Source organism: Mytilus galloprovincialis, chromosome 7 (assembly GCF_965363235.1).
Source record: "Mytilus galloprovincialis chromosome 7, xbMytGall1.hap1.1, whole genome shotgun sequence".
Lineage (NCBI taxonomy): Eukaryota > Metazoa > Mollusca > Bivalvia > Mytilida > Mytilidae > Mytilus > Mytilus galloprovincialis.
This window is the reverse complement of record NC_134844.1, coordinates 2,834,322-2,900,284: the sequence shown is the minus strand read 5'-3', so window position 1 is coordinate 2,900,284 and position 65,963 is coordinate 2,834,322. Positions and strand designations below refer to the sequence as shown.

Below are 65,963 nucleotides of genomic sequence, written 5' to 3'. Positions count from 1 at the left end.
ACGGATGTGGTCTTAAATCTTTTGAGTTATCCACAGTTTATTTTTCTGTTTCACACGATTTTTTCGTCAGGGCTACCTTGACTAGAATGTCTATAAAAATGTCTTTAAACGCCAGCCATGCCTCGGTGATGTCACATACATGGAAGCATTTACCCAAATCAGCTTGTGATAGTAAGGACAAATAAAGGCAACAGTAGTATACCGCTGTTCAAAACTCATAAATCCATGGACAAAAAACAAAATCGGGGTAACAAACCAAAACCGAGCGAAACGCATTAAATATAAGAGGAGAACAACGACACAACACCGAAACGCAACACACACAGAAACAGACCAATCATCAGACAAAACACCACGAGAATAACAAATGTAACATGAAAACCAAATACATGAATTTGGGATAGACAAGTACCGTGCCACGTCTTATCTCAATATCTCAAAAATAAGAGAAAACACAAACGACTGAACGTTAAAATGCAACACAAAGAGAAACGAACAACATTATAACAATGACCATCTTCCTGACTTGGTACAGGACACTTTTAAAAAGGGGAATAAAAGTGGTGGGTTGAACCTGGTTTTAAGGCATGCCAAACCTCGCACTTTAATGGCAAAGTTAAATATAACATTTAAATGACAACATAATATTACAGGACTACAATACAAATAAATAGGAGAACATATTAGACACAGAAAAACATGATTAATAGATAACAAAAAGCATCAGGTTTAAAATTCAATACGCCAAAAACGCGCCTTGTCCACACAAGCCTCACCAGTGACGCCCAGATATAAAAGATCGAAAGTGAAAAAAGTACAAAGTTGTACAGCACTGAAGATCAAAAGTTGAAAAGGTTTCGCAAAATACGGCATTGTTTTTATGCCCGGGATAAGAACATTCTTATTATATAGAACAATTCATGCTATTGCAAACAGTAAATTTTATGAAATGAATATGAAAGAGATATACAAAAACTCTTCTTAATCATATGTATTACGTAAGAATAACATGAATAAGGTAAACACGGAAAAGGTACTGTTACTTTTTTAAAAAGAGAACAATTAATGTGTTAGCACAATTATGTATACTCTAGTTCTGTGTTAGTACGATATTTATCCACTTTCAGTTAAACTGTTCAAAGTTAAAGCGTGACGCTCACCGAGCGTTTTTAATATTTAAAATTTAACTGTTTTAATTATTTTCAATATAACTGCCGAGAATGGATAAATATCAATTAGTAAACGATTTGATGGTAAATAAAGCCAACAGTAGTATACTGCTGTTCGAAAGTCATAAATCGATTGAAAGAAAACAAATCCGGGTTACAAGCTTAAAATCGGTTTCTCTTATTATTTTAAACAATCTGCAAACAAATTCAATCCTTCTTTATGAATGATCTGCAAAAAGATATTTCTCCCATTAACAGCACAGGATACCACATACAGTGAAGTATTTTGAGAATTATACATAATCTTGAAATTCATACAATTATATGGAACGAGATCCAAAACTTCACTATTATTTTTACAATAATAGTTCATATAATTATCACTATTTTGGGGATCTTGAGAAGCTATTCTAAATTAATGCTGTATCGATAATCATTTAGATAATACTTTACCTATAAAACTACTAATATATAAATATAGTTTGAACGTTGTCAATAGGTATTTTAAAATAAAACCGTGTTGTTGATCAACAGATGTTTTTTTCTTGGAAAGATAGTGCCATTAGTTGTGTTTTTAACTTCATTTATCAGTTCTTTCTTTGAGGCATTACAACATGTATTCATATTTCCATGGTTTTTCTGTAAAAATTGTGTTTTTTTTTGTTTTCGATTTTCAAGGTTTTTTTTTATTATCCCTAGGGATATATTCAATAGTGAAAGTTGTGTACACAATTTTCAAAGTATAATCGACTCGATGATACACAGGGATAACATAGGAAATAGAATTAACACGATATACGAACGACTGGTAAAAACATTAAATAATAAAATGAAATGTATATTTGGAATACAAAGATTTTAATGAAAGTACAACATAACATTGGAAACCCGTATTGAAATGCAGAACTACAGCAAATTCTGTTAGAAAAAAAAACATAACCGGAAAAGATTTTTTTAAGTTCAAAGGAGATAGGAGAATACAGAAATTTCGAAATCAACTATAAACGGAAAAGGAAACACTCTGATAAGCGTTTAAGATAAGAGGAACGAAAAGAATCGGCTGAACGACCGAATAGAATAAAAACAATGAATACATCAAACCATAAAGAATTCTGGCTGGAAACTAAAATTGATTGTGTTGTCTTAAACGAGGGTGATTACTCTATTGATCCAACTATTATCTTTTGAAGATTGATAGAGGAATATGCAAAAAATAATTCAGGTAATTCAAATGAAGCGAATAATGAATGTATAGACAAAATAAAAAAAAAAAGAATCAAGATGGGAACTGAGTAATATTGATATTGATATTGGTACTGAAAAGAATCAATTAATGACCATATCTCTTTAGATAAAACCAAACAAGCTCTTCGAAATGTTATACTTGGCAAAACGGTAGAAAATAATAGCCTTCCAAACAAAATTTTACGTAATCATAAATTAACTAATGTATTACACGAACTTTATGATAAATGCTTTTGTAGCGGGAGAGATACTTGAAGTTGCAAAGCGTTGTGCGAATATCAAGAAACATAACTGATTGTTTTTCAGTCGATACCGGTATCGGCCAAGGAGACAATTTAGCGCCCACACTTTTTGCGCTATTCAATAAATATATATAAACAGTCTGAATCCAGAAATCAATAATTTACACAAAGGAGTTGTCATAGGGCACGATATGGAAAGCTGCCTATGACAGTGCTGAAAGATTATAATCGCAAATGGCCTCTTTGTAGAAGTTGACTGATCAACATGTGATGGCAGTTAATTACGGCAAATCTTAAGTTATGCACATTCGGAAAAGCTACTGTTTACCAGTGCGGTCATATTAATATGTTTGGTGATGAAACATTGGAACTTATCCCGAAGTATCGCTACATTGGTCTAGTCATTTGTGAACATACAGATATTACAAATATAACCTATGGATTACTTACCGCAGGCAGCAGAGCTCTACGATCACTAACTTCAAAACACTATAATAGGGGAAACATAGACTATGATACTAGCACCAACATCGTTGATAGATACTTGAACACGCATCTGCTGTATGGGGATTTAAGAAGTAAAATACACTAGAAAGATTACAGAACCATACGGACATCTTTGGAAGTTGGCAAGCGCGTACTTATTCCTTCTATCAAATGAGATACAGGCTGGACTTGAACCCCAATGTAACATGATACAACTATGGTGTCTATTGTGTGAAATGCCTTATGACTATAGACTGTGTCGCATATGTAAAAGAATAATAACTAAATGTAATCTACTTTATGTGTATACCAAACTTAACTCAGAACGACGATCAACGTCGCATATATATCTTGTGTTAAGGACAAAGTCGTGAACTGCATTAACACCATCGGTTAAATGTGTTACAAGATATGCCTAAATTACGCACTTACAAAACACTAAACTGACTACAATGTAGAGTTATATTTGACAAAAATGTATATTAAGACAACAAAGATCTTTGGTAGCCTGGTTCAAAGTGGAACATTACCTTGAGAGATCGAAAAGAGTAGATTTCGAAATTTACAACTTGACTAAAGCATATGCAAAATGTGCAAGTCTTACTTCATTGAGGACGAATACCATCGTTTGTTGTATTGCAAACGCTTCGAAGAAATGAAAACAACACTATTGAGAAACATCCCTGACGAATACAACATAGATTTGATTACCAGCGAATATCAAATTAACACATGTATTTTGTAATTACTGCAAGCGTCTATCCAACCTTATTGTGAAATGTTTTACTATCAAACAATCTGTGGTAAATTGATATCGTGCCTTACTATATTGCCGTCTAAAATTTGACTTTTATCTAATAATAGAAACGCAATGTCCATTATACATGTTATATCATGACTGTGCATCATAAGCCTATTTAGCTGGCTGAAAATCACTTGTATATTTGAATAAATAAGTTTTCTCGTTTGAATTGTTTTTACATAAATCAGGTCGTTTGTTTTCTTATTTTAAATCATTGCTGTATGGCTATGGTTGTTTACTTCTACTTCATGTAGAAGCGAGTTGTGTCATTGGCAATCACACTACATCTTTTTATTCGTATATATTTTTTTTAAAAGATGAACGTAAACTAATAAGTGACTGAAACGTATAAATAAAGGCAACAGTAGTATACCGCTATTCGGCAGTCATATATCGATTAAAGGAAAACAAATCTGGGTTACAAACTAAAATCGAGGGAAACACATCGAAACAACAGATACACTGACGTGCAACCAAAAACTAAACGACAATGCAACCAAAAACCAAACGACAATGCAACACACACAGAAACCAACTATAAGATAACAATTGCCATTTTTCTTACTAGGTACATGACATTTTAAGAACAAAATGATTGGTTGAACCTGGTTTTCTGGCTAGCCAGAATTCCCGCTTTTATGGCAATGTTAAATATAACAATAAAATGACAATAGTACATGACAGGACAACAATACAAATAAATGGAAGAACATTCAGGACAGAGAAATACACAAATTACCAATACAATAGAAAATTACGACATGCTAATCAAAAGTACCAGGCTTATAATTTGATACGCCAGTAAATTTATAAAAATTACGATATAATTGATATGCATATCAACACCGAAGTGCTGACTGTTCACAGAATAAAAACGAACACGTCAAAAAACCTAGGTCAGCATATAAAAACAGCACAGCCGAAGCACGCATTGAATGTGACCCGACTAGATCGACGCACAAAAGTAACGTTACAGGTAAATTTCTAAAAAAAATCCAAAAATAGGATAAAGTTCAAGATTAGGTTTGTAATAATGATATTTGATTCATTTAATAACAATAAAAATTACAACACTTTTATAATAGAATTGTGTTAGTAATTAGATAATTTATTGTATTACCTAGCTATGTCGGTATTTCTTCTAAATCAAACTGTAAGCCAAATACATCGTGTAAGTTAAGTGGCTCCAAACTCAAATCTTATAAATGAACTGGGTGATTAATTATCTCTACCCTCACACACGAATAGAAAATAAAAAAATATAGAATTGCAACTACAAACTATAAGGCTTTTTAAAATATCCGATCATTATAACAAATACAACATCAAAACTAAATACATGAATGTTGGATAACAAATACCGTGACACGTCTTATAGCAATGCGAATTGGGCAGTTGAAATAGTCCCGTTTGTCATAGATTTTAGTATGAAGTCGTCCATCTGTGCCAATATTGAGGAAAATATCAAGGTATGAAGCAGTCCTTCTAGTTTCAGTAGTATCCTGAATTTAAAGTTCACTTGGATATATGAGATATAAGTATTGGCTGAAATATTGGTTATTCAGTGATAGGACATCATCAATATATCGAAAGGTAAAATTAAAGAATTTCGCAAGGTGCTTCTTCTTTTTGTCTTTTAGAAGGTTCTGAATGAATTATGCTTCATACGAGTACATAAACAAATCGGCAAGTAGGGGTGCACAATTAGTACCCATTGGAATACCGACTGTCTGTTGAAATATCAATCCTCCAAACTTAACAAATATATTGTGGATCAACAAGTCCAGCATTTTTATAATATCATCTTCTGTATATGTTCTGAAGATTTCAGTGTGGTTCTTCACAAAGTAAGAAGTATTATAACCCAAAACAAGAAATTTGTATCTATGATTCCAATTTTTATAGAAAAAGCTCTGTTTAATGAGTTGGTGAAGTCGATCCTTCAACTGAGCATTGGAAATAGTAGTGGAAAGCGTAGAAAAATCAAAAGGGTTTATGTTGCTGCAAAATTGCAGAGATTGAGATCTAAGATTAAGCAGTATATCTTTTGAATTTTTAACAACCACATTTGTAAGCTATCAATATTTCACGGTTCACTGAACATGGAATGGGGCGCGGTGCATGGTGTCTTGTGTTGTTTAGCTAGGTTTTGTTAATGCAGTTTATTTTTTAAGCATGGTGCAATTTTAGAACAAATTATCCAAGTGCTTTATGATCTATGAGGTAAATACATACCAGAGACATGCTGATTGGTCTTCGTTTTGCTGTATGATATACAAACACATACCGAGTTTATGTGATATACATCAGAAGAATCGAAAGTTCAACGTTAAAAATGCAGTTTTGAAGTAAAACAAAGAGACACATGTACATTTTGATGTAGTGAAACTGATAAGGTATAACACCACGTATTTGGGCCTAGTTAGAAAAAAAATTACAACAAAATAGTACATATTTTTAGCAAATTATGAAAGGAGTAATTTTGGTACCAATTGAAAGCCTAGGGACTTTGGGTCGCTGTAGAGCCCTTGTTGAAAGTTTCTTTTGAATGATAAAAAAAGATATATGAAATTATAAAAGAAGGGCTCATTTGATATGAGCGTCACTGACGAGTCTTATGTAGAAGAAACGCGCGTCTGGCGTACTAAATTAAAATCCTGGTACCTTTGACACTATTTACACCACTGGGTCGATGCCACTGCTGGTGGACGTTTCGTTCCCGAGGGTATCACCAGCCCAGTAGTCAACACTTCGGTGTTGACAAGAATATCAATAATGTGGTCATTTTTTATAAATTTTTTGTTTAAAAAACTTTGAATTTTTCGAAAAACTAAGGATTTTCTTTTCCCAGGCAAAGATTACCTTAGCCGTATTTGGTATAACTTTTTGGAATTGTCGATCCTCAATGCTCTTCAACTTTGTGATTGTTTGGCTTTTTAAAATTTTATATGAGCGTCACTGACGAGTCTTATGTAGACGAAACGCGCGTCTGGCGTACTAAATTATAATCCTGGAACCTTTGATAACTATTAACACCACTGGGTCGATGCCACTTCTGGCGGACGTTTCGTCACCGAGGGTATCACCAGCCCAGTAGTCAACACTTCGGTGTTGACATAAATATCAATAGTGTGGTCGTTTTTATAAATTTTCTGTTTAAAAAACTTAGAATTCTTCGAAAAACTAAGGATTTTTTTATCCCAGGCACAGATTACTTTAGCCGTAGTTGGTATAACTTTTTGGAATTTTCGATCCTCAATGCTCTTCAACTTTGTGATTGTTTGGCTTTTTAAATATTTTGATATGAGCGTCACTGACGAGTCTTATGTAGACGAAACGCGCGTCTGGCGTACTAAATTATAATCCTGGTACCTTTGATAACTATTAACACCACTAGGTCGATGCCACTGTTGGCGGACGTTTCGTCCCGAGGGTAACATCAGCCTTGTAGTCAACACCGAAATGAATATCAATAATGTGGTCATTTTTATAAATTTTCTGTTTAAAAAACTTTGAATTTTTCGAAAAACTAAGGTTTTTCTTATACCAGGCACAGATTACTTTAGCCGTATTTGGTATAACTTTTTGGAATTTTCGATCTTCAATGCTCTTCAACTTTGTGCTTGTTTGGCTTTTTAAATATTTTGATATGAGCGTCACTGACGAGTCTTATGTAGACGAAACGCGCGTCTGGCGTTCTAAATTATAATGCTGGTACCTTTGATAACTATTGACCTGTTGTTCAGATCAGAAGTACTTGTTTTTGTACGTTCAAAATTCCAGTGAACCAGTGCGCTCTAATATGCACAAGTGACATGAACGATTACTTTAAGATCTTCTCTTATCTATACTTATATTTATTCTTTGAAAATATTCTTAAAAAAACATTCAATAACTACATTTGTTTATTTTTTTAAATTGATGTTACCAACAGTGTCTAAATAATGATGTCTTAGAACACTTATTATCTTTACGTGTTGATCTATTTATACAAGTTTAGGAATTAAAAACATGTCATCTTAAAAAATGTATAAGATATTAGTCCGAAAACCGAGACAACCAAGTTGTTAACAAGACCTCTGGCACCATTTCCTGCAAAAAAACATCATATTTATAACTCATGCTAAAAAAGACACACAAACATGCACAAAACACAGTTATGGAAAACAATGGACCAAGCAACACGAAATACACCAAAAATGGGGGTGATCTCCAACGCTCCGGAAGGGTACGCAGATCCTTAAACGTTTGTTTACTCTTAAAATATACGACAAGTTTACAAACTCGTAAATCAAAAAAAGTTAAAAATTGAGTACTAGTTCAGTATAAATGGTCGTCACACTCAACTCTGAAACATATAACTAAACTAAAATCAAAATATGCATACAAAACTAATAAAGGTCAAAGGATTCTGAACTGGGACCGGCGCACACATGCTGCGTGGTTATACATGTTTTGTGAGATATGAACCCTCCCCCTGATTATTTTTCTTTCTTTCAAGAATTAATCCTACAATGATAATACAAATCCAAATTTGTTTTCTAAGGTGATAATACAGAACAATGACGATGACATGTATACTCAGCGGATCGAGTTAAAAGTAATATCACAAAATTCTGAACTCCGAGTAAAATTCAAGACGGAAAGTCCATTACCAAATGGCAAAATCACGTGACTAAATATGTCAAACGAATTGACAACAACTGTCATATTCCTGACTTGGTACAGGCATTTAAAAATATAGAAAATGGTGGATACTTGGGTTTATAGCGCTAAACTTCTCATTTGTATGGCAGTCGCATCAAATTATATTATATTTACAACGATGCGTTAATAAACCGACCGGATCGTAGTACATCCATGTCATTTAAACTGTTTTTTATACTACCCATCTCTTTATTTCTATAATACATACATTTGGTTATGGACGGATCATCGCAAACAAGACATAAAGACATGCTTACCCTCACCACATCCATTCTGGGAAAGGGCCTGTTTGGCAGCAGCGATTGTTTGGCTTATAGTATGAGTGGTAGGATCCAAGTTGCAATCAGTGACAACTGTATTCAAACAATCCAGATAGGTATGAACAACACTATACAATAAAAATCAATTAAGATAGGTATGGATAACACTATACAATACAATCAATCAAGATAGGTATGGATAACACTATACAATACAATCAATCAAGATAGGTATGTATGAACAACACTATACAATACAATCAATCAAGATAGGTATGAACAACATTATACAATACAATCAATCAAGATAGGTATGGATAACACTATACAATACAATCAATCAAGATAGGTATGTATGAACAACACTATACAATACAATCAATCAAGATAGGTATGAACAACATTATACAATACAATCAATCAAGATACAGCCCTTGGATGGTGTAAACTTCCCAAAAAAACGTGTATGGTGTAATGGTGTATGGTATATGGTGCAATGGTGTAAGGTGTATGGTGCTATGGTGTATGGTGTAAGGAGAATGGTGTAATGGTGTATGAGGAATGGTGTGATTGTGTAACGTGCGATCGTGAATGGTGTGAATGAACGGTGTACAACATTTCATTGGTTGAAAACGAAGTTCTCTTTATTTTAATTTTGCGGATGGTAAACATAAACAATAAAAATAATCTTAATATTTGAAATTTAATTGCATTACGGGTAATTTCGGATCGTGTAGATAGAATGGGGAATGGTGTATGGTGTAATGTGTAAGGTGTATGGTGCAATGATGTAACGTGTATGGTGTAATGGTACAAGGTGTATGGTGTAATAGTGTATGGTGTATGGTGTAATGGTGTATGGTGTTAGTGGGAAGTTTACACCATCCAAGGACTGTAGGTATGGATAACACTATACAATACAATCAATCAAGATAGGTATGTATGAACAACACTATACAATACAATCAATCAAGATAGGTATGAACAACACTTAACAATAAAAACAATCAAGATATTTATGAATAACACTATACAATAAAACAAACAAAACAAAAGCGCTTCATGTAATATCCATGTACACGTTATACGTTTGAAAATTTATAAATAACTTAAAATAGCATTATCAGACATTAAATTAATTCAATTAAAGGAATAACTGTTAAAATGTTGCGTTTAATAACTACGAGGAAAACGTCTATTAAAAAATAAGATAATAATTAACAGTGATAAAAAATTAATAAAAAATAAAACTTTTACATATAATAAAAATCTGACCTGCATATTTTGTTTATGTTTCCTGTTGACGAAGCTCCTGTTAATGCGGTGTTATAGGTTGTAGAACATGACGTTATTTTTGGAGAAGAACAGTCGTCGGCGTCATTAATAGCTGTATTAAAAAAAGTTACCAAAAAGAATTAACTTAAAATCAGTTTTAAAAAGGTAAACCAGCAAGATGTACATTTCATGCATCCGAAACGCTTTTCTGGATTTCCGTCATGAAGATCGCTCAAAGCCGAATATTTGAAATCCAAGTCCGTATATAACAAAACCAGTTCACGAGCTATATGAATAAAAAGGACATATTAAAAAATAACCAAATCTATCTTAGAGCAAATTTGTCTGAGGTAGTTGAAACCTTAGTTCTATTATAATTTCAAAATATGTAAACAGACAGTTGTAGAAATTTTGCGATACATTTAATCAGTACCGAAATACTGAGTACTGAGCTGATGGTATCCTGGGAGCTGATCCTTCACCAGCAGATGTTTTGACCCATTGATGTAAAAAACGAAAACAATAAAATTAATATTAAACAAATCTTAGTATAATTGATATATCAATATCACTATTATTCTTCTTGCAGGTCACTATCAGTTCATTTGGAAAGCCAAAAATTAAACAATCTGGCTATTGGTGATGACTTAAATTATGAATTACGTGAACCAACATTGGACAAATGGAAAATGAAAATATTTGGCAGTGCTAAATGTCTCCGTAAAGTTCAAATTGTATTTTAAATAATTAATAGGAAAAAAGAGTAAAATGACTTACCTTGAATTACAAAACTAGTAAATATAAGACAGACAATCACAGTTACGGCAGACAGGCAGTCCATGGTTGTGTCTAATGGTCTGTAAAACAAAACATGAAACAAAGATGAAAATGGAATTCTTCTAAAAGAAAAGACTTGTACAAATAAAAAAAAAATTACTATAAAAATTGTTTTTTTTTTGTTTTTTTTTTAAATATCTGAAATTAAAATTAAAATAATTCAATTTGAAAATGAAAGAAATATGAATGCTAAAAACGAAAACTAGCACGACGGGGATTAATCTAAAGGAGCATAGTTTTAACTCTCAAACATTTTACCTGCTAGAGAGGTCAAGAGGCTTTTGATGTCTGTATCCGTGAAGCTTTGATGGAGTTTCAGTACATCTCATTTATATACGTGGTAAGATAATTATTTCGCAACAATTGTATGTTCGTACAAGCATTCACTAGCATTTTGTAACACCGGTAACAGTTTGACAAATGTCAGTTTGGGGCTTTTCCTTTTTTTTACTTAAGGCTTTTTAATCTATTTTAATCAAAAATTTTAAATCCGGTTTCCTCAGATATGAATGAAATTAAAGTTTTAAAATCCACTTTGAAGTTTATCTTATTTTTGGAATTCTAAAAGTACATGTAAATACGTATGAATAACTTTATTTTGATAATGTATCAATCGTTATTATACTCAGATATATTGGTTATATTGAATACAACCTTCCAATGACCATAACTGTCAAACGGACATAGATAGTGTAAAGCAGAAAGCTATTAATCATTAAACAAACAAAACTAAAAAAAAAAGTAAATTATCAAATACTGATTTTAAATCAATTTATTTCACAAATAAATATTGACAATAAAAAATTTCTAAACGTGTCCAAAACGATTGTGTCTGTGTATGTGCTTGACTGTTTATTTATAGTTTTATAAGTACATTTGTTCATACAATGACATTAAAGTTTTCAATCTAAAACAACTTATAAAATGTAAGTCCTGAAACTATTGCGACAAAGTTGAAAACAAGACTTCCGGCACCATTAGCTGCAAAAGAGATTGATTTTGTTATAAATTCAAGGTTACAAATCGTAATACATCCAACATTTTATCAGAAGTAATATAAGGTATCATCATGAGTGACAGCTTTTATTGTATAATTTGGAAGAAGAACATCATGCATTGAAAACGCGTTGAAATGGAACAAAAACGATCATTAACATTTCATACTGATATAAGAAAAAAATCATTATCTCATAATTTAAATACAAATTTATCATATTGCAATAAAGGTGCACTAGTTATTGAAAGTATATCATTTCACGATTGGTGGTGAAGTACAACCCGCGCGCGCGCGTTGTACCAAGACGATGGTAGTAGTATTGCATGATATCATAAACAAATGTCAGACTATTTCTTTCAATCTTGTTTTAGTCATCGCATGATAAAAACCCTTGTATAAATGATAGATAAATCATAAGTTTCGATAATATGGTAGAGGAATCACACTTAGATTGATCTGACATATTTTGGACTATTTGGAGTAGTTGTATAATTGGCATTCAAACCATATCTCTAGTAACAGTATATTGTATAAAATTCATTGTAGTCTGCATGAGCTTTGGAAGCCAGTGATATAAAAGTAAAGTTTTGAAATACATACCACCACCTCCACATCCAGCCTGTGAAAGGGCCTGTTTGGCAGTAGCAAATGATTGTTTTATGAGGGAAGAACCAGAGTCCAACATGCAGTCAGTGACAACTTTGCGTAAACAATTCAGATAGGTATTTGCTGCACTGTGTTTTAAATAGATTATGCCTTTAAATACTTAAGCACTTTATGTATTATAAATATATACATATATTCGTTTTCACATGTTACACAATGATTTATAAGTAATCTTGATATTCAGGTTCTTATTATATAATTACCCATTATGTTCATGGTATCAATGATTCCTTGTTTATTTGAGGGAAAAAGGAATACATCTTTAATCATTGTTTTTGTCAGCATGCTATACATCGGAATATATTTATCTTTTTTTTTTAAAGCAGGTTATATATATTGGAAAATATTCCTTACTCTCATTTGGTTGGATGCACAAAAGGAAGGGAGCCAGACAATACTTAATAATGATACAATTAAAGGGTCATCAAAATATTTCACAGCAATATACAATAAGTTACAAAATCAATTTAACACAAACAATATTACATAAAAATAATCTGCCCTGCAAGTTTTATTCCTGTCTCTACCGGCCCCTGCTGCTGCGCTGGTGAAGTTTGTTACGCATGTTGTCATTTTTGGAGAGACACAATCCTGCGCATCAGCTCCTAAATGATGAATTATTTGTACCTTATTAGGTGTTTTGATATTGAGGCGATTTAGCCAATGCGAGGACTTCTTTAGACAACGTATATAATCAGACAATAACAACAATTTAATGAAAACTGAATGTCTCACCTTGAACTATCATACTAATAGACACAATACTCATAACAAGTGTAATGACAGGGTGAACATTGTCGTGGTTTTCAATCTGCATAAACAAATATTATAAAAAATGCTGTTAATATAAAAGTTAAGTTTTGTTTTAAACCAAATCAATCAAATCAAATTTTGAAATGTTAAACTTTCACGAAATTACTTATTAATAAAATGAAACAAACACAAGTTTATTGAACAAACAAATTATACCTGTAGTCAAACAGATATAAAGAGTTCAAATTTGAATTTTTTTTAATGTAAGTGAATGCATATACACAATATTCACGATTAAGTAACACCCATCTAAAACAAATGATGGCATGATTATTTTTTTGTTGATTCATTTTATCATGCACAATTTAAATAAATAAACTATCTTCTCTTGAAATGATTTTCAGAAGTATATTGAGACCCCAACATTCGAATATGTAGAAAATATTACCTGTCTGGTGTAAACATGTATGATAGTGTCAGGAACAGGAAAGCTTTGGGGGACTTTCAATCGCTTTTAATATTTATAAACTTGTTCGCTTTGTCAGTTTGCTAGTATCGCGTGGCCAATCGTATCATCGCATACAAGAGACAGATGTTTTAAAATAGGTCAGAATATTCAGGATGTAATGTACAAAACAATAGAGAGATGGTACCAAGTACGAAACAATAGAGAGAAAGTACCAAGCACTTAACAATAGAGAGGAAGTACCAAGTACTAAACAATAAAAATCAATAAGGTACCCTATAGAAAATAGAATGAACAATAACTGAACGACAATAGCGTTTGATTCAACCTTATCGTATTGCAGCACCGAGTTTAAGTTGCGTAGCTATCTCAATACAAAATATATTGTATATATATTGAAAAAAAGATGTGGTATAATTTCCAATGAGACAACTTTTCACAAGAGACCAAATGACACAGAAATTAACAACTATAGGTCACCATACGGCCTTCAGCAATTAGCAAAGCCAATACCACAAAGTCAGCTATAAAAGGCCCCTAAATGACAATGTTAAACAATTCAAACGAGAAAACTAACGGCCTTATTCATATAAAAAATGAACGAATAAAAAATATGTAACACATAAACAAACGACAACCACTGAATTACAGGCTCCTGCCTTGGGGACAGGCACATACATACGTACATACATATATGTAATTTGGCGGGGTTAAGAATGTTAGCGGGATCCCAATCCTACCCCTAGCTTGTGACAGTGGTATAAAAGTACAACGTAAGAACGAACTATAAAAATCTGTCAAAAAAGACGATAAAAAATGCAAGTGGATAATAGGGTGTTTTAAAGGCCTCTGACTTGAAATGCAATATCATTTTATATTGAGAACTTAACAATTCTGTAATTAAAAGTTTAACCTTTACTTTAGTTTTCTCAATACTTGCTGAATAAAGCATGCACCTAGTGACTAGTGCATCAAGCTCTCCATTAACAATCAAAACTTGGTTTCATCTATACTCACAACCTCGAAATCAAAAGAACAACGGAATCAACTTTCACCACATCATTTTAGATTTATAACTCGAAATAGACGGTTTCGCAATGCTAGAATTTATGACAAGCGAGAAAATTTCAATTTTCAAATTATACAATTCCCTATCTTAGCAGCTAAATATCAACGTCACCTTATGTATTTCCCAAAACATTCGGTATACAAGAGATGCAAGCTGATACTAAGACTTTATAAAGCATCACCAGTGTCAGAGCAGAAGGTACACGAACCAGGGAGGTGTTAAGGAACTTCTCGTACTTTTTCTACAAAGACCTATATTCGCGCATATGCTTACATTTTGCTGTTTTGGGTTTAATATTTACATTGTACTATCAACATAAAATACAAATTAGACATATGTCTGAGTTATCATTTTTAATGTTAAAACAGTAAGTGCATTAGATATAGCTAGATAGGTGACTGGGGTTTATTGTCAGTAAATATAAGCATGATTGTATGGCGTAAAAAGTATAAAACAATAAGTTATAAAATTAAAAATAAAAAAAATTGTAGCAGAAACTATTTGAGTGTATTCATATCATTAGTAACAGAAAATGACAAAATAATCAAACAATCATTACTATTTGATTCTTTTTCAATCATAAATTGTCCGAAAACAAGAAACTTATAATTTGGAGAAGTGCTTTGCAGACTTATATTTTTGTCAAATTTTTATAAACTTTCAAATGTAAGTTATTCATAAGCTTATTCTTTCTATGTCTTGTCGTCTTTTGAAGAATTTTCCAAAACTCATTTACATGTTGTTCTTGGTTAAATACTTAATCCACTTGCATTTTCTTTTTACTCGATATTTCTTCGAAATAATCCGTATTTTCTCAGCAACAGTTGTTTAAAGTTTGGTGTTTTTAGTTTTATCTGTCATAGATTGATAATCATTTTACAGTTGTAACGTGAGTAAGTACAAGGATATAAAGTAGGAGAAGAATATGTGTAAAAGATGATTCAATAAAACGTAAATAGTTGTCAAAGGAACATAGATTATAGTTTAATACGCCAGACGCGCGTTTTGTCACAGTTGAAGAGGATTGAGTACACAAAATTCCAAAAGGTTGTGCCAAATACGTCTAAAGTAATATATTCCTGGGATAAAAAAAATCCTTATTTTAAAAAAAAAAATCAAAGTTTTGTTAACAGGGAATTTATAAAAATGACCATTTAATTAATAGTCATGTCAACACCGAAGTGCTGACTACTTACTGGGCTGGTGATGCCAACGGGGGCGAAACGTCCACCAGCAGTGGCATCGACGTTAGGCATTTATCCCAAACATTTACATGATTTATGTAAGAAGTTGTCTTTTTATTAGTTAACGGTAAATTCCGTGAGCGAGTTGTCTGGGAGGTCGACTACAACTGTATCATTAACCTGTCAACACTCAGTTGATTAGGTCGAATCCAATACGTGTGAGTTTTACAATTATTATACCGTAAACTCTAAAACATGATCTCCCGTTCTTAAAAACCATCCCCCGTCTTTTTTTTCTTTTCGAATAGAACCTATCGAATAGATTTATCACCGGATGTGTACCAACATGAACGACACGATGTGTTACTATTCCGATGCACATGATATTGCTATAGGATTTGTCGATTCTTCTTGCCCACTCTTAATGGGTTTTTGTGTTGTTTTTTAAGGGTGACAACGAGTACTCGCTCAGTTTTAGTACTCGGATACCCGTTTGCCTGCTTTACATCTTGAGATATTTATCTTCAAACTTCCACTCACTTTAGTAACGTTGAAGTATCCACTTCTACTAAATAAAATCAATTAACAACATAAATATGTATATCCTAAAGATACTATTTGTTATAGTAGTACCAGCAACTCAACCAGCAACGTCCTTTCCTTCTGAGGGAATGTTTTCATATCCCCTACTTGTAACAAAAAAAAATGGAAAGTCAAACAGTCTATCTTCTCAAATTGGTGACTAGATCAGATTTCAAAACAAAAACAAAATAAAAGTGACCCGCGGTGAACCCCACACAACAATAAGAGACATTTTTAACGGTGTTTGCACATGGATCAACACTTTCATGCATTGATAATTAAGTCATCACAAGCCGTACAAACCAACTGTTTGTTAATCAGGACTTCTAAGTAAACGTAATTGGAATGAGTTGTACATTTGTATTAGTTTAATTATTCTGTACATGAAACTTGACTGTAATTGTTTAATTTACAATTTAAAGATAGATGAAAGTACAAGAGCGACATTCAAAACCAAAAGTTGTAAATAAACTGCCAACGTCATGGCAAAAAAAAATCAGACAAACGATAGTGCAAAAAAAACCCAACAGAAAGATAAAACTGAGCAACACGAAAAAGCACTATATTGGTGTTGATAAATTGATGGACAAGGCCTATTATAAAAAAAAATACCAACTCCTGAGGAACATATGATACATATATTGTCTACTCCATTATCCCTGTACTAGTAGAGATATTTGATTAGGGATCAACTGAAGGACGCCTCCGTGTGCGGGAGTTTTCTCTCTGCATTGAAGACCTATTGGTGACATTCTGCTGTTGTCTGTTTTTTGGTCGAGTTGTTTTCTCTTTGACACATTCCCAATTTCTTTTCTCAATATTATTTGTCGGACTTAGTATGCATATATTTATTATTTTATTGGAATTTGGAACATGAACACGTAAATTAACAATAATTGCTATTATGATAGGTTTTTTAAGAAACAGCGGTCGGTAATTCATTGTTTAATTGACATAAAAAGTAAACTTTTCAATATACGTTAAAGATTCATCCGAGTTCTCGCGAGTACTCGAATATCATGACCGAATATCAGATTTCAGATCTTTTGACATCCCTAGTTTTTTTTTCTTCTGATGTTTGTCTTATCGTCTTTGTTTTTAGAATATTTACGGCATTTCTACAGGTACAGTCAAATTTCTGAAAGTTCTTTGAATGTATAAAGGAATTTAGTAGTAGTTTGAATAATCAATGGAGACGAAATGACTGACTTAATAATTCGCACATTGACATATACAACGCGTTTACTGACACGAGATTAACGAACGACTTGTGAAATATACACACCTAAAGAAGGGGCCAAAGGAATATCACCAACTATAATAGAGCACGAACAATCGTTTTTATTTTTTGTTTCGCACTCTCTTAAATATAGTTTCCAATGTGAAGCTAAAATATCTAAACATAGAAAAGGACAAATTATGTTGTAAATAATTTAAAGTAAAACACACTCCTTTTGGTTTATTCCCACAGTAATATATAAAAAGTCTGGATTATCTACATCAAGTTTATCACATATATCAATTAAAAGCAGAATATACTGTGATTCATAACAATTCATAAATATTCTGGTATTAAGGAGCGTAATTGTTGCCCATAAGAAAGCATATAATAAGTAACCTTTCGACAAATTTTACTGACAAAACTAAAATTGACATCTATAAATCATTTAACAACAACAAAAGTAATAAGTCACAAAAACTTTACAATCCATTTATTGTAGATAAATAAAGGCAACAGTAGTATACCGCTGTTCAAAGATAATGTTGACAATGAATAATATTCGCAAGTGTCCAAAAAAGATTTTGTTCGTATATTTGTTGAATGTTGTTTATAAATATTTTTACATGTGGATTTGTTCGTCTAAAACAGCTTATAAAATGTAAGTCCAGAGATCGTAAGTCCTGACATCATTGTAACCAAGTTGAAAACAATACTTCCGGCACCATTTCCTGCAAAGAAAATGGTTTTGTGCTCAATAATAATTGATAAATCTTGAAACATTCGACATGGTATTAAAAAAATATTTGATGGCTTGTTAACTAGTATTATAAAAAAGTAGAAGAAGAATATTAGGCCTAAGAAGGTCTACAAATGGAATAAATAAGATCTTTTAATGTTCCGGATCATGTTGATCTCAGATATAAATTATGAACGGATAATTATAAATAGAATTCATCATATTGCAACACAGGATCACTAGATATTGGAAATATATTTATTATATGCATGAGAAAAAACCCACTCAGACTGTTAAAACATATCTTTAGAATAAGACTGCTAAAACATATCTTTAGAATAGCTATCTCATTAACATTCATGTCATACCATACCTCATAAAGATATTAATGTATGAAAACGATAGTAGACTTATAGAAGCCAGTAATCATGGTAATGTTAAAGAAAGTAAAGTTTTGGCATACATACCACTTCCACAGCCATACTGTGAAAGGGCCTTTTTGGCAGCAGCGATTGTTTGGCTGATTATAGAAGTGCCAGGGTCCAATTTGCAGTCAGTGACAACTTTGTTCAAACAATCCAGATAGGTATTTGCTGCACTGTGTTTTAAATAAAATCATACAATAAAAAACGTAAGCACTTCATATATTATTAATGTATACACGTATATACGTTTTAACAAAAAGTAATCTGGATATAGCATTGAGGTTATTATTATTTCCCTTTGAATTTTCTGTTATCAATTATACTAATGATAAAAGTGTCATAAATAATCTGGATATATCATTGAGGTTTTTATTATTTCCCGTTGAATGTGTTGTTATCAATTATTCTGATTTCATTAGAGTGAAAAGGGACCACATATATTATTACTCATTTTCATTTCGCCGTATGCTGAACATCGGAACATCTGCGAAAATCATATTTTTTTCAATTTAGAAATACATATAGTATCCAAAATTCTTATTTTGTTGGATGTTTTATAGAGGAGTCCATTTTTTTTGCGCCAGGCAATACTTAGTGTTGATACATGAACAGGGTCGTTAACCTATTTTACAGCAATATAAAATAAGTTTAAAATGAAGAAAACACAAAACAGAAATAATGCATAAAAATAGTCCGACCTGCATATTTTCTTCTTATCTCCTCCGGCACCTGCTACCGCGCCGCTGTAGGTTGTCGAACATGCAGTAATTTTTGAAGTGGCACAATCCTGGGCGTCAGCTCCTAAATAATGAAAACTTAGTGCATGTGTAGGTATATAGGCTGAGTATAAATTAATGTATTTGAAGGCTGCTCGGTTGCCTTTAATAGTTTTCATCCATTTTATTTGAACTATTGTAGATAGTTGTCTCGTTGACAATTTTATCACATCGCCTTATTTTTATGTTATGGTCCTTACAATATTGACGCGATTTATTGTGTCCCAGATGTAAAGATTTATAACTGGTAACCTAATGAAAGGTCTTCCTTTCGGAAATACCTTCATTTAGAAAAATAAACGAAGAGAAATAATCATCAAACGTTCAACACAATTCTTTGGTAGTAGTGAAGTGGTTTAATCACTTGAAATTATCATGCTTTTATTGTATATTTTATAACAATGAAAAAGAAATCGAATATAAATATTTATTTGATTTCATTGTCCAACAATTCAAATATTCAATTTACTAGATTAAATATTTCATTTAAAAAAAATATGTGTTTTGACAACTGTTTACAATGAGTAAGCAGCTGATTGAGGGAACGTGTTACTTGATCAGTCATTCTTTCAACAATAGATCCGCATCTGAATTCGATTTTGAATTTGAATATTATAATTTTCAAAGCTATCAATTATTCTCACCAAAATATGTTGAATAAAGGAAGATAAATCAAAACTAAAATAAAAAATATGGCAAATATTATTTGTTTTAAAAAGTAGCATTTTTGCAAAAAAAAATATTTGTAAGCCAATATTTATAAAATAAAAAGAATGTTATTAGGGAGACAAGTGTTAGTCATTAGCAAATTTAAAACAAAACATCAATACTTTTTTTTTAAATGTTCCTGGTCCTTCAAAAACATTGAATGCTAAAGTTCAAAAAGAAAACAATACTTTTCGAGTAGCTACCGAAAAAGATGTTTAAGGTAGATTCATGGTATACCGCCATCTTGGATTGTACTATCGCAGTACACAATCAGGCTAGTTATTTGCCCAAATCTGCAAATTTGTAGACCAATGTGCAATTTTATTGGTTAGAATTATATGAAGAAAACTCGTTGATTTATTGCATTATCCAAAACAAAATAACAAATACTAAATATTTGATTTTTTTTAAATATTTTGGTTCCCAACTAAGCCATTATAGGAGGCTGTCTATTGTAGTAAAAGAAATATACTGGACTGATTTTTTTTAAAGTTTATTTGTAGCAAGAAAACAAGTTCGGTTATACCATGTTTTCTTTTAATTATCTTAAAATATATTATAAAACCTATCTTCTCACAATTTATTTTAAAATTTTATCTCATAGATTTCTCTTTATTCCCAAAATATGGTTTTTCATGATCATTTTAAGCAAATTTAGGCAATTTTCAACGACTCATTACTTGATAAATAGCACGGTGACCTTTTTCATTCTTTTTATTTTAGAAAAAAGCATAGTAAAATCTACATTTTGACAAAGTGCATAATATCATTCTATCTCGGGAAACATATATCGATGATCGACATAAAAAGAGCAAAGAAGATAAAACATTAATATATTAGAAGGTTCACGTATGGCAAAAAATGGCCTAAAATATCAACCTTATCATCAAACAATAATAAAGTCTCAATTTGGTTTGTAAATGGGTCTATTACAAAAAACTTAATTCCAAATAAAATCGGTGAGGTTCATAAAAGTACAAAATATTCTCCAAAGTAAGTCCATATTTTACATAAAAGATTTAGAAACACCTTGGCCGCCTCCTACGATCCAAAATGTTTTGAAACGAAAACATTCCAATTTTGATATAGAATTCATCAATATAAAAACTGTTTGGATCGTTGATGGCGGCCAAGGTTAATTATGCCAAAAACTATCACAATTATCGAAATAAATTACCTAAATTGACCTTAAAATACAAATAATACTTACTAGGGTGTCATACTATAAAAATGATTAAGAAATGGTCCATAGACATATATTTGTGTCTTAATAGTATTATAACAAGTATTCTTATGTTAAATTTGTAATTTCTTGGCTCGATTTAAAAAAAGGATAAAAAAAATAAGGGCCCATTTTAATCCTTCTTGAACCTTCTCCAAATTTAACTGCAGGAAAAACATTCACTGACAGTTGTTTTCGCTTAGTTTGATTTTGCCATTTGAAAATGGATTTTTCGTTTTGAATTTTCCTTGAAATTCGGTATTTTTGTATTTTTGTATACCTTTGGATATCCAATCGGTGTTCAATAACGTGAACGAACGTTAAGAAATAGGAAAAGAGAAGTTGTAGCACAAAAACGTTTCCGTACAATTTGACTGTGTTTCCAAAACAAAATTAAAACAAATGATCCTACCTTGCATAACTATACTAATAGATACTAGACAGGCAACCACAGTTACAAAAGACAGTTTGTCCATTTCTATATTTTCACTCTGTAAAATGAAACGCACATTTAAAAATATGCACTATATAAAAGAATTGAAGATTAAAATAATAATCATTATTAAAAACTAGACTAAACAAAACAAGTATTGGAAAAAGTTTCAATAACATTGATTACTAGTTTATCAACAACAGTACAAGTTAATATAAAATGAAAATTTGGTTCAAGGAAATAAACCAAATCCTAATGAGAAATAAAAACATCACAGCAACAATTTGTATCGCTTCTTGTTGTGAATATCATATATTTCATGCACAAGAATAATTTAATTCAAAATCAGAAAAATTTTGCAACTTTTAACTTTTTCACAACGGATTTAAAAGAGAACTGGAATAAATACATGTTCGTTCATTAATCATATTAAATTATTGATACATTCTTAGGAAGAAAAAAAATGAAGATAGATAAAAAGGCTGGTTTATTTTCCAATATATCGTAAAACGAATTACCTGTGTAAGAGAAGACGTTAATAGGCTGATGGTGTATGTAACACAGAATTCGAAGCTTTGATGGCGTTGCAATCTGTCAAACTCCTTTTATACATGTCTTGTTCGTTATATCGCAAGTAACCTTTGAATTTTAAATGTTAGTACTAGTCGCATTTGATAGAATCACAGAGGTCGGTTAGCGTTCGATTTTATAGATTACACCTTGTTGACCTGGCCATTATCAAATATGCATAAAGGTGTACCATGAACGAGATTATATCTGGTTTTTCCTTCAATTTAGATGCAAAAAAGGGAGTAACAAAATCATTGACAGCAATTAACATAATAACAAAAAACACACGAAGACTTGCAATCAGGAAGAATTAAGCACTCCATAAGTGAAAGGAATGAGATTCTTTCAATGTTTCTGTTGTTTCTTTGTTTTCTTCTTATAGTTGATGTGCTTCCGTCGGTATGGTATTAGTTTGTAACCCGGATTTGTTTGCTCTCAATCGATTTATAACTTCCGAACAGCGGTATACTACTGCTGTTTTTACTTTACACTTTTACAATAGGTTGCTTTAAAAAATCAGAAATGTTTAAGCACTAAACAATGAATCGAAGCGCATGATTTTGTTACATGTTTGCAAGTTTTATATCTAAACAGTATATATATTTATGCAATTCAAAATGTCAATTGATTTGCAAGCATTTTTTTAATTTTTTTCGCCTTAATTTCTAAACGATGTTTTGCTGTTTTGTTGTTTTATTGAGTAATGATTATTCTTTCCAAATATGCTGTCATGTATATTTTTTTGTTTCTGAATAGGAATACTTTGAGAAAGGGAAGTGGTAAAAATACAGTCGTACTGCTTGGTTTAAAAACATTTCTTCATTTATTGAAGAAGGAAATAAAAGATGCAAGGTCCATTATTTAGATATGTATGATCCCCCCTATTAACATCTTTATCATCTGAAATTTTAATGACATAAGTTAAACAAATCTGATGGTGAAAGATACATAAATTTTCATGAATGTTTAAAAAGCGTTTTGCAAATTTGTTATTTTTATTTATAGCAATACAATTATAATACCTGTATCAAGTCAGGAATCTGTTTCAGTATCTAAAATAAATCTTTACCTCCGATAAAGGAGATCGATGAAATCCTCATTTAAATAATAATCTAAATAAAATCACTCAAATCTGTACATGTAAGTTGTAACTTTGTGGTATTTACAGTAACAAATAGACGATAAAATGTATCACGTTCACTACATCTGATTTGTTAATCAAGGATGAATGTAAATGTTCTTCACATAATACCTATGTCATATTTCAAGACCTTTTAACATAAAATTGACCATATTTTGAGTAAGAACTGATGAAGTTTTCTATAATTTTGATATTATTTATCCGAAAATAGTACAACATACTGTAAAAATATTATTCAGAAAACGCAGGAGGTTTTTTTAATACTCATGTATTGACTATAATGTATTGTTTAAAAGAAATGCATTACGAAATAACTGTTATCGGGCCACACGTCATCTTCATCTGACATTATGACCAGTGCTGACATGATTCCGTTCTTGTGATTTTTAATATTCTCTACATATATATAGAAAAAGAAGATGTGGTATGATTCTCAATGAAACAACTATCCACAAGAAACAAAAATGACAGAGAAAGTAACAACTATACAATGTAGGTCACCGTATGACCTTCAACCACGAGAAAAGCACAAATCACATAGTCAGCTATGAAATGCCTCGAAATAACAAATGTAAAACAATTTAAACGAGAAAACTAACGGCATCATTTGTGTACATCTGATATTGTTGTGGAGTGGGAGTGAAGTGGAGTGAGGATATAGTACTTTGTACATGAATATTGCTTACCGGGTCAAAAACAAGAACTTGTTTTTACCTTCAGGAATTCGAATATAAGACCGCGTTCACACTAGGACATTTTCATCGATTTAAACTAGACCGGTTCACTTTAGATCGGTTTAAGGGCTAATGTGAACGCATTGAATCGATCTTCAATCGGTTTAAACTAAAACACCAAAAGAGGTAGTTTAGTTTGAATCGGTCTAAAGTAAACCGATCTTACTTTAGATGTGAACGCAGAGATCGGTTTAAACTAGTACGATTGAATCGAAAATAACGTATGCGCATGTATAGTGCCGGGCAAAACTATCTCAGAGGTTCGTTGTTTAACCCATATTTCTCTTTTAAAAGACCTTTAAAACAAACTGAAAACATATTGTCTTCGCCATAGCATATATTTGCGAAATCTGTGACTTCTTTTCTTATGTTGATTTTTTTTCTTTGCAGGAACCGCAGTATTTCCGGCGTCGTGTTGTAACTTCGTTGCTACAGTTATTTTTTTTCAAAATTAAAGACAACTGCAATAACACCAGTATCAAAATTTTAAATTGTGATTCAAGAGAAACAATTACTTTATCCAATTGTTTTTTCCCAAGTGTGTGAATCAGTGTATCAGCACATGAATTTGATAAATCAGTTCTATTTATACACAGTGTTTACAGTTTTACGGGCAAAAAGGTTAGATCGGTTGCGTTTTTAATTGTAGCGTGAACGCAGTGGTTGATCTTAGACCGATAGAAATCGATATGATTAAGGTGATTTGAACCTGACAAAATATTAATTAAAGTATGATAAAAAGGGTGTGTACTCCAAGGGACAATATCCATTGTCAGAAAAATAAAATAAATTTGGCATGTACATGACACCGTTTCCATGGCAACGACCTCTGAATATACCATATTTGTGTATATTCTCAGAAGAAGGATATAAGGGTCAAATTCAACAAAAAAGAGTAAATGCATTTGTTGGAAATTGATTTATTGGTAGTATTCACATGTCAATGGCATCAGCATTCGGTAAATAACAAAAAAATATGAGATTACACAAACTTGTTTAAATAAGATATTCCAGAATTTCCAAATTTACTAAATTTTCACTGATTTCATAACAACCATGGCCTATATAAATGACATAAAATATAATTTGCAATAATTAATCTTCTTTTTTTTTGTTATCATCTTAAAGCCTTAACAGTAAGCTAAATTATTACAGAAAAAAAGTATGGGTACATGATTTGGAATAAAAGTTACATTAACAGGGAAAATATAACTTTACCATTTCAAACTATGGTGAGCTTGTCCACCTAATAATGATGCAGAAGACAGTACATCATAAAAGTATAAAATGATTTTACCTTTAAGCTCTCCATTAACAATCCAAAGTTGGTTTCATCTATACTCACAACCTTGAAATCAAAAGAACAACGGATTCAACTTCCACAACATCATTTTAGATTTATAACTCGAAAAAGACGGTTTCTCAATGCCAGAATTTATGACAAGCGAGAAAATTTCAATTTTCAAATTATACAATTCCCCATCTTCGCAGCTAAATACCAACTTTACCTTATGTATTTCCCACCACATTCGGTATTCTAGAGATGCAAGACTTTATAAAGCATTACCATTGTCAGAGCAGAAAGGAAATGAACCAGGGAAATGTTAAAGAACTTCTTGTCCTTTTTCTACCAAGACCTTACATGTATGTTTGCGTCCATTCTCAATTTTATTACATTTTGCTGTTTTTTTGTTCAATATTTACATTATACTATCAAAATTACATACAGATAAGACATACGTCTGAGTCATCATTTTGAATGTTAAAACAGTCGAAGAAGGTGGCTGGGGTTTATTGTCGGTCAACCTAAGCATGATTGTATGGCGTAAAAAAAATAAAAACAATAATTTAGAAAATAAATAAAAAATTGTAACGGAAGTTAATTGAGTGTATTCATATCATTAGTCGCAGAAAATGACAAAGTAATTAAACAATCATTACTCTTTTGATTCTTTTTCAATCATAAATTGTCCGAAAACAGGAAACAGATAATTTGCATACTTATGTTTTTGTCAATTTTTTATAAACTTTAAATGCAGGCTATTCATACGCTTATTGGTTCTATGTTTTTGTCGTCTTTGCAAGGATTTCTCAACTTTTTACATTGTATATAATCAAACCCATTTTCATGTTGTTCTTAGTTAAATACGTATTCCACTTGCATTTTCTTTTTACTCGACTTTTCTTCGAAATAATCCGTATTTTCGTAGCAACAGTTGTTTAAAGTTTGGTGTTTTTAGTTTTATCTGCCATAGATTGATAAATCTTTTACAGTTGTAACGTGAGTAATCACAAGGATATAAAGCAGAAGAGAACACTATGTGTAAAAGGTAACAAGATGTGAATGAAACAACTTTTGAATTGTTTTTAAAAAGATGATTCAATATAACGTAAATAGTTAGGCACTACGATTATAATTGAATACGCCAGACGCGCGTTTCGTCTTCATAACACTCATCAGTGACGCTCAGATCAAAATAGTTATAAAGCCAAACAAGTATCAAGTTGAAGAGCATTGAGGACCCAAAATTCCAAAAAGTTGTGCCAAATACGTCTGTGGTAATCTATTCTTGGGATAAGAAAATCCTTAGTCTTTTGAAAAATTCAAAGTAATGAAAACAGTGAATTTATAAAAATGACCATATAATTGATAATACTTACTGGACTGGTGATACCAATGAGGGTGAAACGTCCACCACCAGTGGCATCGACGTTAGGCATTTATCTCAAACATGTACATGACTTTGGTTTTTTTTATTAGTTAACGTTAAATTCCGTGACCGAGTTGTCAAGGAAGTCGAACAACAACTGTATCACTAACCTGTCAACACTCAGGTTGTTAGGTCGAATCCAGCATGTATGAGTTTTACAATTGTTATACCGTAAACTCGAGAATATGATCTCCCGTTCTTAAAAAACCATCCCCCGTCTTCTTTTTTCGAATAGAACCTATCGAATAGATTTATCACCGGATGTGTACTAACATAAACGACACGATGTGTTACCATTCTGATGCACATGAAATTGCTATAGGATTTGTCGATTATTCTTGCCCACTCTTAATGGGGTTTTGTGTTGTTTTTTAAAGGTGACAACGAGTACTCGCTCAGTTTTAGTACTCGGATACCCGTTTGCCTGCTTTACATCTTCAGATATTTATCTTCAAACTTCCATTCACTTTAGTAACGTTGAAGAATCCCCTTCTACTAAATAAAATCAATTAACAACACACATATGTATATCCTAAATATACTATTTGTTATAGTAGTACCAGCAACTCAACCAGCAACGTCCTTTCCTTCCGAGGGAATGTTTTCATATCCCCTACTTGTTACAAAACAATGGAAAGTCAAACAGTCTATCGTCTGAAATTGGTGACCAGATCAGATTTCAAAACCAAACACAAAATCAAAGTGACCCGCGGTGAACCCCACGCAACAATTAGAGACATTTTAACGGTGTTTGCACACGGATCAACACTTTCATGCATTGATAATTAACTCATCACAAGCCGTACAAACCAACTGTTTGTTAATCAGGACTTATAAGTAAACGTGATTGGAATGAGTTGTACATTTGAATTTTTGTAATTACTCTGTACATGAAACTTGACTATAATTGTTTAATTTATAAATTTAAAGATAGACGAACGTACGAGAGCGACATTCAAAACCAAAAGTTGTAAATAAACTGCCAATCTCATGGCAAAATAAATCAGACAAACGATAGTGCAAAAAAAAACCAACAGAAAGGTAAAACTAAGCAACACAAAAAAGCACAAGTAATTTGAAGTCCATTATTGGTGTTGATAAATTGATGGACAAGGCCTATTATAAAAAAATACCAACTCCTGAGGAACATATGATACATATATTGTCTACTCCATTATCCCTGTACTAGTAGAGATATTTGTTAAGGGGTCAACTAAAGGACGCCTCCGTGTGCGGGAGTTTTCTCTCTGCATTGAAGACCTATTGGTGACATTCTGCTGTAATCTGTTTTTTGAACGAGTTGTTTTCTCTTTGACACATTCCCATTTTCCTTTCTCAATATTATTTGTCGGGCTTAATATGCAAATATTTATTATTTTATTGGAATTTGGCTCATGAACACGTAAATTAACAATAATTGCTATTATGATAGGTTATTTTAAGAAACAGCGGTCGGTAATTCATTGTTTAATTGACATAAAAAATAAACTTTTCAATATACGTTAAAGATTCGTGCGAGTTCTCGCGAGTACTCGACTATCATGACCGAATATCAGATTTCAGATAATTGACATCCCTATTTTTTTTTCTTCTGATATTTGTCTTATCGTCTTTGTTTTCAGAATATTTACGGCATTTGGAGTCGTTCGCCAGTCATTACAGGTACAGCCAAATTTCTGAAAGTTCTTTGAATTTATAAAGGAATTGAGTAGTGGTTTGATTAATCAGTTGAGACGAAATAACTGACTTAATAATTCGCACATTGACATATACAACGCGTTTACTGACACTAGATTAACGAACGACTTGTGAAATATACACACCTAAAGAAGGGGCCAAAGGAATATCACCGACTATAATAGAGCACGAGCAATCGTTTTTATTTTTTGTTTCGTACTTTCTTAAATATAGTTTCCAATGTGAAGCTAAAATATCTAAACATAGTAAAGGACAAATTATGTTGTAAATAATTTAAAGTAAAACACACTCCCTTGGGTTTATTCCCAATGTAATATATAAAAAGTCTAGATTATCTACATCAAGTTTATCAAATATATCAATTAAAAGCAGAATATACTGTGATTCATAACAATTCATAAATATTCTGGTATTAAGGAGCTTAATTGCTGCCCATAAGAATGCAGATAATAAGTAACCTTTCGACAAATTTTACTGACAAAACTAAAATTGACATCTATAAATCATTTAACAACAACAAAAGTGATAAGTCACAAAAACTTTACAATCTATTTATTGAAGATAAATAAAGGCAACAGCAGTATACCGCTGTTCAAAGATAATGTTGACAATGAATAATATTCGCAAGTGTCCAAAAAAGATTTGTTCGTATATTTGTTTGAATGTTGTTTATAAATATTTTTACATGTGGATTTGTTCGTCTAAAACAACTTATAACATGTAAGTCCTGAGATCGTAAGTCCTGACATCATTGTAACCAAGTTGAAAACAAGACTTCCGGCACCATTTCCTGCAAAGAAAATGGTTTTGTGATCAATAATAATTGATAAATCTTGAAACATTCGACATGGTATTAAAAAAAATATTTGATGGCTTGTTAACTAGTATTATAAAAAAGCAGAAGAAGAATATAAGGCATAAGAAGGTCTACAAATGGAATAAATAAGATCCTTTAATGTTCCGGATCATGTTGATCTCAGATATAAAATATAAATTATGAACGGATAATTATAAATAGAATTCATCATATTGCAACACAGGATCACTTGATATTGGAATTATATTTATTATATGCATGAGAAAAAACCCACTCAGACTGCTATTACATATCTTTAGATTGTAGTGAATAGCTATCTCATTAACATTCATGTCATACCATACCTCATAAAGATATTAATGTATAAAAACGATAGTAGACTTATAGAAGCCAGTAATCATGGTAATGTTAAAGAAAGTAAAGTTTTGGCATACATACCACTTCCACAGCCATACTGTGAAAGGGCCTTTTTGGCAGCAGCGATTGTTTGGCTGATTATAGAAGTGCCAGGGTCCAATTTGCAGTCAGTGACAACTTTGTTCAAACAATCCAGATAGGTATTTGCTGCACTGTGTTTTAAATAAAAGCATACAATTAAAAACGTAAGCACTTCATATATTATTAATGTGTACACGTATATACGTTTTAACAAAAAGTAATCTGTATATAGCATTGAGGTTATTATTATTTCCCTTTGAATTTTCTGATATTAATTATACTAATGATAAAAGTGTCATAAATAATCTGGATATAGCATTGAGGTTTTTATTATTTCCCGTTGAATTTTCTGTTATCAATTATTCTGATTTCATTATAGTGAAAAAGGACCACATATATTATTACTCATTTTCATTTGCCGTATGCTGAACATCGGAACATCTGCGAAAATCATATTTTTTTTCAATTTAGAAACATCTTGTACACCGAAATACATATAGTATCCAAAATTCTTATTTTGTTGGATGTTTTATAGAGGAGTCCATTTATTTGCGCCATGCAATACTTAGTGTTGATACATGAACAGGGTCATTAACCTATTTTACACCAATATAAAACAAGTTTAAAATAAAAAAAAACACAAAATAGAAATAATGCATAAAAATAGTCCGACCTGCATATTTTCTTTTTATCTCCTCCGGCACCTGCTACCGCGCCGCTGTAGGTTGTTGTGCATGCAGTAATTTTTGAAGTGGCACAATCCTGTGCGTCAGCTCCTAAATAATGAAAAATTAGTGCATGAGAAGGTATATATGCTGAGTATAATTAATGTGTTTGAAGGCTGCTCGGTTGCCTTTAATAGTTTTCATCCATCTTATATTTGAACTATTGTAGATAGTTGTCTCGTTGACAATTTAATCACATCGCCCTATGTTTATGTTAAAGTCTTTACAATATTAACGCGATTTATCATGTCTCATATGTTAAGATTTATAACTGATCAACTAATAGAAGGTCTTTTTCGGCAATACCTTCATTTAGAAAAAACAAACCAACAGAAACAATCATCCAACGTTCAACACAATTCATTGGTTGCATTGAAATTATCATGCTTCAAGTGTATGTTTTATGAGAATGAAAAAGAAATCGAATATGAATATTTATTTGATTTAATTTTCCTACAATGTATATATTCAATTGTCTAGATTAAATATTTCCATTAAAAATTAGGTCTTGTGCCAACTGTTTACAATGAGTAAGCAGCTGATTGAGAGAACATGTTACTTGATCAGTCATTCAGTTTTATTTTGTTGTTTAGAAAATTCTTTCAACAATAGATCAGCATCTGAATCTGATTTTGAATTTGATTATTATAATTTTCAACGCGCTATCAATTATTCTCACCAAAATATGTTGAATAAAGGAAGATAAATCAAAATTAAAATAAAAAATTATCACAAACATTATTTTTTTTTAAAAAGTAGCATTTTTGCAAAAAAAAAATTATTTGTAAGCCAATATTTATATGAAAAATAAGAATGATTTTTTAAAAGTTTATTTGTAGCAAGAAAACAAGTTCGGTTTTACCATGTTTTCTTTAAATTATCTTAAAACATATCATAAAACCTATCTTCTTACAAAATTTATTTCAAAATTTTATCTCATAGATTTCTTTTTATTCACAAAATGTGTTTTTTTTCATGATCATTTTAAGCAAATTGTGGCAATTTTCAATGACTCATAACTTGATAAATAGCACGGTGACCTATCTTTTTATTATATTTTAGAAAAGAGCTTAGTAAAATCTTCATTTTTGGCAAAGATTTAGAAACACCTTGGCCGCCTCCTATGATCCAAAATATTTTGTAATGAAAACATTCCAATTTTGATATAAAATATAAAAACTTTTGGATCGTTGATGCCAAAAACTATCACAATTATCGAAATAAATTACCAAAATTGACCTTAAAATACAAATAATGCTTATTAGGGCGTCATATTTTCTGAAAGTTCTTTGAATGTATAAAGGAATTTAGTAGTAGTTTGAATAATCAATGGAGACGAAATGACTGACTTAATAATTCGCACATTGACATATACAACGCGTTTACTGACACGAGATTAACGAACGACTTGTGAAATATACACACCTAAAGAAGGGGCCAAAGGAATATCACCAACTATAATAGAGCACGAACAATCGTTTTTATTTTTTGTTTCGCACTCTCTTAAATATAGTTTCCAATGTGAAGCTAAAATATCTAAACATAGAAAAGGACAAATTATGTTGTAAATAATTTAAAGTAAAACACACTCCTTTTGGTTTATTCCCACAGTAATATATAAAAAAGTCTGGATTATCTACATCAAGTTTATCAAATATATCAATTAAAAGCAGAATATACTGTGATTCATAACAATTCATAAATATTCTGGTATTAAGGAGCGTAATTGTTGCCCATAAGAAAGCATATAATAAGTAACCTTTCGACAAATTTTACTGACAAAACTAAAATTGACATCTATAAATCATTTAACAACAACAAAAGTAATAAGTCACAAAAACTTTACAATCCATTTATTGTAGATAAATAAAGGCAACAGTAGTATACCGCTGTTCAAAGATAATGTTGACAATTAATAATATTCGCAAGTGTCCAAAAAAGATTTTGTTCGTATATTTGTTGAATGTTGTTTATAAATATTTTTACATGTGGATTTGTTCGTCTAAAACAGCTTATAAAATGTAAGTCCAGAGATCGTAAGTCCTGACATCATTGTAACCAAGTTGAAAACAATACTTCCGGCACCATTTCCTGCAAAGAAAATGGTTTTGTGATCAATAATAATTGATAAATCTTGAAACATTCGACATGGTATTAAAAAAATATTTGATGGCTTGTTAACTAGTATTATAAAAAAGCAGAAGAAGAATATTAGGCCTAAGAAGGTCTACAAATGGAATCAATAAGATCTTTTAATGTTCTGGATCATGTTGATCTCAGATATAAATTATGAACGGATAATTATAAATAGAATTCATCATATTGCAACACAGGATCACTAGATATTGGAAATATATTTATTATATGCATGAGAAAAAACCCACTCAGACTGCTAAAACATATCTTTAGAATAGCTATCTCATTAACATTCATGTCATACCATACCTCATAAAGATATTAATGTATGAAAACGATAGTAGACTTATAGAAGCCAGTAATCATGGTAATGTTAAAGAAAGTAAAGTTTTGGCATACATACCACTTCCACAGCCATACTGTGAAAGGGCCTTTTTGGCAGCAGCGATTGTTTGGCTGATTATAGAAGTGCCAGGGTCCAATTTGCAGTCAGTGACAACTTTGTTCAAACAATCCAGATAGGTATTTGCTGCACTGTGTTTTAAATAAAATCATACAATTAAAAACGTAAGCACTTCATATATTATTAATGTGTACACGTATATACGTTTTAACAAAAAGTAATCTGGATATAGCATTGAGGTTATTATTATTTCCCTTTGAATTTTCTGTTATTAATTATACTAATGATAAAAGTGTCATAAATAATCTGGATATAGCATTGAGGTTTTTATTATTTCCCGTTGAATTTTCTGTTATCAATTATTCTGATTTCATTATAGTGAAAAAGGACCACATATATTATTACTCATTTTCATTTCGCCGTATGCTGAACATCGGAACATCTGCGAAAATCATATTTTTTTTCAATTTAGAAACATCTTGTACACCGAAATACATATAGTATCCAAAATTCTTATTTTGTTGGATGTTTTATAGAGGAGTCCATTTATTTGCGCCATGCAATACTTAGTGTTGATACATGAACAGGGTCATTAACCTATTTTACACCAATATAAAATAAGTTTAAAATGAAAAAAACACAAAACAGAAATAATGCATAAAAATAGTCCGACCTGCATATTTTCTTCTTATCTCCTCCAGCACCTGCTACCGCGCCGCTGTAGGTTGTTGTGCATGCAGTAATTTTTGAAGTGGCACAATCCTGTGCGTCAGCTCCTAAATAATGAAAAATTAGTGCATGCGAAGGTATATATGCTGAGTATAAATTAATGTGTTTGAAGGCTGCTCGGTTGCCTTTAATACTTTTCATCCATCTTATAATTGAACTATTGTAGATAGTTGTCTCGTTGACAATTTATTCACATCGCCCTATGTTTATGTTAAAGTCTTTACAATATTAACGCGATTTATCATGTCTCATATGTTAAGATTTATAACTGATCAACTAATAGAAGGTCTTTTTCGGCAATACCTTCATTTAGAAAAAACAAACCAACAGAAACAATCATCCAACGTTCAACACAATTCATTGGTTGCATTGAAATTATCATGCTTCAAGTGTATGTTTTATGAGAATGAAAAAGAAATCGAATATGAATATTTATTTGATTTAATTTTCCTACAATGTATATATTCAATTGTCTAGATTAAATATTTCCATTAAAAATTAGGTCTTGTGCCAAGTGTTTACAATGAGTAAGCAGCTGATTGCGGGAACATGTTACTTGATCAGTCATTCAGTTTTATTTTGTTGTATAGAAAATTCTTTCAACAATAGATCTGCATCTGAATCTGATTTTGAATTTGATTATTATAATTTTCAACGCGCTATCAATTATTCTCACCAAAATATGTTGAACAAAGGAAGATAAATCAAAATTAAAATAAAAAATTATCACAAGCATTATTTGTTTTAAAAAGTAGCATTTTTTGAAAAAAAAAATATTTGTAAGCCAATATTTATATAAAAAATAAGAATGTTATTAGGGAGACAAGTGTTAGAGATTAGCAAATTCAAAACAAAACATCAATACTTTTGTTTAAATGTTCCTGGTCCTTAAACAACATTAAATGCTAAAGTTCGAAAAGAAAACAATACTTTTCGAGTAGCTACCGAAAAAGATGTTTAAGGTATATTCATGGTATACCGCCATCTTGAATTGTACTATCGCAGTACACAATCAGTCTAGTCATTTACCCAAATCTGAAAAGTTGTAGACCAATGTGCAATTTTATTGGTTGGAATTATATGAAGAAAACTTGTTGATTTATTGCATTATCCAAAAAAAGAACAAATACAAAATATTTGTTTTTTAGAATATTTTTTTTCCAACTAAGCCATTATAGGAGGCTGTCTCTTGTAGTAAAAGAAATATACTGAACTGAATTTTTTAAAAGTTTATTTGTAGCAAGAAAACAAGTTCGGTTATACAATGTTTTCCTTTAATTATCTTAAAATATATCATACAACCTATCTTCTCACAATTTATTTCAAAATTTTATTTCATAGATTTTTTTTTATTCACAAAATGTGTTTTTTTTTCATGATCATTTTAAGCAAATTGTGGCAATTTTCAATGACTCATAACTTGATAAATAGCACGGTGACCTATCTTTTTATTATATTTTAGAAAAGAGCTTAGTCAAATCTTCATTTTTGGCAAAGTATAACAACATTCTATCTCGGGAAACATATATCGATGATTTACCTTAAAATGAGCAAAGAAGATCAAACATTAATATATTAGAAGGTTCACTTATGGCACAAAATGACCTAAAATATCAACTTTATCATCAAACAATAGTAAAGTCTCAATTTGGTTCGTTAATGGGTCTATTACAAAAAACTTAATGCCAAATTTAATCCGTAAGGTTCATAAAAGTACAAAATATTCTCCAAAGTAAGCCCATATTTGACATACAAGATTTAGAAACACCTTGGCCGCCTCCTACGATCCAAAATATTTTGTAATGAAAACATTCCAATTTTGATATATAATTCATCAATATAAAAACTTTTGGATCGTTGATGGCGGCCAAGGTTAATTATGCCAAAAACTATCACAGTTATCGAAATAAATTACCAAAATTGACCTTAAAATACAAATAATGCTTATTAGGGCGTCATACTTAAGAAATAATTAAGAAATGGTCCATAGACATATATTTTTGTATCAATAAAAAAAGGCGGCGAGAAAACTATAATAGCAACTTGTTGTTATTATTTATCGCTTAGAAAATGGTAATAATAATAAAATTGTTTGAACTTAGAACAAGGTTAACAGAACAGACAAGTTTTAACGGATACGAATTTTTCAAAAAATATTACACTTCTATTGACTACAAGTCCCGATTTCCAAATTCAATGAAAAAGATGGCGTTTTAAATCGAAAAAAGAGGTCGATGACCCCATTGTTTTATTTGCTAATTTTGAAGCTTTTATCTAGTATAAAGTAAAAATAAAATATAAAAAAGATATTATTGGTAGATCTGAATGAAAGGATTTGTCTTTAAGGGGCGTAATCGTTGCCCATCGTAATGCATGTAGCCTGTCGATAAACTTGACTGACAAAACGTATATAGATATGGATAAGGAGAAAACTGAAATATATGAATCATAACAAAAACCCAGAAAAAACGAAAATTATCAAAAACTTAACATTTATTTCAGAAGTTGGTGTTGACAATAAATAATATATGCAAGTATCCAAATAGGATTTCGTTCGAATATTTGTTATAATGTAGTTTTATGAAAAGTGTATATGTAGATTTATTCATCTAAAACAGCTTATGAATGTAAGTCCTGATATCATTGCAACCAAGTTGAAAACAAGACTTCCGGCACCATTTTCTGTAAAGAAAAATGTTTTTGTTATCAATAATAAGTTATAAATCTTGAACCATTTGATATGTTATTTACAAAAATAGTCGATGGCTTGTTTATTGACAATTAGTACAAAAACAATGTAGTATCATAAAAGGGCAGAAGAAGAAAATAATGCTCTTTAAAAAAAGTGTTCAAATGGAACCATCCAGTCCTTTAATGTTCCATTTCATGTTGATCTAAGAAACAATTTATCAACCGATAATTAGATTTAAAATTTGGCACATCCCAATACATACTCACTTGATATTAGAAGTATAATATTTTGGGTACTGGCATTGCACGAATAGCGCGTGAGCACGCATGGTACAAACACGACAGTAGTCATATTACATGATATCATGAACATTTGAAATACCTACATGTATCTCAAAATGATTTAAATTTTTGGAATTATATGGAACTTTGTGAAATGATAGAAAAGTCAAAGGTTTCGAGGATTTGCAATAGGAAAACACCTAGATTGTTTTAACATATCTTGCCACTCCAGTAAATAGTTGTCTCATTGGCAACCGTACCTTACCATATCACTTTAATCATAAAGATGTATGAAATTGATTGTAGACTACATGTTCATTGAAAGCTAGTGAAATAAAAAGATATTAAAGTGTTGGCATACTCACCACTACCACATCCATACTGAGAAAGTGCCTGTTTAGCATCAGCAATAGTTTGGCTTATGATGGAAGTTCCCGGATCCAATTTGCAGTCAGTAGCAACTTTATTCAAACAATTCAGATAGGTATTTGCTGCACTGAATTTCATATGAAATGAAACAATATCACTGAAGGGCATATCTTGCATTTTTCGACTGATTTTTATCATTCAAACTGATTTAACTTTTAACCGAGTTCATGGACCCCTCCTTTTTTAAATGACATTCGGTTTGATTACGAATGAAGGTTATCTGTACCAAATTTCATGAAAAAAATTAATTATGCAATTTTTTTTTAATTTGATAAATATACAGCAAAATATGACGATTTCTTGTACATTCAAGAATGTTTGATAAATTCTAGATATTTCTAAACAAAATATCTCTCATTTAAAGGATAATTTTATGAAAGAGAACTTGTAAACAATTTTACAAAAACAGCTTGTGTTTATCTTTTAAAACAATAAACTTGCATTCCTGAAGGAAAGACGTCAACAAATCCGAATTTTTAGCAAATATCTACATTTTCGAAGTAATTTTACTCAAAAAGTATCACCCGAAAGTATATTTGTGTTACATATTTGATTTAAGCAGATAGAAATAGCCTATATATCTGAAAGGGAAAAAATTATCACCGTCAAAAATAAACTGTTGAATATGCCCAAAGCACTATATGTATTATCAAAGAGGGACGAAAGATACCAAAGGGACAGTCAAACTCATAAATCTAAAACAAACTGACAACGCCATGGCTAATATACACGTATATACGTTTTAACAATTTATAAGTAATCTGGATAGTGCATTAAAGTTATTATTTTTTTCAAATTAAACTGAAAGAGAAATGCAGTTATTAACATTTGAATTCATTTTGCAGCATGATACACATCAACTTGTTTTTCAAATTAAGTTGCATAATCTATGTCTAGAAATTTACAATGAGGATCGGTTAAAAACAAAACAAAAGAGAAGATTTTAGCTTTCCAATTGTGAACTTTCCATTTCTAAGTAGCAAAATTCCAGCAGCACCTGCATACGAAGTATATATCTCGATTTTCCCGTGCTTGTATTTCTTATCATGATTTTCTTGATAGAGGGTTGTTGCTCGCATGGAAGCTATTTAACCAAGAGTTCCAAATGGTGAAGTTGAAATCATCCCTTCGTAAGTTTTACGGACGCCATCACTAATTGATTGACGCTATGGAATAACCGTTTCACATTTGATATCTGATATGTTCCTTACATCGTAACTACAATCCCCTTCCCTTTCATGAAATGTGACCTACCGAATTATACTATTCACCAGATTTGTTATAACATGAGCAACACAACGGGTGCCACATGTGGAGGAGGATCTGCTTACCCTTCCGGAGCACCTGAGATCACCCTTAGTTTTTGGTTGGGTTCATGTTGCTTATTCTTTAGTTTTCTATGTTGCGTCATGTGTACTATTGTCTGTATGTTTGTCTTTTTCATTTTTAGCCATGATGTACTCACTTTATTTTCGATTTATGAGTTTGACTGTCCCTCTGGTATCTTTCGTCCCTCTTTTTTAAATCATAGTACATATATTATCCCTTATTCTCAAGTGGCTGGAGGCTATATATAGGACTCATTTATTGGCACAAGGCAATACGTAATAATGATACATAAAAGGAATCATCAAATTATTTCACTGCAGTATGAAATGATATAAAAAAGATTTGTATGGGTTCCGCGGAACCTGTGTCTCGCCTACTTGTGATGTAAATCGCAGGCTGAACAAAAATAAGGAAAAAAATCAATCAAAATAGTCTTGCTCTATCTTTTGATTGCAATAAGCTTCTGTCTAAGTTTGGTAAAAAAAGCAGATAGTTTATGAATCTTATATATGTTTTAACAAGCTTTAACTGCATACTGTATGTAATGTTAAGCTGAGGAAAAACTAAGTTCCATCTATAAGTAAAATACGGATAAATTGATAAAAAAAAATTAACAAAAATGCCTTCTAGATATTATCTTTTCATCATAAACAAGCTGCTATCCAAGTTTGTTACAAATCCAGGAGAATTTAGGAAAGTTATAAAATTTAAAAAAAATTAATTACAGAGTGAATGTATTGTTTTTTATTTAACAATTTTTTAAGTCCATTTATAATTAAAATACGGAAAAAAAACTAATTATCTTTTTTTAACAAATTTACTTCTGGATACTATCTTATAATCATAAACAAGCTTCTGTCCAAGTTTGGTACAAATCCTGGATAGTTTAAGAAAGTTATTGAAATTTAAAAAACTTTAATCCCAGAGTGAATGTATTGTTTCCTGGCAGAAAAACCAAATCCATTTACAAGTAAAATTTTATGTTCACAAAAATTTACTTCTGTATACTATCTTATAATCATAAACAAGCTTCTGTCAAAGTTTATAACAAATCCAGATTAGCTTTAGAAAGTTATTAAAGTTTGAAAAACTTTAACCACAGACAGAATATTTGTATACGCCGACAACCCCGACGACGACGACGGAATGTAGGATTGCTATGTCTCGCTTTGTTTTTACAAAAGTCGAAGGCTTGACAAAAAATGATTAAAACACAAAACAAAATATATTAAATTAAAATAGTCTGACCTGCATATTTTTTTCATGTCTCCTGCGTCCCCTGCTACCACGTTGTTGTAGGTTTTGGAGCATGCTTTAATTTTTTGAGAAGCACAATCGTGGGCATCAGTTCCTAAATAGTGAGATATTAGAACATGATAAAGTATAATGTATGTTGAGTATAAACGAATTGATGGTCACACAATATCGACGCAAATTTATCATGTCCCTATTGTTAATATAGATAACTTGCCGACCATTTAGAGGTCTTCATTTAGAAAACGCCTTCATTTAGGAAAACAACAAAGGGAATAATTATTCAACGTTAAAGTAATTTATTTGTCATAATGAAGTACAGATAAAAATGTTTTTGTTATAAATTATTAGTTATGAATCTTGGTGTTCAATTGGAACACATGCTATCCTTCAATGTTCCATTTTTTTTATCTAAGAAACAAATTATCAACCGATAATTAAATTTAAAATTTAGCACATCCCAATACATGCGCACTAAATAATGGAAGTGTACTATTTTGGGTACTGGTATCGTACGAATAGAGCGTGAGCACGCATGGTACCAAAACGACAGTAGTCGTATAACATGATATCATGAACATTTGCATTACCTATATCAAAATGATTTGAATTTTGAAATTATATGGAGCCTTGTGAAATGAAAGAAAAGTCAAAGGTTTCGACGATTTGCAATAGGCAAACACCTCGATTTCTCTAACATATCTTGCCATTCTAGTGAATAGTTGTCTCATTGGAAACCTACTTCACCATATTTCCGTAACATAATGATGTATGAAATTGATTGTAGACAGCATGTTCATAGAAAGCCAGTAATATAAAAGATATTAAAGTGTTGGCATACATACCACTACCACATCCAAACTGAGAAAGTGCCTGTTTGGCATCAGCAATAGTTTGGCTTATGATGGAAGTTCCAGGATCCAATTTGCAGTCAGTAGCAACTTTGTTCAAACAATCCAGATAGGTATTTGCTGCACTGTATTTCATATGAAATGAAACAATATCACTGAAGGGCAAATCTTACAGTTACAGGGGAGGTAATGACGTTGCTAACGTAAAATGTTATTTTCGCGACGTCAAACTGTGTTATTTTTTCACGTTAACCTCAAACTGCAGTTATTGGCATTTGTATTCAGTTGACAGCATGATATACATCTATTATTTATCAAATTTGATAGCATGTTATAAATCACGGTACATATGTGATCAATTCAATTCAATTCAATATTTTATTTATTTTATTTTATTTATGTCTCACCTTACGTATACAATTAAATAATACATTTATGAAAGATAAATTTTGTATACATAAGCCAATCTGTACAGAATTATGAGGGACGATAATCAACTAAAACATTATGTATGTAAATAATAGATATTAAACCTGAATTACAAAATTATACAACAAAAGTATTCAATTATCATTTACAATATAAAATTTCTCGGAGTCTTTTCAGAATAAAATCACAGGTTTTGGCACATAATCTTATAATTTCTTGATTCGAAAATAAAAATACCGTTTTCAGACAATCTGTTAAACCCTTATCATTATTCCAAAGTCGACGGATGCTATATATATAGGATTCATTTTTTGGTGTAAGACAATACATAATAATGATACATCAAAGGGACCATCAAATTATTTCACCGCAATATGTATTAATATAAAAATGAATAAAACACAAAACAAAATAGTCTGACCTGCATATTGTTTTCTTGTCTCCTCTGGCTCCTTCTACCACGTTGGCGTAGGTTGTAGAGCATGAGGTCGTTTTTGGAGTAGAACAATCTTGGGCTTCAGCTTCTAAAATGAGTTATAAGAACACGATAAAATATAATGTATGTTGCGCATAAATTAATTGTTAGTCGCACAATATTGACGCCAATTTATCATGTCCCTTTCCTTTTGTTATATAAGAGAAATAAATATTCAACTTTAAAATAATATATCTGTCATAATGAAGTAAAATGATTACTTATCGTTCACTGTGTAGTAAATTGGTCACGTGAAATGATCATAGTTTTTATGACATTTTCTAACCAACTTGGTTGTATTGTCCTAAAATTTTGAAAATTTGTCGTCGTCCAGATTTGTCTTCAAATATTTCTAATTAAAAACAATATATGTGTTGTTAACAGTTAAAAGCAGCTCTGATTTAGTCGCCTTACTATTTAGTCATTTATTTAATTTTATTTATAAATTATTTTGTACTTTAGACAATTCCCCTACCAATAAATCCGCATCTGAATTTGGTTTGAATTTTGAATATATAAACTGTCAAAGCTATCAGATATTCTCACCAAAAAATGTTGAATACAGGATTAGTATAGGTAGATTAGAATTAAAATAATAAAAAATATACACACATTATTTGTTTTAAAATGTTGCATTAAAATAAAATATTGTAAGACAATGTTTATACCAAAATAAGAATGTAATTTTACGCAAACTTAAAACAAAACACCAATACTTTTTATTCTAAATCTACTGGTCCTTTGACAACACTAAATGCTCAAGTTCGAAAAGAAAACAATATGTCTCGAGAAGCTACTGGAAAAGATTTTTAAAACAAAAGAGGTTAAAACATTAATATGTTAGAAGACAAATTGAACTTCAGCAAAAACATTCAGTTATTTTGATTTGGCCATTTTAGAGGGTTTTTTTCAGTTTTGAATTTTCCTGGTCTGGCATTTTTAGTGAGATTTTACCGTTGTTTATGAAATGGATGTTCAATAATGTGAACCAACGTTAGAAGATAGGAAAAGAGAAGCTGTAGTGCACAATGGTTTCCGTAAAGTTTAAATGTGCCTATAAAAATGTCTTACCTTGCATAACAATACTAATAGATACAAGACATGCAATCACAGATACGGAAGACAAGCAGTCCATTTTTATGTTTTATATGTCTATAAAATAAAACGCATATTTGAAAATAGTAATATACAAATTATTTCAAGATTAGAATGATAATTGTTAAAAACTAGACTAAACAAAACAAGTAGTGGAAATAATTTCAGTAAAATTGATTACTGGTATATCAACAACTGTACTTTAAATTTATATAAAAAGGAAAATCGTGTTGAAAAAAACATTGACACAGAATTTGATGAGAAGTACAACCATTTGAGCAACAATATCTATCGCTTCTTGTTTTGACTATCATAATATTATAATTTTTAAGCAAATGTAATCCAATTCAGAACCAGAAGAACGTGAGTTTTTTTTTTTTTTTTTTTTTGCAAGTTTTCACTTTTTCACAAAAAAAACTTGAATAATTACATGTTCGTTCATTAATCATGTTAAAAAATTAATAAAAGGAAAGAAAAAGGAAGAAAATATTAAAGAGTCAATTGTTCATGAACAAGTGGTTGCTAAGGACAAAAATCATTCCTAAGGATAAAAATATAACTACCAGTATTAAAAATGTCATATATACTATTCATAGTATTTAAAGTTAAAAAAAAAAGTGATTGCTAAGGACTTTAATGTCATTGTTAGAGGACAAATATGTCATTCCCAGTATTAAAATTTCATATTTATATTATTCATAGCCTTCTTAGTTCAAAAATATATGGTTGCTAAGGTGTTTTATGTCGTTGCTCGGGACCTTGACTTCTGACCTTGACCTAATTTTATAGATCTTATTATGCTGAACATTTTTGCAATTCAAAGTTTTTTTCTATCTCTAACCTCTTTTGAGTTATAAGCGAAAAATCATCATTTCGGACCCGAAAAACAGTTTTCGTGCCCTAGGTCCTTAATAGTTGGTCCAATAATTTTAAAACTAGAATAACAAATGTAGATCTGGACAAGACACACATTTTCTCCGTTATATTTTATCAGCTATCTTTTACGACTATTGAGTAAATCCGATAACAAGCTAAGGTCAAAATCTAGGTCATGACCTTGACCTTTGAACTTAAGTCAGTTTTCTTAGTCACGTAAATTGATGATCATTGGTGAAGATCCTAGGTGGCTACAACTTACTTTTTCTGAGTTTTAGTGGCCAACCGACATCAGTTAATTTTCGAAGGGGCATAACCCTACCAATGAGTCGTTAAATCTTTTCGATCTATATGTAACGAAGAATCAGGGTGACATCGGTTAATTTTCGAAAGGGCATAACCCTACCAATGAGTCGTTGAATCTTTTCGATCTATATGTAACGAAGAACCAGGGTCTGTTCCTGAACAAATTCACCCTTTGTTTTTTCTACCTATTATGGTTACGGAGTTACAATGATAACAAGTTTTTATGTGTTAGGGGAGATAAAGGAAATGTAACGGGGTCGTGCCCTCCTCACAAGATAGCTTTTGGTCAACCGATACTAGATACCTAATATCATTTTAACATGTCGCGTACTTTTTTTTGGGAAATGTCGTTAAAGTTTGGCGGAAAGAATAATAATAATAATAATCAGAAGAAATACAGTAAGGTCTTTCATTATAGAAAAAGGAAAGACCTTAATTATGATAAACAAATAGGTTGGTTTTTTTTCCAATTATCGTAAAACTAATTACCTGTTTGAGTGTATAAGTTAATAGTCTGATAATGTATGTAAGACAGAAGCTTTGATAGAGTTGTAATCTGTCCAACTCCTTATATACATGCCTTGGTCGTTATATCGCAAGTAACCTTTGTATTTTAAATGTTGGTACTAGTCACATTTGATGAATACGAATCACAGAGGTATGTCAGTGATCAATTTATTGATAACACCTTGTTATCAAATATTCATAAAGGTGTACCATGAAAGAGATTATGTCTGGGTTTTCCTTAAATTTGAATGAAAAAAGGGAGTTGCAAAATCATTGACAGCAATGGCCATAATATAATAACAAAAAACACACGAAGACTTGCAATCAGGAAGAAATATGAACTCCCTAAGTAAAAGTAATGCAATTCTTTCAATGTTTCTGTTGTTTCGTTGTTTTCTTCTTATAGTTGATGTGTTTCCCTCGATTTTAGTTTGTAACCCGGATTGTTTTCTCCCAATCGATTTATGACTTTCGAACAGCGGTATACTACTGTTGCCTTTACTTTACACTTTTACAATAGGTTGCTTTTCAGAAATTTCTGAACATTAAGAAAGAGTTGAAGAGCATGACATTGTTACATTTTTGCAAGCTTTATTTGTCGTTTTGAACATTAGACTTTGTGGTAATATTAATAAAAAAATTTGATATAACTCGATTATAATGTTTTAAACTAAACATTTGACCAGTATATATATTTATGCAATGCATACTTTTTATAGATTTGCCAGCATTTACTAGGAAACTGAAATATATGTCCACCTGACTGAAAAATCTATACGCATAGTATCATTTTTTTTTGCTGTCATCGATGTTAAAATGTGTAGACACGCCATTTTGAAATATGGAATGTTAAATCTGATGTCGTGTCAAGCTAGCTTCATACAGTGGTATCGTTTTTGGTTATACTTACCTTTATCGATGTCGTGTTAAGCTTCATACAGTGGTATCGTTTTTGGTTATACTTACCTTTATCGATGTCTTGTCAAGCTTCATACAGTGGTCTCGTTTTGGTTATACTTACCTTTATCGATGTCGTGTTAAGCTTCATACAGTGGTATCGTTTTTGGTTATACTTACCTTTATCGATGTCTTGTCAAGCTTCATACAGTGGTCTCGTTTTGGTTATACTTACCTTTATCGATGTCGTGTTAAGCTTCATACAGTGGTATCGTTTTTGGTCATACTTACCTTTATCGATGTCGTGTCAAGCTTCATACAGTGGTATCGTTCGGATTATACTTACCTTTATCGAAGAAGTGTTACGTTTCATACAGTGGTATCGTTCGGGTTATACTTACCTTTATCGATGTCGTGTCAAGCTTCATACAGTGGTCTCGTTTTGGTTATACTTACCTTTATCGATGTCGTGTCAAGCTTCATACAGTGGTATCGTTCGGATTATACTTACCTTTATCGAAGAAGTGTTACGTTTCATACAGTGGTATCGTTCGGGTTATACTTACCTTTATCGATGTCGTGTCAAGCTTCATACAGTGGTATCGTTCGGGTTATACTTACCTTTCTCGGTGTCGTGTCAAGCTTCATACAGTGGTATCGTTCGGATTATACTTACCTTTATCGATGTCGCGTTAAGCTTCATACAGTGGTATCGTTCGGGTTATACTTACCTTTATCGATGTCGTGTCAAGCTTCATACAGTGGTATCGTTCGGGTTATACTTACCTTTATCGAGGTGGTGTCAAGCTTCATACAGTGGAATCGTTCGGGTTATACTTACCTTTATCGATGTCGTGTAAAGCTTCATACAGTGGTATCGTTCAGGTTAAACTTACTTTTTTCGATGTCGTGTTAAGCTTCATACAGTGGTATCGTTTGGGTTATACTTACCTATATCGATGTTGTGCTAGGCTTCATATAGTGATATCGTTCGGGTTATAATAAACTTTATCGATGTGGTGTTAAGCTTCATACAGTGGAATCGTTCGGGTTATACTTACCTTTATCGATGTCGTGTTAAGCTTCATACAGTGGTTTCTTTCGGGTCATACTTACCTTTATCGATGTGGTATTAAGCTTCATACAGTGGTATCGTTCGGGTTATACTTACTTTTACCTACAAAAGCGTAGCATTGTAACCCAACTGTTGACTTTGATGATGGGTCTGAGTAAATAAACTCATGATTAATACACTAGTTAAAAGGTTGTACGCCAGAAGCGCATTTCGTCTAGACAAATTCACTAGTGACGCTAAAATAAAAATGTCAAATAAAATGAAGAGTGTTGTATACCCGTTCTTCCGAATTTTTTTTTTTTTTGTTTGCCAAATACAGCTAATTTAGTTTATTCCTTGTGTAGTAAATCCTTAGTATATCTATAAATTGAATGTTTTGTAAATCATGTCAACCGACGCGAGTTTCGTCTACAAAACACTCGTTAGTGACGCTAAGAAAAAACAAGAATAAACAAAGATAAGAGTACGGAAGCGTATTAGCGCCACACATTTTTTTTTATTTTTCTTCCTATGTTTGCGTTACAACGCAAACCTTTGCGTTATAACGCAAACATTTGTTTTTTCTTATTTCTTATTTAAGATTCAAAGGAAACAGTAGTTATTAATGGAGGAGGCTGTATATATTAAAATTTATTACCTTTGTAGTCATTGCAAAGTAAAATGCTTGAATAATTAGATCATATCAATGACTAATAATGAGCAGAATAATATAAGAAGATGTGGTATGAGTGCCAATAAGAAAACTCTCCATCTAAGTCACTATTCGTAAAAGTAAACCATCATAGGCCGAAGTACGGTCCTCAACACGGAGCATTGGCTCACACTGAACAACAAACTATAAAGGTCCCCAAAAACGATATCCATGTTACTACTAGTATATATTTTACAAAGAAAATTGAGTAAATTGAGGTTAACTATACCTAAGAAAAAAATCAACCCTGCTAATATAGCTATAACCGAATATAAATATACTTCCAAAGTAAGCTCTCGTTTGAGAAATGTGTAAAGTAGGTTAGATTCCAACAAGCTACCCTTTGGCAATAAATGTATAGAATGAAGATGTTTTATTAATAAAATCATGTTTTCTCTATTCAAATTGCTACCCAAGCATCTTAAAAATACTTCATTATATTGAAATGAAAATTCAACGACTTTCTATCAAAGAATCTTGATCATATTCTGAGATTTAAAAAAAATGTTTCCTTATTAAAAAATCATTTTAAAGCAGAAAGATCATTTTGTCTATTTGACTTGGAGGTTTCACAATTGTAGGACATTATTTTTTATCTTTCAATTTAAATATGACTATATACTAAACTATATCTATTTTCTTGTTAAATTCTATACTTTTTTGATGCACAAATCCGTCTTAATTTATGTATAATTGCACTTCAAGTATTCCATTATTCCTATGCATATTTATTATAATGATTAGGCCTTGTATGTATGTTTCTTTTTTTATCTACTAGTAAATCACATCCGAAATGAATGACAGACGGATATATATACAAAACTTAATGAATAATTGAAATCAAGATATTTGCGTTATATCGCAAAGGTTTGCGTTGTAACGCAAAGGTTTGTGTTATAACGCAAAATGTTTGCAAAGGTTTGCGTTATAACGCAAACATAGAAAGAAAAATAAAAAAAAAATGTGTGGCGCTAATACGCTTCCGTATAAGAGAGTATGTTCAGTACGGGGTTAAAATATTGTAAAGGTTAAGTTTCAATCACTAATTTTCCAGTAAAAGTTCTTCATATTAATATATACATGTAGGTCGTCTTAATTTCTAAACATACACGTTGTTTGACTATTTTGTTGTTTTATTGATTAATTATTATTCTTTCCATTTATGCTGTCATGTATAATTTTCTGAATGGAAAAGGAAATTGGTAAAGGGGAGTGGTTAAAATACAGTCGTACTGCTAGGTTTAAAAAACATTCCTTCATTTATTGAAATTGTGTGAACATTTATTTCACAGGTAAATTATTCATATATTTATCAGTTATCATATATAAAGTGTGCCATCTTCAGATTTAAGGAAATTGTTTAACTAACGTCAATAATTATTCAGAAGATAAAGATTTTAATCTACGGGGATCTTGTAGGCATCTAATCGTGAGATGACTATATATTGAAAAATGTTCCCTTCCCATTGATAATAACATTGCGAAAGTCAAACACAAAATAAAAACTTGCGTATTTCACCTACATTAATATGATCGAATCCCGGAAGAAGGAAACAAAAGTTGCACGGTCCATTATGTTGATATGCAAGATCCCCCTATATTAACAGCTTTATCTTCTGAGTATTTAATGACATTAGTTAAACAATTCTGATGGTGAAAGATAAACAAATTTTCATGTATGTTTCACTATCGTTTTGCAATTTGTTATTTTTATTTATAGCAATACAATTATAATGCCTGTATCAAGTCAGGAATCTGTTTCAGTATCTAAAATAAATCTTTACCTCCAATAAAGGAGATCGATGAAATCCTCATTAAAACAATAATCTAAATAAAATCACTCGAATCTGTACATGTAAGTTGTAACTTTGTGGTATTTACAGTAAAACATAGACGATAAAATGTATCACGCACACTACACCTGATTTGTTAATCAAGGATGAATGTTACTGTTCTTCACATAATACCTATGTCATAGATTCTACAGGGTCAGGAATTTGTCCAAGAATATGGTCTCTCGTGTGGACAGTATGTTACTTGCAAATATTTGTTATACCCCTTCAAAATTTATTTTCTGCCCGAAATAGCCCGTAGTATTGGGATGAAATTACACTGTTAAAAGATTTGGGCCATGAATTTTAAAGTAAAGTAGTGATTTATAGACTCAGCTGAAAAAAGGTTATAAATTAACATTTCGGAGGCTGTCAAAATATTTCAAGACCCCTTAACATAAAATTGTCCATACTTCGAGTTAGAGCTGATGAAGTTTTCTATAATTTTGATATAATTTGTACAACAAACTGTAAAAATATTATTGAGAAAACGCAGGAGGTTTTTTTAATACTCATGTATTGACTTATGTATTGTCTACATGTATTGACTTATGTATTGTCTAAAAAAAAATGCATTACGAAATAACTGTTATCGGGCCACACGTCATCTTCATCTGACATTATGACCAGTGCTGACATGATTCCGTTCTTGTGCTATTTACTATTTCATAGATTTTTAATATCCTCTACATATATATAGAAAAAAAAGATGTGGTATGATTGTCAATGAGACAACTATCCACACGAAACAAAAATGACAGAGAAAGTAACAACTATACAATGTAGGTCACCGTACGGCCTTCAACCACGAGAAAATCACAAATCACATATAGTCAGCTATGAAATGCCTCGAAATAACAAATGTAAAACAATTTAAACGAGAAAACTCACGGCATCATTTGTGTACATCTGGTATTGTTGTGGAGTGGGAGTGGAGTGAACTGGGGGTATAGTACTTTGTAAATGAATATTCTGGCCTGGCAAGAACTTTGATTGAATAACGGTGACTTAACAGAATGAAAATGAGTACTAGTATGTCTTCATAAATAATGCAGAATATAAATGTGTACAATAATGATAATAAAAGTAAACAAATTAAACGACACTTAGTTTAAACATATTTATTTATAGTGGATTGGGAAACAAGTTTTGCAACTTATATTAATCCCTTTCCACTTTGCGGGTGCGAGTGCTGCCTTGTAGCGGCATTAGCCTACTCTTTTTCGAAATCTACAAGGGTGTCTTTAACGTGCAAGAGATATGGCTCTCTCTTAACACGGGTCAGCCGTTTATCGTCCCCTTCCGACGGACTATCATCGTTACCTCAAGACCATACTCGCAGATGGTGTCAAGGGAGAGCCGAAAATTGAGTTCCTGAAATTTTCATCCCAAAAGGGAATCGAACCAGGAACCTTTGTGTAAGTAGTCCGATGCACTAACCACTACACCACGGCTCTCTTCAACGACACTTAAAAACAACTATTTGGTTTTGACCTGTTGGTGTGGTTCTGGTTCAATTTACAAAATATGTTTTATTGGTAATTTTACAGGTAATTAAATTACCAAATATTTTTAAAAGTAAGGCAGCAATCCTCTCAAGCAAAGTTTTCCGATACTAATTTAGGTAGTTTAAGCTGGTTTTCTTCTGTCATGCCTGTTTGCGCTATATTCTGGCAACCTTTTTTTCATTTTCAAATTTGCATATTGGAGCACATTTGGTTTTGAATTATTTGACAAACTTTCTTTTTGCATTTAATTTGGAATAATTTAATCTTGGATGTAACGCGTCTGCTGATTGGCTGACGTTATTTTGTTATGAGCCCATAGACATAATTTAGTCATGTGACCGTGACGTCATCAACGTTTTTTTCATGGTTTTCTACGGTTTAAAATGGAATTTAGAATTAAATTATAAGAAATGACTGTAATATTTTTTTCTGTCTATTCGAAATAACATAAAAAATGTGGTGCAAACTGTTAAATAACCCGCTACGCGCGTTATTCAGTGTGCACCAAATTTTTTATGTTATTTCTTCATAGACAGAAAAAATATTACAGCCATTCCTTAATGGGTTCCTTCGTTTTACGTTTTCAGCACTATATTCTTATTTCTGAAATAAATCATACCAAACAATGTTTCGATAGACTTGTCTTTTAATATCGTAAAAACGTTAATAGATGCCTATGCTAATCTTTCATATAACGAATACGTTTGTTATCTATATGTCGGCATCGATAAATGGTTAGATACTTAGTAGTGCAGCTAAACCCGGTCTTAAGATAAACCTTTGACATAAGGAGATGCTTTATTCCATAATCTAGCAGGGCGGGAGGGGACAAACATTTTTAGTTTAACCTGTTTTGGCCTTTTACAAGGTGTTGTTCACTGTTATCTGAGATCAATTTAAGCTGTTAACTGTTTTTAACCCACTGTGTTAACTGTTTTCAGCATTTTTGCATTTCTTGTTAACTGTTTTTGTCAAAATCGAGGTGTTGTTAACATGTTAACGGACGCCCTATTGCCCGCCTCATCTTAATAATCTGTGTTTTTTAATATCAAATGTGTTAGTTATTCCACCGTTGTTTCCGACCAGCATCAAGAACAATCTACTGAAGAACAGAAATCACTACAACTGAGAATCCAGTAAATAGTTACCCAAAGTAACATTCGTATCATGCAAAGAGAACGCAGAGTGAGTTATCATTCGCAATTAGTTACATTTTGCTTTAAGTATTTATCTTATTATTAATCATACATAGGTTTTTAACATATGAAAATAAAAAAAATAAGTGTTTTTTACAAATGTACCTTTGCATAAATTTTGTCATTTATAAATAAAATGACTGCAAATCACAAATTAACTTACAGCTATAACTATTATATACCCGGAAATCGTTTTCTTTACTTAATGTGTTGAATTCCAAATGACGTATCGAATTATCGATTTGTATAATCGATTTGTTACTTTTGATAGGAAAATAAGGGACTTTTTCATAGATGCCTATTTATATTTTCTTTTCAAAATTAAAAGAGAAACACAAATTATGGGGAAATTTCTATTTTGCTTACAGGGTCAAAAACAAGAACTTGTTTTAACCTTCAGGAATTCGAATATAAGAGAGAATAATCTTAACATCTCTGCTACATTAAAGAGTATAATTATTTTACCCGTCATTATAATCGAACATATTTTTTTTGGTTTTAGTAAAAAAAAGAAATCAATAAATTAAGCTTCCGAAAAATCAGGTTAATTCATGACCATCAAATATAGACCTATTTGTATTTGAAAGACGAAATTAATCTTATTAACCACATCAATGTTCATTGTTATAGAATGTCCCTTTGTTCCTTTAATTTTGCTTTTTTACTTAAAAAAATGTTTTGATGTTTTATCATATGCACCCTTAGGAATTATGTTACATGATCAGAAGGATTGCTGTCAAAATGTTCATAAAACCTCACACTGTACAAACATGAAGCTATGGATATAATGACACTAAAGATATTACCAAAGTCACTTTGTTGTAGAAAATGTAAGGGTCATTGACACATTGTAAATGAAAGACATAAAATAAAAAAATAAATGACGTGAATTTAAGCAGATATAAAATAATGTCACTTCAACAACATGTTAAACCTCAACAATGAGCAAACTCACTATCAATAAAGTCAGCTACTTGATTGATTGTAGGATGTTGAATGTCCAGTGTCAATTATTTGACGCATGTTTGAAGTCTTCAAAATCTCTATAATTCCTTAAATTAGTTATAATAACCAATATTCATATAATAATATACATTTAGCGCATTCATACATATCAATAAAATACTTGAATCAAATGAAAAAGGGGGAATAACTCTCATATGGAGTCGCCAAATAGCTTCGGTCCAAATGAATTGTCTTATCCTGAAGATGTAACGAGCAATTTGGTGAAATAAATTTGTCGTAATCTTTTACAGTTGCGAAGGAGTAGTGTCCACAAGGAAAACAGTGTTTGGGGAGATAACTCTTACAACGTAAAGTATTTTGTTACGCAGTTGTGAATTTTTAAAGCGAATAAACTATGTGATATTATATTCCAAATATGTAAGCGACATCTGATGAAACAACAATACTACGCATTAAAAAAAAAATTAGGCGGAAGAAAAAAAATGAAATAATAATAATCAGAACAAACTCAATAGGGGTTTCCACGGAAAGGTGGAAAGACCTAATAATATACATTAGCGCATTCATACATATATTCCTATGCATTCCTCTTGTATGGGATTTTAAATATCAATCAGCAGTATGAGCAGTTGGGTCGTTTGAAAAGCAGTGTATTTGATCAGTAAAAAAAATTGTACCGATATAACGGTGTGTTTAAAGCAAACAGTCAACATTGTTTTATTCTTTGTAAAACTTTCTCTTTATCTTTTAAAATGAAAATTTGAAAATTGTTTGTACGTACATTGAACGACAAATTTATGTGACGTATAAAATTTTCTGACGTCAGACACTCAAATCAATAAATGTGTTCGTAGATGGGCGTTTTTCAATAAAAACGTATTTTCTTGTCCTAGCCACTTTAAAAAAAATGTGTTTGATCTTTGCAAGTAATTTTTTGTGCAGTCAGTACATTGAATTAGATTTAACATTTTTAAGCAAAGAAACAGTTTATTTTTTAGAGGGATTGATAAGATATTGACTCCTGAATGGTCCAAAACAACCAAAATGGCATGTCCCTAGACCGCCTGTTCAACATTCATACTCTAAAATATCGTAAAAAAATGAAGAAATTAATGGTTTTTTTACTTTACATAAGTTCTTTAATAATTCAAAAGTATGTTCAGAGCCAACATATTCTAATAAACAGCTTTCAATATACGTTTTTTAATTTCAGAAGGTGTGTCCCTCACAAATTGTCCACTCCGAAACGAAGTCATTAAAATTTGCCAATAAACAGTTTTATAAAATCAATGTAATTTTTGTTTGCAAGAGAAATAAACATTAGGGTCTTACAAAAGAAGTGATGCTTTTATAACGGCAATTAAATTGTTGGTAAGAAAAATTGAGCACATCAAATGGACCAGAGTGATACCGTATTTTTGATAATGTCCCCTACGAAACGGGTCAAATCTCCTTCAGTATCTGGTTTTAAAATTATGAAAAAAATATCAGTGTACAGCTTGATAAACGCTTTGATGAATACAATCAGTCTTGTTACTACTGCAATATAGGGATTGTGCGAAAAAAATAAAACATGCGAATACGTCCCTTACGAAACGGTCCCCTACGAAACAAGTATGGGAGAAAAACGTTTCGTAGTGGACACTACCACTACCATGTAGTCTTTTTTTAATCTTTTTTTAATTATATTCGTGCAAAACAAATAACAAGGGTTAGTTTCATGTAATTTTTATTATGTTTTTATTAACATATAATAGGGTTGATGTCAACTACGAAACTTTTTGTCCACTACGAAACGGTTTTGTCCACTACGAAACGCATCAAAATGTCCACTACGTAACATGAGTTGAACCTTCATATGTGAAGTACTGTCTAATCTTTATCGATAAAAATGATTTTCTAATTCAGAAAAAAATGATATTGTTCTAGTATTTAAAGTAAAGAAACTGGAATGTCTATAGAAAACATTTAAAATTGCAAAAAATATGTGTGTTTAGAAGAAGTTTCGTAGGGGACAAAAGTCCCCTACGAAACAGTACACAAATTATGAAAATAATATCATTTTAAAGAATATTTAAGATTGCACTTTTTGTTTACAAACAGGTCTATTATAGAGGTATTCAAATAACTCTTGAAATTAAATTTTAGACAAGTTGATTTTCCATTTTTTTTAGGTCTGAAATGTACGCTTTTATTGAAAAACGCCCAGATAGTAGATGTTTTTGTGTTCTGTTAAATTGTTCCTTTTAAAATTGTTAAACGATGAAGACTGATGTACCCATATTTTGACTATTATATTTATTGTGTCTGTTTATTTAACGCATCAATGTAAAAATATCGGAAATTAATGAGACTGTCATTAAAGTGAGAGGGTTAGCGCTATAGAACCAGGTTTAATCCACCATTTTCTACATTTGAAAATGCCTGTACCAAGTCAGGAATATGACAGTTTTTGTCCATTCGTTTTTGATGCGTTTTGTTATTTGATTTTGCCATGTGATTATGGACTTTCCCAATTGATCTTCCTCTAAGTTCAGTATTTTTGTGATTTTACTTTTTATTGTTGTGGTTAAAACATTGTTGTTGCATTTTTTTTTTTTTTTTGTGATGTTGAAAGCTGCGTAATTAAGTATTGTAAATGCATTCGATTTATCTCCCTTTTCCCATTAACCAATAACCATGTTTTTTTTATATTTAGAAGAAAGATAAAACTAACATGTCGTGTACGACTGTTTCATATCTATATTCCTCCCAATATCAAGTATTCGATCGTTTTTAATAATGAATTTTCCAAAGCACTTCTTACAGTTTGATAGACGACATTTATATTTGAGTGTTTTCATTTATAATTTTTTGGTTGACAACGCTCCATCGAAGTCACAATTTATTAAAGTAAACCATTATATAGGTCAAGGTATGGTCTTCACACCAAACAGCAAGCTATAAAGGGCCCCAAATATTGCAATATTCTTAACAAATTTAGGAGTGAGAACTATTAGGGACAAATCCCAGATCCAAATGCTTAAAAGGTAATATACCGTTTTTTCCCATTTGAATAGTTTTACACTTGCAATACTACTTTCACCTCGTAGTTTAAAATCGTGTTAATTATTGCTACGGTGCATATTTTGATATCACCTCTATATCTAGTTTGTTCGCTTGACATAATTTTCTTCTTCTAATGGTCTCAGTTTTTATTGTGTATAGTTTCTTCTCTGTTCTTGTCTTATTGACAGACTTTAATCATTTGGATATGGAATACAACAATCCAAATAACGTTCAAAGTTTGAAAAACAACAAAATGTATTTCAACATCTACATTACTTTGCATGTTCGTGTAGTTGGGTTTCTGCCTTATTATTACATCATGTTAGTTTAATGTCTTATTGTTTCAATAGATAAAGTGGATGAGAATATAATATACAGAGAAATTGTTTCATGATTTAGGATAAGTTTCTTTCTCATCTTTATTTTTGTTGACCATGACGTATGGTGTCAGCTATACATACGGACAACAAGCCCCTGAGATTAGAAAACGAAAATGATTTTAATACATGTACTAATCGTTTGGGAAAATTGTCTATTTTAGTCTCGTATAAATAATGTTGAGTAGGTGTTTCGTCTTGTTCCGTGTTCCGTATTTAGTAACTGGAACTAGGTCAGGTTAAAATTAAGTGAACCATAGTCTATCTTTGACTAGACTTAATACTGTTGACCAGTAGAATCTCTTCCTACGTATTTATAACGTGGTATTCCAATAGATTTTGTAGAATTAAGATAATTGTATGTTTTTTTTACAACCACTTATTTCTGCTTATGTTTGATCTCTTGTTTGTCTTCTCTTTATTTGTTCAACTCTTGACTAAACAGAAACAAATTAAGCAAAAAAATGTATTGTATGTTAACAAAGTTACTTCCATTTTCTGTTTAATCTTAAATTGATACTTGTCGAGGATCAGTTATCGTCAGAGGTCCGTAGTTTTTCTGAAATAAATTTTAATAGGAAATCTTTTGGGAAAATTTGTTTCCCAAAAGACAGGGTAAGCACCATCAACCCGAACTTGTTCTCCTGTTATTAACAACGTACAAACGGGTTACAAGTATACATACATGTATTTTTGCGGGACATTTTTATAGGTGCAATGATAGTTTTGAGTTAAACCTTACTCTGAGTATTAACTTTCTGTCACTTTCAACCAACTACTTTTAGTGTACCGAAGAGACATATATACTTTCATTCATTAACTTATAAATCTTTTTGAATTCTTTTGAAAGGAATTGAATATATATTCTAAAGCCAGGTCAAATACTTCTTTCTAATAACAGCTAGGTTTCCCTAAATCGATGACGTCAGTTCCTGTCAATTTACCGAAAATTCGATAGTTCCCGAACTGAATCGAATCAATCAAAAACTGTTTTAAAAATGAAACAGAAATAGAATTTTGTTGATTAGTATTTCTTTTTACAAATACTGTCAACGATCACCGAGTTTTTATGAAGATAATGTAGAAGAAATGTGTATACCATTATCAAATTAAAAAAAAATGTGTGATTGCCAATGAGACATGACCAGATGACACAGAAATTAACTACTAATGACACCGTACGGCCTTCAACAATTAGCAAAGTCTGTACAAGGTTTCCATTAATGAATGCTATGATAGGTGAGAGAAAAATTAATCCTATATCAAAATTTAACATTTGTAATGAATTAACATTTTTATATTAATATATACAAGTACACTTTAAATTAAGAAATTATTGCGTGCATTAATTATTCAGAAGTTTTGAAGATTGGAAAAAGTGCGAGATTCACTATTGGGATTTCAGAAATTTTCTTCTCAAGTTCTTATCATTGCGATTCTCATCCATTCGCATTTTCACAGTAATAAAAAAACTCCGCTATTATTTCTGAATTTAAACATAAAAAAATAAACAACATTGACCAATGTTTTCCTTTCGAAGAGGATATGAAATAATACACGAAAATCCAAAAATCAATTTAAAACCAAATGGTGAAGACAGACAATGTCATCATTAGGCAGGTAGAGAGAAAAACAGTCCACAAAACACAGCTGTAAAACGTATTTTACACACGGTTTATAGTCTTTTCTTATATTTTAACAATATGCTGATTGTAGTCTGGTCTGGTCTGGTATATTGTATTATATTGTATTGTATGGCATTGTATTGTAATTGTATTGTATTGTATTGTATTGTATTGTATTGTATTGTATTGTATTGTATTGTATTGTATTGTATTGTATTATATTGTATTGTATTGTATTGTATTTTATTGTATTGTATTGTATGGTATTGTATGGTATTGTATGGTAAGGTATTGTATGGTATTGTATGGTATTGTATGGTATTGTATTTTATCATATTGTATGGTATTGTTTTGTATTATATTATATTGTATTGTATTGTATTGTATTGTATTGTATGGTATGGTATTGTGTTGTATTGTATTGTATGGTATTGTATGGTATTGTATGGTATTGTATGATATTGTATGGTATTGTATTGTATGGTATTGTATGGTATTGTATTGTATTGTATGGTATTGTATTGTATGGTATTGCTTGGTATTGTATTGAATTATATTGTGTTGTATTGTATTGTATTGTATTGTATTGTATTGTATGGTATGGTATTGTGTTGTATTGTATTGTATGGTATTGTATGGTATTGTATGGTATTGTATTGTATGGTATTGTATGTTATTGTATGGTATTGTATTATATTATATTGTATTGTATTGTATTATATTGTATTGTATTGTATTATATGGTATTGTATTGTATCGTATTGTATGGTATGGTATGGTATTGTGTTGTATTGTATTGTATGGTATTATATGGTATTGTATGGTATGGTATTGTATGGTATTGTATGGTATTGTATGGTATTGTATTGTATTGTATGGTATTCCATTGTATGGTATTGTATGGTATTGTATTGTATTGTATTATATTATATTGTATGGTATTGTATTGTATTATATTGTATTGTATGGTATTGTATTGTATTGTATGGTATTGTATGGTATTGTATGGTATTGTATGGTATTGTATTGTATTGTATTGTATGATATTGTATGGCATTGTAATGTCTTGTATGGTATTGTATTGTATTGTATGGTATTGTATTGTATTGTATTGTATTGTATGGTATGGTATGGTATGGTATGGTATTGTGTTGTATTGTATTGTATGATATTGTATGGTATTGTATGGTAGTGTATGGTATTGTATTGTATGGTATTGTATGGTATTGTATGGTATTGTATGGTATGGTATTGTATGGTATTGTATTGTATGGTATTGTATGGTATTGTATATGGTATTGTATTGTATTGTATTGTATTGTATGGTATGGTATGGTATGGTATGGTATGGTATGGTATTGTATTGTATTGTATTGTATTGTATTGTATTGTATTGTATTGTATTGTATTCTTCTGAAAGGTTGAATAGACGACAATAACGTCCCCTATTGCTGTATGTAACCTATCAAATAAGACTTGTTACCGGTTTGTATTAACATAAGCTACTATACAGGTGCCAAAATGTGGAACACCATCAGATTACCCTTCCGGTGTACTTGAGATCACCCCGAGTCTTTCGTAGGGTTCGTGTCGCTCAGCCTTTAGTTTTCTATTCTGTGTTTATCTTTTGTTTATCTGTATGTCTTTTATTGAATTATTAGTTTGATTGTTTCTCACGTACCTTTTGCTTCTTTTTTCTGTCCACTGTCGATCCTTTTTTGTTGTAGAATTTGCATCGGTTTCTTTTGTTGTTTGCTGTTTATACTTAATTGATAGCAAAACATTGTTACTTGAATTCTATGAAACAGAATCCCTAGAGAGTATAACAAAATGTATGTAATGAGTAAAGTAATTCTTCTTTGAAAACCAATTCTAAAATCTAGATGGAAATTTAGTCTGTCAAATTACTTAAAAATTCGAAAATAAAATCTGTACCTAAACCAAATAAAAATCAAACAAATTATAATGTTATTGTGTTAAAACTAGGTTTGTTTTTGTCTTGTTTTTATTGCTTCCTTATTTTCTAACTTTGTAAAACTGATGTAAATGACATTCCTGAAGTAATACTATTAACCACATAATTACCGTCTAGATACAGTCTGCGGTATAAATGATGATAGTCATATTTATAAGTGCTGCCTATTTCTCAGGGGATGATTTAAGCAACAATTAAGTGAAAACTGGAAAGAAATATTTGGAATCGTAACAACAGTTAATTTAAAAGTATGTCAACTGTTATTTCTTTTGTCAGCTAAAAAACAACGTTCAGTAAATTGATGGCATGTGTTTTAATTCCATACCTTGACATCATGAAGCAGCATATCATTTTAAATTAAGCTTGAAGATAACATGCTTAGATGATTGTATATACAAATATTTGTAAAAGATGCTTGAAAAACAAAACATATTTTTTTATGAGACTAGAAATGACTTCTAAAGTTAAATTTTACTTGTTTTAATCTCCGACTTTTCAAACCCAGCAGATAGATTATGTAAACCTAGTATTTGATTTGGACTGAATCTATTATATATAAAAGCTAAAACCTCATAGTTGAAAATTCGAAATGCTTTGATTAGTAAATTTATCGCGTTGAAAATGCTTTTATTTACTTTACTTCAGTTGAGATTTCTTTAACAAACTAAATTCACAAACAAAATGATGCACATTTAAAAAAAACTTTTTTTTTTTTAAATCGATGCTCGAAGGCAAAATATTTGAAGATAAAAAAACAAAGAAAAGAATCACCAGTAGAACCAAGTTATGACAAGCTTAAGAAGATGTATTTTGTAATACAAGTAATTCAAAAAGGATTTATAACAAACACTTTCATAATCACTAGAACTTTATGTCTTGTTCGTACTGACAAAACGAGCTACCTTTCTTAGATGCATACACTCTGGAGAACTAAGTGTCCTCCTGCATATAGTCAACAGAGGTGTTAAGTTTTGGTAATAACATTAAGGGTTCATAATAAAACTGCACCAGATGCGCATTTTGAAAATTAATGTCTGTTAGGGGATGATCAAGGTTAAGATATTTAACTGTCGTTACTCTCATACATCACAAGGTAGATAACTCTATGAGTGGGCAGATTATGTAAACAGTGTTTACAGGTGCCTTATTTCTTCACTATACCAATACACTGTGAGAAATGTAGTAGGCAGGTATCAATGTTGTCACCTATTTACACTTTATCTTACAGTTTACTTCCGTATTAGTTTAGCAACAACATTCGTTGGCAGTACGCACCCTTACAAAGTTCTACACGGACAAAAATAGACGATCGAATTTTAATAAGGGTTAAATATATTTGATTAAAATTATATAACCTTTGCATTTAAAACTATTGTACTAAAATGGACAGTTAGACCTGTTTTTATATTTTGTAACATAGTTGAAGCTGTAGCAGATTGTTAAATGTGTTTAAGTTGTCGTTCTACTATGATTTATCTGTTTGTCTTTTTCATTTTTAGTTGAAGCTCGAGCAGATTGTTTATATGTTTAAGTTATCGTTGTACTATTATTTATCTGTTTGTCTTTTTTCATTTTTAGCCTTGGTGTTGTTAGTTTATTTTCTCTGTCTTTTGGTATCTTTAGCTCCTTTTTAATCTGAGTAAACATAAAAGAAGAACAATGTCAATATAAATATTGTTCGTGTGATACACTGTCTTTTGTTTATTTAACTTACATACTGTAAATTCAGACATAATTGCGAAAAATGCGACAGGGTTATAATCGCAACAATTTGAACTCGTATGAAATTTTCATATGAATTAAACAGGATTTTTCTCAATATCGCAAACAATAAATGGCATTTTAGTCTAATATGACAAAATCGCAAAAATAAATGAATGCAATTATTTCTGAATTTACAGCGATATATCTCTCGATTTCTGCCATTCAACATGCAGACATATCAATACATAGAACTAGTCCCAGATACACTACATTTTATATATTTGTATATGTTACAGCAAAATTTCTATCGGGTGCAGCATACCGGTACGATTCTATATTTTTTTGAGTAGTTGAGAGTATGAATATCAATGTAAAGCTCAAATGTATATAGGCATATATTACGATTCCATAGGCAAATGTTTTTTGTAAGAGATAATTATAACAGCTATGAAGATAACTGATTCTAATCATTTTGGTAGAGTAATGTTTCCTGTTTTTTTCGCCAGCAGGACATTCGATTCTATGAGTGCATTTCTTTCTAACACAAACGATGCAAACGGCTAGACGCGCACGTATTTTGATCATACGCTTTCAAAGTTAACATTAACTTTGACAAACTATGCACTCGCTAAAAATGCGTTTACAGTTTGTCGTTCATCGTTTGTTAGTATAAACGCTACATTTGTTTCTAAAATCATTAAAATATAATATAACTTAAATCAAACCGAAACGTAGAATCATATTTTTTGAATTCCTTATTGCTTAGGATAATTATTTCGTTACTCATTGATGATCAATTCAATGTCTCAATCTCAAGGAAAAATAAAAAAATCTCTTTTCAGGGCATGAGATGTGTATACGTACATTTACTAATGAAGACACAAATACATGTAGTCTTCGCTGACGCAAAGGACTTATTTACTCATGAAGACACACATAGTATTCACTGACGCATAGGACTTATTTTGCAATGACTAGAGCACATATGAGTAATCACTGACTATCTAGGTTGATATTATCGGTTTATTTACATATGAATAATCACTGACTATCTAGGTTGATATTATCGGTTTATTTACATATGAATAATCACTGACTATCTAGGTTGATATTATCGGTTTATTTACATATGAGTAATCACTGACTATCTAGGTTGATATTATCGGTTTATTTACATATGAGTAATCACTGACTATCTAGGTTGATATTATCAGTTTATTTACAGATAATGAAGGACATAGTTCATCAATACGCTGTAGATATACAGAAAGATTACATGACACTATTTGCTTTGTTTAAAACGGATCTTAGTAATTTATAATAAATAGTTTACTGGTAATTTAATGCCCTGATTGTCTTCAAATAGTGCTATTAAGTAATTTATTATACCTTCTATAATGATTTAATAAGTATAAGTTTTAGGTACTTATCTAAAATGATTCATTGTAATTAAACTTACAAAACGAATCAAAGTAAGTAAATTTTCTAAATTTTGTATTTTTAAGCTAAAGGGTTAACTTTGTCAATCTTAAAACGTAGGACCGAACAAAATAATTCCAAAAACACAAACAATCCGTATTTTTTGGTTTTGTACACGAGTACCCTAGAAACGATGAAATGTTTGCTAACTACTTTGAAAAGATCATGTTTAGATAAGTTGCGGTTTTACATTGTAGTTTAGAATAAGCAAAAGGTGAGAAAAAAATACCTGGCTTCTTATAAAAGTATTTTATCAATGTTGAGCAAATTGTTTTAAATTCCTTTCGGATATCTGTTAACACAGCTTTAATAGACATGTATGAATCCCATGTTTTTTTGTCTGATAGTGGGAAGTCACATAAGCAATTATCGATAACACATAAATCGATAGAAAACAAAACACGAATCCGGGTTACAAACTAAAACTGAGGAAACGCATTAAATATAAGAGGAGAACAACAACACATCATTAAAATGTAACACACAGAAACGACCTAAGCATACATTCATGTCATTTTTACACTAGTTTATAGTTGTATTATCGTCAATCAGACATACTCTTTTGTTCATCATTTCGTTATTTACCAGAACAAAAGAAACTCAATTTGAAACTTGAACACATTCCATCGCATGAGTGTATCAGCGTTTCGTTAACAGACCCCATCTTATGAACAATCGACATCATATTCAAAAACTACGGGTGGTCAAGAGAGTTATTTTTTACAAGATCTAACATCTGATGTTGTATATACCTTGATTTTCTTATCTTTATTATCAACACGGGTGTTTATTTCAACATTTCCTTTGAAATTGCTAATGGTTTTTTGTAAGTAAAATAAAATCTTTTTTCTGAAATGTAGTATGCTCTTAATTGTAAACATATGGAAAACACCATTTTTTTTTAATGAAAAGTGTGACATTCATTTTGTATGTCATAGTGTGCATACTATACTGTGGGAGTGTAAAAGACTCAAAGTAGTCTTCATATTTTTGAGAAATTACGCTGATTACATTAGAATACAAGAATTTCTCAACATTTGCTATTGTTATTTTCCAAGTATTTAGGTGGGTCTGGTTTTACATGTAGACATACTTGTTTTTTGCTTTTCTTATCAAGATGTATTCACTTTGTCTGTTACCATGAAGTGTTTGAATTCGGAAACGTCATAAAACAGTTTACAATTATGACGCCTAAACAACTATACTTATGTGACGTGTATTTAGAGATCTTTAACAAAGGTTTCCTATGTATAGCTAGTTGATTTAAATTGCACAATGAAGCCTTTGTATTACGTATCTCAAAATAGTTTTAGTACTTTTGAACCAAGGTCATGGTATATATATATATGATAGAATACACTGGGTTCAATATGCGCTATCATAGTATTTTTGTTATTCAATTCTCCATTCAAAGCTTTAAGGATGACTTTGAAAAAATAATTGTCGATACAGATCTACAAAAACAGTTAACAACAAATGCAAAAATGCTGATAACAGTTAACATAGTGGGTTGAAAACAGTTAAGCGTTAACAGTTTCAATTTATCTAATACCGCAGTCCCACTAGGCCACGATCGCACTACGATCTGTGAAAGTGGTGAGGTCTTCAAAATCGTGAAAAGCGTGGCCAACTTTGAACATGTTCAAAACATTCGTGGTGCGGTCGTGGCGAAATCAGGTCGTAGTAGAAGCGTAGTGAGAGCGCACTAAGATCGTAGTAAGATCGCAAAGGTCTTCGATCTTACTGACTGATAGTATCTTTTTTCAGCACAGTAGAGTGATACGAAAAATTATCGCATGAAACTAAGGGTCACGTACCGTTGTCACTGATATTGCAATATCGTCATACGTAACATAACAATAAACAGATTATCATTAGTCATCTAAATGCTATTATTTTATCTCTTTCGATATACGAAAATTTGTAATTATATTGAAGCAATTTAGGCGTTAGCCTACATAAAATGAGATCATAAGTGAGTATTTATATGTTTATTTTTTTCCAAATATATTTATTTGTTTTTCTGTCAATATAGAATCATATTTTTTGAATTTCTTAGTGCTTTGGATATTTCTTTCGTTACTCGTTGATGACTAATTCCATGTTTCAATCTCATGAAAAAAGAGGGAAAAATGTCTTTGCAGGACATGAGATGTGTAAACGTATATTTACTTATGAAGACAAACATAGTCTTCTCTGACGCATAGGACTTATTTTGCAATGACAAGAGAACATATGAATAATAACTGACTATCTAGGTTGATATTATCGGTTTATTTACAGATAATGAAGGACATAGTTCATCAATACGCTGTAGATATAAAGACAGATTACATGACACTATTTGCTTTGTTTAAAACGGATCTTAGTAATTTATAATAAATATGTTACCTGTAATTTAATGCCCTGATTGACTTCAAATAGTGCTATTAAGCAATTTATTATACCTTCTATAACGGATTAATAAGTATAAGTTTTAGGTACTTATCTAAACTGATTCATTGTAATTAAACTTACAAAACAAATCAAAATAAGGATTTTTCTAAATTTTGTATTTTTAAGCTAAGGGGTTAACTTTGTCAATCTTAAAACGTAGGACCTAACAAAATGGTTCCAAAAACACAAACAATCCGTATCATGTATTTTTGGTTAAGTACACGAGTACAATAAGAACGATGAAATGTTAGATAACTACTTTGAAA

The 65,963-nt window shown here is 31.1% G+C and overlaps 3 protein-coding genes and 2 long non-coding RNA genes across 6 annotated transcripts; all 5 read right to left on the bottom strand.

Annotated features, from left to right (window-relative positions):
- Positions 1-7,831: 7,831 nt before the first annotated feature.
- On the bottom strand, positions 7,832-13,938 carry LOC143084351 (uncharacterized). 2 transcript variants are annotated; one of them, XM_076260759.1, is made up of 6 exons: positions 13,888-13,938; positions 13,422-13,497; positions 10,964-11,043; positions 10,187-10,298; positions 8,909-9,039; positions 7,832-8,036 (listed from the first exon to the last, which is right to left on the bottom strand). In XM_076260759.1, the coding sequence occupies exons 3-6, from the start codon at positions 11,025-11,027 to the stop codon at positions 7,948-7,950; spliced, it is 396 nt and encodes a 131-aa protein (XP_076116874.1). In that variant the 5' UTR covers positions 11,028-11,043; positions 13,422-13,497; positions 13,888-13,938; the 3' UTR covers positions 7,832-7,947. The 2 variants fall into 2 exon arrangements, with proteins under 2 accessions (XP_076116874.1, XP_076116873.1); XM_076260758.1 differs by lacking the exons at positions 13,422-13,497; positions 13,888-13,938 and adding an exon at positions 11,282-11,433.
- Positions 13,939-18,437: 4,499 nt separating this feature from the next.
- Positions 18,438-22,887, bottom strand: LOC143084350 (uncharacterized). The gene is made up of 5 exons (XM_076260757.1): positions 22,781-22,887; positions 22,242-22,320; positions 19,822-19,924; positions 19,166-19,296; positions 18,438-18,690 (listed from the first exon to the last, which is right to left on the bottom strand). Exons 2-5 carry the CDS (start codon positions 22,303-22,305, stop codon positions 18,602-18,604), a joined length of 387 nt encoding a protein of 128 aa, XP_076116872.1. The 5' UTR covers positions 22,306-22,320; positions 22,781-22,887; the 3' UTR covers positions 18,438-18,601.
- Positions 22,888-29,653: 6,766 nt separating this feature from the next.
- LOC143084349 (uncharacterized) lies at positions 29,654-31,149 on the bottom strand. Its single transcript, XR_012981019.1, has 3 exons — positions 31,045-31,149; positions 30,372-30,502; positions 29,654-29,906 (listed from the first exon to the last, which is right to left on the bottom strand). It is a non-coding gene; the product is annotated as an uncharacterized LOC143084349 (long non-coding RNA).
- Positions 31,150-32,998: 1,849 nt separating this feature from the next.
- Positions 32,999-34,436, bottom strand: LOC143084348 (uncharacterized). Its single transcript, XR_012981018.1, has 3 exons — positions 34,309-34,436; positions 33,636-33,766; positions 32,999-33,187 (listed from the first exon to the last, which is right to left on the bottom strand). It is a non-coding gene; the product is annotated as an uncharacterized LOC143084348 (long non-coding RNA).
- A 4,121-nt stretch (positions 34,437-38,557) lies between these two features.
- Positions 38,558-43,262, bottom strand: LOC143084099 (uncharacterized). The gene is made up of 5 exons (XM_076260506.1): positions 43,176-43,262; positions 42,051-42,153; positions 41,195-41,325; positions 40,344-40,446; positions 38,558-38,567 (listed from the first exon to the last, which is right to left on the bottom strand). The coding sequence occupies exons 1-5, from the start codon at positions 43,237-43,239 to the stop codon at positions 38,558-38,560; spliced, it is 411 nt and encodes a 136-aa protein (XP_076116621.1). The 5' UTR covers positions 43,240-43,262.
- Positions 43,263-65,963: the final 22,701 nt, after the last annotated feature.

Coding starts and splice junctions, on each gene's coding strand:
- LOC143084351 (XM_076260758.1), bottom strand. CDS start 11,352: ATGAGATGTACTGAAACTCCATCAAAGCTTCACGGATACAGACATCAA. Junction 11,044..11,281: donor CCTCTTGACCTCTCTAGCAG/GTAAAATGTTTG, acceptor TTTGTTTTACAG/ACCATTAGACACAACCATGG. Junction 8,037..8,908: donor CCAGAATGGATGTGGTGAGG/GTAAGCATGTCT, acceptor GTTTTTTTGCAG/GAAATGGTGCCAGAGGTCTT.
- LOC143084350 (XM_076260757.1), bottom strand. CDS start 22,305: ATGGACAAACTGTCTTTTGTAACTGTGGTTGCCTGTCTAGTATCTATT. Junction 19,925..22,241: donor TATTAGTATAGTTATGCAAG/GTAGGATCATTT, acceptor TTCATTATTTAG/GAGCTGACGCCCAGGATTGT. Junction 18,691..19,165: donor ACAGTATGGCTGTGGAAGTG/GTATGTATGCCA, acceptor TTTTCTTTGCAG/GAAATGGTGCCGGAAGTATT.
- LOC143084099 (XM_076260506.1), bottom strand. CDS start 43,239: ATGGACTGCTTGTCTTCCGTATCTGTGATTGCATGTCTTGTATCTATT. Junction 42,154..43,175: donor TATTAGTATTGTTATGCAAG/GTAAGACATTTT, acceptor AACTCATTTTAG/AAGCTGAAGCCCAAGATTGT. Junction 40,447..41,194: donor TCAGTTTGGATGTGGTAGTG/GTATGTATGCCA, acceptor CTCACTATTTAG/GAACTGATGCCCACGATTGT.